The sequence below is a fragment of the Ranitomeya variabilis genome, chromosome 8, assembly GCF_051348905.1.
Source record: "Ranitomeya variabilis isolate aRanVar5 chromosome 8, aRanVar5.hap1, whole genome shotgun sequence".
Taxonomy (NCBI): domain Eukaryota; kingdom Metazoa; phylum Chordata; class Amphibia; order Anura; family Dendrobatidae; genus Ranitomeya; species Ranitomeya variabilis.
The window spans coordinates 73,878,363-73,950,451 of NC_135239.1; the positions used below are offsets into that span (position 1 = coordinate 73,878,363).

A 72,089-nucleotide genomic window follows, 5' to 3' on the forward strand; every position below is an offset into this window, starting at 1 on the left:
CACAACAGGTACCTCATACCTGCGCAACAACGACCGATGAAAAACGTTATGAATGGAAAAGGACGCAGGGAGGTCCAAACGGAAAGAAACAGGATTAAGAATCTCCAATATTCTATAAGGGCCGATGAACCGAGGTTTAAACTTAGGAGAAGAGACCCTCATAGGGACAAAACGAGAAGACAACCACACCAAATCTCCAACACAAAGCCGAGAACCAACACGACGATGACGGTTGGCAAAACGCTGAGTCTTCTCCTGGGACAACTTCAAATTGTCCATAACCTGCCCCCAGATGTGATGCAATCTCTCCACCACCGCATCCACTCCAGGACAATCCGAGGATTCCACCTGACCGGAGGAAAATCGAGGGTGAAACCCCGAATTACAGAAAAACGGGGACACCAAGGTGGAAGAGCTGGCCCGATTATTGAGGGCGAACTCTGCCAATGGCAAAAAAGCAAGCCCAAGGCCAGAAAAAACGCATCCACATCGCACAACGCAGGATCCCCTGCTGGCAATGAGAAGGCCCAATCTTGAGGGTCACCCCTGAGCAAGGAAATCACAATCCTAACCTGCTGAGCAGGGTCTCCAGCTGAACGAGACCTCAGGGACAAATAAAGCTTACAATTATTTCGGAAATTCTGGAAGCTAGCTCTATTCCCTGTGAAAAACTCCGGCAAAGAAATTCTCGGCTCAGATACCGGAGCATGTACCACAAAATCTTGTAAATTTTGTACTTTCGTGATGAGATTATTCAAACCCGCAGTTACACTCTGAAGATCCATTATTGTCAGGTGCACACAGAGCAATACAGAGATTAGGAGGAGAGAGAGAAAAAAGACTGCAGCAAGGCAGACTGGAGGAAAAAAAAAAAAAAAAAAAAAAAATTCCAGCAGACTTCTTATAACTCTCCTTTCTCAACCTGGGTCTTTAACACTTTATTGGCCGGTCAAACTGTCATGATCTCTGCAGGCAGAGATCATAGCAAGCCTATAGAGGGACAAGCTCTCGGAAGATGGAACTATACTGACCATGAACTAAGCCTGCCGCGCAACTAGAAATAGCCAGGTAGCATTTCCTATTTATCGCTAGATGCCCAGCTCTGGCCTAAGACCTAAATAGCTAGCAGAGGGAAATATAAGACCTGGCTCACCTCTAGAGAAATATTCCAAAGAAGACAGTAGCCCCCCACATATAATGACTGTGAGTTCAGATGAAACAACAAACGCAGCAGGAAAATAGTCTTAGCAAATTTGAGGTCCGCTTACTAGATAGCAGAAGACAGATAGTATACTTTCATGGCCAGCAGAAAAACACTAACAAAACACCATCCAGAGATTACCTTAAACTCTGGCATTAACTCATAACGCCAGAGTAGCAATCCCTGATCAACGAGAGCTTTCCAGACACAGTAACAAAACTTCAGCTGTGAACTGGAACAAATAGGCAAAACAAAACATGGACAAAAGTCCAACTTATCTAGTAGTTGTCTAGAAGCAGGAACAAACACTGAGAGGCATCAGATAACATTGTTGACCGGCAAGAAACCACCAGAGAAATGAGCTTAAATAGCAACACCCACTACTGATGGAACCAGGTGAAACAGGAAAGAGGATGACAAGTCCAATTCCACAAGCGGCCACCGGGGGAGCCCAGAATCCAAATTCACAACAGTCATGTGTGCCTAGAGACTGTGATTTGTTGTGCTTGGACTGTACTTTATTACAAAGACTGTGCTGCACCAGTTGCCGCCAAAATCCGCCGCCATTGCAGCGCTGAGGAGAGCGCAGGAAGAGAAGAGGGGCGTGGAGTGGGCGTAGACGAGCTGGAGAGCGCGAAGAATAATGGCCGCCCAGTCTAAATATTTCTGTGCAGTGAGGACGTGTCCGTCAGCAGCAGAGATCCGCCTCCTAATCCTTAATGGGGGGCGGAGGCAGAGAAAACGAAACTGTTCACGCAGGAGAGAGCGGGAAAAAGACCAGGAAGCGACCCACGTGGAGGACGCTATGGCCAGCAGCTCCGAACCCGACAGCGGGGTTGAAGTGGAAGTCTCCCCTGACTACCCGGGTGAGCCCAGCAGCCTGTCCTCCGTGGATAACACCAAATTCCTGAGAGCCGAGATGGAGGATTTATATAACCAGCTCCTCCAACTGCATGTAAGAGTCCAGGCCCCGCATCAGGTGGGACCGGCAGTGGATTCCCGGACATCGGAAGAACCAGCGGGACCTGTTGCGGAAAGTGGAATCGTACCAGTGGGTGAGTCCGCCGATCCTGCCTCACCAGCAGAGGGTGTGTTAGTGGGTCCCGTAGCAGCACCACCTCTCCCGGGGACCCATAGACTTCAGCGCCTGTTACCATGGGAGGAAGCCACGGGCATGGAGCACCGTATGCGAGCCCCAATCACCCCTACTCCCTTGCCGTGTGAGGTCAGCGCGGAGCGCACGGTGTGCCGCTGGGTGAACCCTGGATCCAATCTCATGGGGTTCCCCGGGGTGGAGACCCGGAAGGGAGAAATGGTACAGGCCCTAAGCTGGGGAGAATACCAGATCCAGCTAGAACAGCGGTGGCGAGAGGAAGAGGAAACACATCAGGCTAAACGGGAGGCCTACCATCTAAAAGATTTGGCGGTCAAGGACCGGGCCCATAAGGACCCCACCACTCACCAGGCCCCGCGCAGGCAGGGCATCATCACCGTCTTTAAACTCCAAGGAGGCTGGGGCTTTATTAAAGAACCGGGGCTATACGCGGAGGTCTTTGTTAACCGACGGGATGTCGAGTCACACCTTAGAGAGGGTCACCCCGATCGAGACCTCTATCCGGGAGACAGTGTTACCTACACCCGGCATCTTGGGGAAAAGGGGTGGTTCGCTCTGAACGTCTACAAGAAAGAGAAACCAGCCCCTGTGGCCAAAGTGCCGCCGTGTGACCGATCTGTAACCACCCTGGTCGGCCCCACCTGCCTGACCACAGAACTTGCGATCTGCCACCCGATCGCCGCCACCACCGTCGTGCCTAAGGAGGTGCCCCTTCGAGTGACCGATGTTTCGGATGTACCAGCACAGAGAGAAGTGGGGACACAGACCTTGATCGCCGCGCACGACCTGGTCGTGCAACAGACCCGAACCCATGGGGTGTATCTGGCAGCGGGAGTGGACCTGAAACCTGAATTGCAGGGGTCCGCCCGCCAGGTGGCGCCTCATGGAAACTTCTGAAAGAAGAGTAAGATTTCGCTTTGTGAAGATGTAAATAGTTTTCCTTTAACTGTTCCTGTTTGTTGTTAAAACCCGTCCAGGGTTAATGGATCCCTTTGTTGACCCGGGATCCCTGTGTTTGTTCTGAGTTTTCCTAAAATTTTGCACAAGTTTAAAGAACTGCAGAAATCATGGACTGTGCATGATTCGAACTTTCTTTGTAAATAGTTTGCACCTTCTTAAAGGTGCTTCCTACTGGTTTTAGCCAAAGACACTTTGCGAAGATATTTGCCCTATTGGTTTGAGCCAGAGACACTTTGTGAAGATACCTTTTCTACCGGTTCTAGTTAAAGACACTTTGCGAAGATACCATACTGGAACCTTTGCGTGGGCTGGTAGGCTGAGAGAACGAGCTACCTCAGAGAGACTTGGTCCCCTCTTAAAGGGGATGTGAAGAATTGAACTTGAGAGAGATACTGTTGCAGAACAGTAAAGCTATAATGATGCTAGAAAAGAATGTAACTGTTTTCCATGAAAAGTTAAATGTGTTCAATTTGTTTGAAATGTGAAACCTGAATAATGTTTTGAAAGGTGCAGAGAGCCCGTAGGGGTAGAAGTAGAGATCTGCATAGCTGAAAGTAAAGAAGTAATGATGAAGGTGAGGATAGAAGGTAAACCCTGCGTCCCCATAGAAAGTTACTTTGTTACTAAGGACAGAAAGTGAACCCGTAGGGGTTAGAGAGTGAGTCCTTAAAGGAGCCGAGAAGAGCGGGCTCAGAGTTCTTTAAATGAAAGGAATGTTATGTCTATACTATGTATAGTAGCGAAAGGCAGTAGGCCCTGGCTGAACGGGGCAGTCCTGTAAAAGAAAGGAGAGGCAGTAGGTCTGGTGCCATAGGGACAGGCGGTCCTGCAGGTTCAAAGTAGGAGAATGTGAAGTTACCTTACCCTGTAATGTGATTATAGGAAGGCCTTTGGTAAACTAAGAGTGTATGTTTCTTAAAGGCAATGTTAATTTATTGTTCCAGAATTTGCACTAAGTAGAATACCCGGTTGGGTAACAGGAGTTATGTATAGCCTGTAATTTATAAAATTGATTATGTTTGTAACGTTAAAAGTGTCCTCACCTCCCATAAAGGGAAGCCTGTTCAAGTATACTTATCGTTTTGCACTCAACAAAATTGTATGTCTTTTTGCTAATCTGTATTGTTGTTTTTCTTCCCAGTCCCGGAGTACTGTGTTTAACCAGGGGGGAGTGCAGCGCCCCAGAGTCCTGGTCGTTGCAGTGCTGTGGCTTCGCCGCTAAGGGGAGCCATGGTACGTTCGATGGCACCGAAGGAGTTCCTCCAATCAGGTATCACAGACACCAATATGTTTCACAGCTGGGCCTCCGGGGGGAGCTAAGGGTGCTATTCATTAGGCCACTCCCCACCATAGTGGGTAAACTGGGGGTCAGGCAAAAAGTTAGAGAGAACGCTGACGGGATTGAACGGAGCAACACCCTGTGGCAGGGGGTGTTGTGAAGGGAGAGACTGTAGGGTCTCTGCCAGGGGTGGGATCCTGGCAGAGGCTTGGCATTGAAAGAACGTAACGGGTCCGCGCAGGCTCCTGGAAGCGGCGGGACTCAGGAAAGGACTAGAAGCGAGATAGATTGTGCTGAGTGAGAAACGAGATCAAGCAGAAGGAGAATACCAGCAGGGGTTTTGTTGAAAGAGGCAGCACCCTGCTGAGGCGCAATACCGGTGGCCGGAACGCCGAGGGAGTGGATTAGAATACAGCTTCAAGCCATACTCCAAACAGCGGCAGGACAGTCGGTCTCAGGCGGGCTGTCTACCACATATCACCTATGAAGTCTTGGGGGGCAATTGCGGGAGAGGGGCGACTCTAGGGTCCCGGAAGAACTCCAGGCCTACCTGACAAACGGGTGCCATTCCAACCTGAATACAGGGAAGGGGTGGATTACAGAGGAACATCAAATCGAGTTGTGAGGGAACTTAAGAAACAGACACAACCGTTGTGGGGTTACTTTCCGTAAGCACAGCAGGGAAGGACTACAACACATAGCGCTAGAAGGAAGGCACAGATTTCCACCTGAGAGGAGAACTCTGGAGGTGCCATTGGACCGGCCGGACTTGCGTAGCCTGGTGAACCGTGTTCTGGACTGAGGACTCAGAGATCTCCAGTAAAGAGGTAAAGAGACTGCAACCTGGTGTCCTCGTTATTTACCGCGACTTACACCCCACAACCGCACCGCTACATTGCTACCATTACTACTACCTATTTCACCGGACGTCCCCCACTGACGGACAGGGCCACGGACCGGGTCTAGCCACCGTGACAACCCCGAGACTGAGAACTAGAGGCCCGGCTCCGGGTACCCCTCGGCCCTGCGGCGGTGTGGGGGCGCTCCAGATCTTTATAGCTCAGTTGTGTAGCCAAGCTCTGATTCATGTTGCCCTTGGTTCCGGCAGCAAGAATCAGGTGATAGGTTCCCTTTAAGAAATATTCCTTCACCATATAGGAATGCTGCAATTTCTCACCAACAGTGATATATGGCATTGACTATAAAGCTCCTTCTTAAAGAGTTTATAGCCCCTATTTATAAGGGATGATTTCCTGATTGCTGGGGGTCCAACTGCTGGGACTACTTGGATATCTTCAGTAGTCCCATAGATAATTAATTGAGTGGAGGTGCAAAGTTTTGACCTAAATTCCCTTCATGGTGGAGCTCTACAGAGTCATGAATGTAGTACCATGATCTTATGCTTGCACTCAGACTGTTTAGCGCAAGCGTGGATTGTGGTCCCACTGTGCTGTAGACTGAGGAAAGCCTGGAGAGCTGTGACCGTGCCTCCCCAATACTGACCCGGATGCACGGCTACAGATGGTGCTGCGATCTGAGGAGAGCCTGGGGCATGACCAAGTGGTACACCAGGACTGACCTCGGTCACATAGCAGCTGGCCCTCAACGGGATGTGATGGTGCTGGTGGATACAACTGCTATACAGACAGGCAGGTAGAGGACCTTGTTCAGACTGGACAGGCATGAAAAGCTTCAGGAAGAACCGGGTCATTGGCAGGTACGAATGGAATGGGTAGGACCCAGTTCAGGCAGCACAGACAGGAATATCTTCAGGAAGAACTGGGTCTCTGGCAGGGGGATACTGGATTGCTGGTGCGGACAGATAGGGAACTGCAGATGTGGATAGACAGGGAACCGCAGATGCAGGTTCACATAGAACAGACTGGGTCAGGTAATGACAAGTACACACAGGACAGACAGGACCAAGTTCACACAAGACCAATACAACGACATATACACAATGGACAGCCAGAGCCAAACTCACCCAAGGTTCTTACAATAAAGTAGCAAGAGTACACGCAAAGCACTAATGTTGCACAGAGGCAACAGACTAGAGATTGGTGCTGGTTCAGACACAACAGGCATTAGAGACAAGATAAGACACTGCAGGTTTCAGAGACAGATACAGGTTTAGATACTGCAAGTTTTAGAGACAGGTACAGATTCAGACACTGCAGATTTTAGAGATAGGAACTAGTTCAGAAACAGGAGGTTTAGGGAGAAATCCATACTTGGATACAAACTACAAACAGGTTCAGGGATTGGTCCTAATTCAGACAAAGACAGACACAAATACAGATTCACGGTTCAGGCATGAGTATTCATCCCCCATGGTAGCCGAAACAGGAAAGGTCAGATACAGATACAGATTAAGGGTACAGGCCTGGGCATACAGACCCAGGGAAACAAATTCAGGCAAGATCAGAAACAGGACAGGACCTGGCAACTCAGTAGTTGCACACACTGAAAGAGAATTTCATTCAGGCACCTCCCAAGAGGTGGAATTGCCTTAAGTGCCAAGTGACTCTCATCAATAGGGTTGGGACACATTATGAATACACACGTACTGACTGTCTCTTTAAGAATCAGGAAGTTCCTGTGCGTGTGCACTAAGCATGCAGCCAGGAAAACATGCACAGCAGAGTACTTGGATCTCACTGCAGACAGCAAGCAGAGAACAAAGAGCTCACTGCACAGCCTGGAGTGGTGAGGACTTTGGTGTCCCTGCATGGTGGGGAATGGGAAGCTATGCAGAGAAGCAGGTGGCTACAGGAAGGTGTTACACAGGGTAATCCTGAAGTCTTTTAACAGGTATGGGATCTAGCTTTCCAGACCAGATGTCCTCAGCCCCATTCGCAGCCCCCTCGTATCATTCTTCACTCTTCACTTGCTGCAGATAACCTAATGGCAAAGTGCCTGAGTGTCAACTCTGCTCCACACCCATGCTATTTTCTCAGAGGAAGGAAAAGCAAACCCTTTCAAAAGGTCCATCACTGGTTAACTTCGGTAGTGCAGTCATCCTTCATTTGACTCGAGATCAATCTGTTATGCAATCAATAGTGAATAACTTCCAAATTTGGTGTGCAGCTAAAACAACATTATTTTTTTACTGTGTAGATAGATTACAAATCTTTATATACTGTATTTATAAGCACTGCTGGATTATGAAAAATAAATCAATAACTAGATGGAAGATATGCTATTGTAAATAAGTGTTGAAACACGCTGTATTACTTATAGGAACTGCCTATAGTTGTCAGCTAACTTTTATTGGATCCCATAAAAATAAGTTGATCACAAGATCTTGCTCATACACCAAAACATCAGTTGTGATGTAATCTGGGTAAACTTGTCAGGAAATATTTAATTCCCGTTTAGCGCCAGTAGTGGAGAAAGAAAGAATTTAATGGGTATCATGCCCGTTAAACATAAATCACTGACAAGTTAGGTCCTTCAGAGAAAGAGAAGTTCTTTGTATCCATGTTCCACTCCAGCTAATTAATGAAGATCTTGAAAAAAGGTTCCCCAATTAACTTAAGTTTAATTATGGGGTACTTGAAAATGATGTTTCCAAACAACACAATCCCTATAAAAATACACATTAAACATGAAGTTAGGTTTCTGTCTGTTGATCTGTCCATCAGTTTGTCGATTGGTCTGTCTAGCTATCTAAACACAAACAAGACTACAATATTTAACTCTATAAGATCTGTAAATTTCTTCATCCTCCATGTACAGGATAATATAATATAAAACTCAATATGAGAGTTCGTGTTTAGATGCCTCCATGCAATAATGTGCGTTAATCAGTATAGGTTTAAACAATGTGCGACCCTCTAGCCCCAGCACAAATTCCCACAGCAGATCTTTTCTAAAGCAATTTTTCCATATCTCATTTTTTTAATTCACAAGGAGGTTCTGCTGAGTTTAAGAATCTGCAATATCCAATTTCCAGCCTCGTTTCCTGCAAAATCTAATATTGCCAATCGCTAAACTGCTTCAGCATCTTCCTGCCTGCTCCCTCTACCTACCCACAGACTGGATTCATTAAATTAATTGAGATGATGAATGATTGTACAGTGCCCTGACTGTTCTTAGCTTTGTGTCTTGGAAAACAAAAGCATATGCAATGCTACTTGCAAAATACAACTACAACAAAAATGCATCCAAATATTTCCCGAACCATGTAGAAGAATATATCACTATATATTCTTGGAACATCTTAAAATCATTATTGCTTAGCATTTGTTCAAAAGTGCTGTTTTACAAACATTAAATTCCATTTAATGTTATCTAATGTCATCTAATCTAGTAGCTTTTTGGTAAATCCTATTAAAAGTCACATAACAAGATATTAGCTTCAGTTGTGCCAAATGGCTAGCTCAGTTTTATTAACATCTGTAGCTTTTCTACAAAAAGTCTGCAAGGAGCTATGACCTGATATTGCCTTTTATATCCTATGGCTGACCATACACAGAGACTTGAGCCCCTTTATTGACTTCCTCATGCAAAGAAAAGTTCCTGTGTTCTCTATGAGAGATCCAAAGGCAGTATCATCTGGCAGCGGTTTAAAGAACAAAAGGATCAGGTAATTGAATTCTAATCGCTCGTTCCTTGTGGCCCACAATATAATCTGTTGAGGGATAGATGATAGAACCCCAATGCACAATAGATGATTGTATGATCCCACCAAAATCGGCAAGTTCAGAAGACTTTCTTCTAATGAAAGTGGGAGCCTTAAGTCTTGCTTTTTACTTAGTCAATGTCCTTTTACTATTAGATTGTTAGTACTAGAGATGAGCAAGTACAATCGAGTGGAATTTAATTCTTTTAGATTGTTGCAAAAATCAACATTTGCCAAACTGCAATTTTTGTATAATTCGCTTCCAGGTGAATTCATCAGATCCAAGATCTAATGGTTGCTATATTGCTGAACCCTGAATGGCCATCAAAATGTTAATAAATAAAAAAAAATACTCATACTCACTTTCAGTCACCTCTCTGGCCCCTCCACTCCTCACTGTGATTAGTCTCATTTTCGTTGCATCTTCCTTTCAAATTCCTGGGCTTTTCCAGCCTGGACTAGGACTTCCGGCTCTTATGAAGTTTGGGACGTTTATGCACATGGTCTTGTAAGGTCACTGTGCATGGCCTAACATCATGACTGCATGACTTTACACACATTTGCTTAGAGCTGCCCTAGGCCTCATCACAGTTGGAAGGCCTGGCCCAGCATGAAGAGACCTGGGATTTCATCGCAAATGGCCATAATAAGAACGTAAATGGCCGTAATAGGAACTACGGAGCCTGAGCGGTGAGCGGTGTGATGAGTACAAGTATTTATACCCAAGAGCATAATAAAGGACATTTAATTAACAGAAAATAACCTGTCTGTGAATTGAATTAACTAGGAAAATCTGCACGAATAGAATTCAAAATTTTGTTTGATCTGCTCATTTCTAGTTAGCACTTAACAAAATGCCATCAATGTCTTTACATTTTCTAAATTACATTTATTTGATTAACAAGCTCCATTCCCCAGGTGCTGGAGGTATAGTGATCCCAACAGTCAGATTGCAGAGTATTTCTCTCTGATGGTTTTTCCTTCTTGCCTCCTGACTTGGTCAGAACATCACAGAGACGTCAACTGACGAAGCTATCTCAATGGGCATGCGTGTATTATTTCAGAGAACTATTGATATAAAGTAATGGCCAATGATAAAAAGTAGTTGACAACCTCTTTAGGGTTTTAACATAAACATGAAGTTAAATATATAGCGCTCATATTTTCTGTTATACTTTAAGACTATACATAGATTAAAATTAGAGCCACATCTACCAAACTTCTATCCTATACTTGCTAAAGTGAGAGCATGATAATGACATTGCCCTTAACCCCTTCACCCCCGGAGCTTTTTCCGTTTTTTCGTTTTCGTTTTTCGCTCCCCTCATTCCCAGAGCCATAACTTTTTTATTTTTCCGTCAATTTGGCCATGTGAGGGCTTATTTTTTGCGGGACGAGTTGTTCTTTTGAAAGACATCATTGGTTTTACCATGTCGTGTATTAGAAAACGGGAAAAAAATTCCAAGTGCGGTGAAATTGCAAAAAAACTGCAATCCCACACTTGTTTTTTGCTTGGCTCTTTTGCTAGGTTCACCAAATGCTAAAACTGACCTGCCATTATGATTCTCCAGGTCATTACGAGTTCATAGACACCTAACATGACTAGGTTATTTTTTACCTAAGTGGTGAAAAAAACTTCCAAACTTTGCTAAAAAAACCAAAAAAAACAAATTGCGCCATTTTCCGATACTCGTAGCGTCTCCAATTTTCATGATCTGGGGTCGGTTGAGGGCTTATTTTTAGCATGCCAAGCCGCCGTTTTTAATGATAGCATTTTGGTGCAGATACGTTCTTTTGATCGCCCGTTATTGCATTTTAATGCAATGTCGTGGCGACCAAAATAACGTAATTCTGGCGTTTCGATTTTTTTATCATTACGCCATTTAGCGATCAGGTTAATGCTTTTTTTTATTGATAGATCGGGCGATTCTGAACGCGGCGATACCAAATATGTGTAGATTTGATTTTTTTTTATTGATTTATTTTGATTGGGGCGAAAGGGGGGTGATTTAAACTTTTATGTTTTTTTTATTTTTTTCACATTTTTTAAAACTTTTTTTTTTACTTTTGCCATGCTTCAATAGCCTCCATGGGAGGCTAGAAGCAAGCACAGCGCGATCGGCTCTGCTATGTAGCAGCGATCATCAGATCGCTGCTACACAGCAGAATTGCAGGTGTGCTGTGAGCGCCGACCACAGGGTGGCGCTCACAGCTACCGAGGATCAGTAACCATAGAGGTCTCAAGGACCTCTATGGTTACCTTCCTGATGCATCGCCGACCCCCGATCATGTGACGGGGGTCGGCGATGACGTCATTTCCGGCCGCCCGGCCGGATGCAGTAGTTAAATGCCGCTGTCTGCGTTTGACAGCGGCATTTGACTAGTTAATAGCGGCGGGTGAATCGCGATTTCAACCGCCGCTATTGCGGGCACATGTCAGCTGTTCAAAACAGCTGACATGTCCCGGCTTTGATGCGGGCTCACCGCGGAGCCCTGCATCAAAGCAGGGGAGCCGACATCGGACGGTATAGCACGTCCGATGTCGGTAAGGGGTTAAATATATTGTAATAACCTAATTCACCCAATATCTTGAATTGCTTCTGTTGGTTGGCGGAATTAGATATCTTAAAAAAGACGTCATCAGGTGGAATGTGGCAAGTTTTAGCTCCAATTTTAATTTCGTTGCTTCCGTGAGAATTTTGATTTTTTTTTTGTAAATCTGACTTACAGTTCTAGAGATAAAGACTCTTTATGCTCTTCACCAAGGGAACGTGGCTCACAGAGCAGCCTAAAGACATGCCCCAAGAGAATCCAGTGAGCCACACCCTCTTGAAAAAGACCATGAAAACAAGCACATAACAAAAAAGCCCATATGTCTGGAACAGTATGGCAGATTTTTAATAAATAAAAACAAAAACACTCAAGGAAGAAGCGGGAATAAGATAAAATCAAAACTAGTCACATTTGACCTGGTGGCCGGTCCTCTTTAATAAATGACAATAAAATAACAGTGGAGAAAGTTTTTATATATACTTCTATAATATTCTTTGCATCTTACCTCCAGGCTGCATGTACTTTTGCATGACAGTATGCTGGTAATACAATTTCAAGACCTTCAAGCTGTAGGTACCCTCCCTATGTGTGCTACTAATACAATTTCATTCACCACTGATTAGCAAAATTGGATAAAACCAGTCTGTTACCGATATCATTGAGTTAGGCTGCTAAGCCGAAACCAACTGTGCCTGCTATGAGTCTGATAGATTCTAGTAAGCATTTCAGTGGCTTCACTTGACATATACATGGAAACAATTTGTAAAAAAAAAATTGCATGATCGAGTCTGATCTATTATCATCTAACAGTGGTCTAGCCATCATTACTTGAAGCCATATTGAATTTGCAATGCCACTGGTCAAATATATTGATTGGTCCAGTAGCTCTATTTATTTCATACAGGGCAAGACTATGTGAGGAGGCCCTGGGGGGACATAACAATTTTTGTAAGTTTTAATTTATTTAAGATTTATTCCAGTATTTCTTTACTTCTGTGCACTTGTGAATGGGAAATGTCAAATAATTTATTGTTGAAGCTCGAGTTGTTTTTTTTTGTTAACAGTAATCTTTATTTTTCTAGTGATGATCAAGAATGCACACTTCAAGATTATTCTTTTCAAGGAAGACGGGATTCTGGGTAAATAATTCCTTTTAATTAAAGGAAATGTTTGCTTATTCTGCATTGAGAAAATCCGTTGAGTTTGTTTGCCATCCCTTCGTTACTCTGTGTTGCTCCTGTTAATTAAACAAACGAGGCTCATCATTATTCTTTGGAGATGCTGTTAATCTGTGAGGATAACACAAGCTGTCTTTATGCCAATGTTGAATTTATTGCTTTGGGAAACCTGGAAGCAGAGCTGTACTTGGACATTAAGATTTGAGGATACTATGTCTATTATGATGAGAAGCATACAGAGATCACAATGTTTGTATTGCAGTTGGAATGGAATAACATGGCTTTCTGGGAGCTAAAGAAATATGTACTTAACTTTGATATCAGTTGGAAGGGTTTTGAAACCTGAGTATATTGTATTTGTTTAGCAACACACATAAATTATATATTATGTATGATTTATTAAAACCAGTTAACTGGAAGAAGACTTATAGTAAGGTATGTGGTGTAATCATTCAAGAGATGGAAAGCAGAAACAGACTACTGGTCACAGAGAGATATGAATAAACAAAGTCTAGAATGATCTAGCTATAATGGATGGAACAACAACTGGTTTAGAAGCATTATGTACAGTCATATCCAACAAACAAAGTAATTCTCTACATATCCAACAAAGCAGATCCACATGTCAGTTCCAGTAAACTCTGCTGATCTGCTGATGTTCTATTCTGATATGTTTTTGTGGATTAGAATCATCCAATCAATGTGAGGCTACCCTAGCTTTCTAGCTGTAAAATGCCCAAGCGAGGTGGTCGTGGGCGAGCTTCTGTCCCCACTCTTTGGCATCCTACAGACAATTGTGGGTCCTGGCTGGGTTTTAGTGTTGTGAGGGCCTTGTGTCTGTGCAGGTCACTGGTAGAAGATGGTATTGGCTGGCCAGGGCCACAAATTCCACAGATTAGCAAAGGTGACTTCTGTTCAAACATGGGAACTTTACTGAACTTGATGAGGGTTATATACAGGGGATACTGAGTACACAGTCTTAAGCACATTTCATCCACAGCAAGAAACCTTTTCACTAACATCATCCTTCATCTTTAATTTGCTCCAGGGCCGGTACAGCACACGACTTTGCCCTACTTCGTCATAGCCTAGCTTATTGCCACAGTACAGTTCAGCGAGTTTCTCTACACCCACTCAGGGCTCCATGTCCTATCGCTATGGATGCCCTGGACCCACTGCTTGGGACTCTCACTAGTCCCACAGTCTCAGTCCAGGGCAGTGGCAGTAGGCAGTGGGCACCATGGTCACTGCTCAGTTGTCTCCTGGAAAGTCTCCATCTTCTTCCAGACTCTTCTCTGTGAAAACCAAACCACCAAGGATATGAAATCACCAGAAAATAAATGAACTTGGGAATAAGTTAGAAAATATGCCTTTATTTATAAGATTGGCAACAATTACATAAAAAAATTCATATATTGTATATTAAAATAAAAATTAAAAGCACATATAACTTTTATTCACACGGTCCAGGAAATATATCCTTAATTGCACACCCCCAGTGTATTAACTCCTTTTTAGGCCATGCATATCATAAAGTATAAAAGGATAAAAAATAGTGTTGACCCCCCAAAAATATGAAAATAATATGCAAAATACAATCAAAGTTTATAACACTGTGCAAAAATTACAAAAGAAGTGCTTTAAAATATTGTGCAAATAGTGCAAAAAAAGTGCAAATTAGCAAGGGATTAAAGCAGCCCAAGAGTATAACCTACACACATGTGTGCCTGTCTGTGATCAGACCAAACGATATATAGCGATTTGCAAATAGTAGATAGCACGGCAGTATATGGAAAAAATAGATTTATATATACCTGGGGGTAAGAGAGACCTGGACCTGCGTGCGCCCGACGCGCGTTTCGGATTTATGTCCTTCGTCAGGACGAAGGACATAAATCCGAAACGCGCGTCGGGCGCACGCAGGTCCAGGTCTCTCTTACCCCCAGGTATATATAAATCTATTTTTTCCATATACTGCCGTGCTATCTACTATTTGCAAATCGCTATATATCGTTTGGTCTGATCACAGACAGGCACACATGTGTGTAGGTTATACTCTTGGGCTGCTTTAATCCCTTGCTAATTTGCACTTTTTTTGCACTATTTGCACAATATTTTAAAGCACTTCTTTTGTAATTTTTGCACAGTGTTATAAACTTTGATTGTATTTTGCATATTATTTTCATATTTTTGGGGGGTCAACACTATTTTTTATCCTTTTATACTTTATGATATGCATGGCCTAAAAAGGAGTTAATACACTGGGGGTGTGCAATTAAGGATATATTTCCTGGACCGTGTGAATAAAAGTTATATGTGCTTTTAATTTTTATTTTAATATACAATATATGAATTTTTTTATGTAATTGTTGCCAATCTTATAAATAAAGGCATATTTTCTAACTTATTCCCAAGTTCATTTATTTTCTGGTGATTTCATATCCTTGGTGGTTTGGTTTTCACACTTTTATTACAGTGGTTTCCACTGGTAATATTTCACAGCACACCCTGACCACGGGCATATTTGTATTGAGAATATTCTCTAGATTTATTTAATTCTGTGGATCACTTTGGGCAGTCTGTGTTTAATAATCAGACTCTTCTCTGGCAGAACCAAGCCACTTCCAGATGAAGTCATCACTGGAGCTACCTGCACATCTGCATCAGGCTCCCAGAGCAAAGTACAGGCCCATAGTCCTTCCTGGAGCTCCTCTACCATCTTCCTCCCCTCAGCATACCAATGCTCAACGCTTCTGAGGAATTCACCGCAGATTCTTTGGGTTGACAACTGAGCTCAATGCAATAGCTCCTGGCCTGCATCCGGCGTTACTGAATGGGATGGAGCTGAGGCTTGTATACCTTCTGCAGGTAGCTCCACCTCTTCATGGTACTCTGGAGTGGGCATGAACTCTCCTGTTCCCTGAGCGGTGTACACTGCATGTCTCCCTTCAGGCTGAACCACAATAACTGGGGATGGTAGTATCTCTGGAACTACTTGATCACGATAATCAGGTCCCCAGGGAAGACAAAAGACTCCAAATCTCTGCCAGTACTCATCCACTGCATACAAGTCCCCATTGTGTCTCTCATCGCTCATGTATTCCATCTCCTCATCACCGCCAATGCACATTCGCCATGCAGGCTGTGCCATTTCGATGGGGAGCCTCCTGCTATCCATCTCACCTCTCGCTCATTGCAGGGAAAATGGCGCCAAATGCCTTCTGATGGTGTGCTTCCTGCGAGCCTGGCTCTGTCTCTTCCTGGGCCAAATTCCTGATGCGACTGCCTGGTCACACTTCACTCTCCATCGCTCTGCCTTCAGCCATGCCTCCTTCCAGTGCATTTTTCCACACATCAGGCCACGCCTCTTAATGCACCATGCCTCTCTCCAGAATATACCTCCTATTCTGGGCAGGCCTCTCTTTACTAGGCCCATCCCTCTTTGGGCAGTCACTCGTGGGGGCTGAACATCTTTTTGTGCTCTCGGGCATCATCCATGCCCATGATGGGGGGTGTTTGTCCTTCTTTTCACTGCCGCCGTCACCATCTTGAAATCCATGCATCAGACCACCATCTTGCGCCGCATATATTTTGGCACTATTCCATCTGCGCCATGTGCCATATCTTCACCAATTTCTTTGTGAGAGGTAGTCGCATCCTGCCAACTACGTCAAATGTAAGATGCAAAAGGTTTGAATCCTGCAGACTATGCCAAGTAATTCAGGAGAAGGCAGAACAGGCCAGAGCCAGGACGAGCATCTGAGAGGCTAGAGGAGCCAGCATTGAGAGGGAAAGCTCGGGCTGAAAACATGAACGTGTGCTGTACTGAAGCTGCCATGTATTGTTTGGTATCAAGTAAAGTTACTGTTAGGGCTGGCGGAAAGCACCAAGTATATTTAGATATTATAATTGGTGCGTTCGCAGCCAGGGGTCCACCGTGCAGGAGACCAACCTGCTGCTAGCAAATGGTGGCACGATATGGCGGTAGAAGCAAACTTTGTTACTTCACACAGTTGCACAGAAGGGAAAACGCTGTGCCCTGTTAGCATCACTGGGGAATACAGCTGCCTAACAGAGCAAAAGCAATCAGTGGTCAGGGAGTAGCAAGCACACAAACACCTCCTCTCCGGTGGAGCCGGAATTCTAATGGCTTTACGCCAGCCCTGAATTCACCATACAAACTCCTCACCAGAGGTGCTGCTATTCTAGTGGCTTATTTCAGACGGACCCTGACCACAAGCAGACAAGACCACTGAGTAGCTAAAGCTCATAACATAAGCTGATACTAGTGCATGGCTGTGCGGCTATGGGAACCTTTTATAGCTGCAGCAACTTCAGGACCTTCCTAGAGGACCAATGGGAGCTGCTACAGCACCTGAGCAACTTCAGGACCTTCCTAGAGGACCAATGGGAGCTGCCACAGTACCTGAGCTTGTGACCCCCAACCTCCAATGAGAGGTTTTACCCCGGGCATGCTCAGAAGGGGAAAAGCAGGACTTAGTCCCAGAGACGTCTGCTCGCTGCTGACCAGTACTGGCTACAATGGCTGAGCCTGAAAAGGCAGCAGTAACCATCCACACAGTATCAGGCTGAGCCAGACGCTGGGACCGACGTCTCCACTGAATATGATCCACTGCGGCTGGAGAAGAATGAGAAACTGCAGCGAGATGGTTCGAGATTCCCCCTGTGTAGAGGCAGGAACTTGACCCCTAACAGTTACACTGTTAAAACAGAATACAGTGTCTGTTCCTGAGTGTGTGATATTGTCTGAAGATGGGACTGTTCGATCGACAGGATCTGCAAATGCAAACGTTAGATTTTGCAGTACTCCCACACCACACATCAGACTGGACATTATGTTTATTTTGCGTAGTGCCAGGATGTGGGAACACAACAGCCCCTCACCATGACTACTGCCCTGGCCACCTCACATAGCTATCCTTGGAAAGTACTTAAAATTGTTTTCAAGATTAATATTATTCAATATAAAACTTTAACCTCTGATGATACTTCATCAAATCTTATATGCACCTTGAAGGGTTCCACAATATGTAATGAAATCTTCTCCAATGGAGACACAACTTATCATGGCTGGATTGCTTTTACTCTTCTTGATCAAAAAATATTAACTAAAGACCTCACATTTTTTATGTGCGTTGTAGAGATGAGCGTATCAGGAAAGATACAAATTTAGCAATTAGCGCTGATTTTTCCTAGAAATTCGACTTGCAGCAAAATTTTTCTCCTGGAACTTACTGCTCTTTACTATGCTATAGATGTTACAACATATAAAAAAACCTTATAAAATCATTTGGTCCTCACTAAATCCTCTGATCACCGCCATTTGTGCTGAAATCCTCAATCCTCTCATATTAGATGAGACCCAGGACGGTTCTCTGCTAGCGCGTGAAAGGTTACAATTTCATGATGTTACAATGTGCACCATGACGAAAAGGATGACGAAAAGAAGAGGAAAGGCTGTAGGGGTGAGCGTGAAGGTGAGTATAAACTTTTTATGTTTTTTTATTATATAACCTTTTGATGGATCTTTATTAGTGATGAGCGAGTGTATTCGTTGCTCGGGTTTTTCCGAGCACGCTCTGGTGACCACAAAGTATTTATGACTGCTCGGAGATTTAGTTTTCATCTCGGCACATGCTTCATTACATGTGGGGATTCCCTAGCAACCAGGCAACCCCCACATGTACTCAGCCTGACTAGTAGCTGTAAATCATTCAGCTGCCGTCATAAATACTCGGAGGTCCCCCGAGCATGCTCGGGAAAACCCGAGCAACGAGTACACTCGCTCATCACTAATCTTTATTGTTCTGAAAAATGGTGGCCATTTTGCTGAATTTGGCCGGGAATAAGTTAAAAAACATCAGAATTTTGACAAATGTAGATATTTGTAAAATCTGGGTATATTTAAAATCAGTACAATATATTTGCTCATCTCTAGTGTGTAGAAATAGTAATATTCATTTATTCATTAATCGCAGTGTGTTAACAATAGGGAATGTACACGCACAGCCAAATAGAGTAAAAAGCTAAGGGGTCACCACTACAGAGAAGCAATTATAACCAAAATAAAAAAGCAAGACAGAAAAGGTGCACACCTATGAGTGCAAAATTAATTTACTTTTTATTAAACACAAAATAAGGCTGGTTTCACACTTGCGTTTTGATCTGCAGCGTTTTTAAAAAAAACGCATGTGGTGAAAAAACGCATGTAAACGCGGCAAAACGCTGCGTTTTTTAGACGCATGCGTTTTTGCATGCAGAAAAAAAATGCGGCGTTTTGCCGCGTTTACATGCGTTTTTTCATGCGTTTGCGTTTTTTAAACGCATGCTGAGAAGTGTGAGACAGCTGCCAATCATCAAAATCAACTAGAAAACCCACTATAAATAGAAATAGCTAGGGTTAGGGTTAGGGTTATGGATAGGGTTAGGGTTAGGATCCCTAGGGTTAGGGTTAGGGGTAGCTTTTTATTAGAATGTCCTGGTCAGCTGGTCACTGATAAGCCACCCCCCACCATCAAGGTGATAAAGGGATCCAAACCCTAACCCTAACCCTAACCCTGACAAGCCACCCCCCACCATCAAGGTGATAAAGGGATCCAAACCCTAACCCTAACCCTAACCATACCCCTAACCCTACCCCTAACCCTAACCCTAACCCTGACAAGCCACCCCCCACCATCCAGGTGATAAAGGGATCCAAACCCTAACCCTAACCCTGACAAGCCACCCCCCACCATCAAGGTGATAAAGGGATCCAAACCCAAACTCTAACCCTAACCCTATCCCTAACCCTGACAAGCCACCCCCCACCATCAAGGTGATAAAGGGATCCTAACCCTAACCCTAACCCTAACCCTGACAAGCCACCCTGTTGTGAATTCCGTTCTGGAGCTCCCTCCTGTGGTTGCTAATGGTATTTTTGGGAGTTCTGCCCTTGGGCTCCCTCTGGTGGTTTCGAGTGGAACTGCTGCTCCTTTAGGTAGCTGTAGCAGCTGCCATCACTGATCGCCTTGCCTGGGTTTGTTATTTAAACCTGCTCTGGGCTTTAGTTCATGCCAGCTGTCAATGTCTTAGGTTGGATTTTGTTCTCTCCTTGGATTTCTCATATGGCCTGTCCTTGTCAGCAAAAGATACGTTTCTGCTAGTTCTTGTTTGTCCATTTGCTTTGGACTTATTGTTTTTGCAAATATGTCTCTTTTTGTCCAGCTTGTCACTATGTCATATTCAGGCTAGCTGGAAGCTCTGGGAAGCAGATTTGCCCCTCCACACTGTGAGTCGGTGTGGAGTTCATTTTTGTAAACTCTGCGTGGATTTTTGTAGTTTTTAATACTGACCGCACAGTATCCTTTTCTCTCTGTCTATCAAGTTTAGTATTGGCCTCCTTTGCTGAAAACTGATTTCATTTCTGTGTATATCATTTCCCTCTTCACTCACAGTCAATATTTGTGGGGGGCTATCTTTCCTTTGGGGGTTTTCTCTGAGGCAAGATAGCTTTCTATTTCCTTCTTTAGGGGTAGTTAATTCTTAGGCTGTGAAGAGGTGTCTAGGGAGAGTCAGGAACATCCCACGGCTATTACTAGTGTTGTTGTTAGGATTAGGGATTGCGGTCAGTAGAGATACCACCTCCTCAGAGCTCGTCCCATGTTGCTCTTTAGCCACCAGGTCATATCAGTGTGGCCTTTTAACCACCAGGTCATAACAGTACAGCTGGCCCACAATGTGTTAAATGCATCTCAAAAGAGGGAAAAGAAAGTTCTGAGTCATTTTTTTTTCCTTTGTAGCTTGTTTTGTCTTTTTTTTCCCCTTAATCTCTGGGTGGTTCAGGATTTTGGTGCTGATATGGAGGTTCAGGGTCTGTCCTTGCGCGTGGATCAACTCGCTGCAAGGGTACAGAGTATCCAAGATTATGTTGTCCAGACTCCGGTATTAGAGCCTAGAATTCCTATTCCTGATTTATTTTCTGGGGATAGATCTAAATTCTTGAACTTTAAAAATAATTGCAGATTGTTTTTTGCTCTGAGACCCCGTTCCTCTGGTGACCCCATTCAGCAGGTGAAGATTGTTATTTCTTTGCTGCGTGGCGACCCGCAGGACTGGGCATTCTCCCTTGAGCCATGAAATCCTGCATTGCTCAATATTGACGCATTTTTTCAAGCGCTCGGATTGCTGTATGGCGAGCCTAATTCTGTGGATCAGGCAGAAAAAACTTTGCTGGCTCTGTGTCAGGGTCAGGAAGCAGCAGAAGTATACTGCCAGAAATTTAGAAAGTGGTCTGTGCTCACAAAATGGAATGAGTATGCCCTGGCAGCGATTTTCAGAAAGGGTCTTTCTGAAGCCCTTAAAGATGTTATGGTGGGGTTTCCCACGCCTGCTGGTCTGAATGAGTCAATGTCTTTGGCCATTCAGATTGATCAGCGCCTGCGCGAGCGCAAGGTTGTGCACCATATGGCAGTGCCCTCTGAGCAGAGTCCTGAGCCTATGCAATGTGATAGGATTTTGACTAGAGCAGAAAGGCAGAAATTCAGACATCAGAATGGCCTGTGTTTTTACTGTCGTGATTCTGCTCATGCTATTTCTGATTGCCCTAAGCGTACTAAGAGGGTCCCTAGGTCTGTTACCATTAGTACTGTACAGCCTAAATTTCTTTTGTCTGTTACCCTGATTTGCTCATTGTCGTCCTTTTCTGTTATGGCATTTGTGGATTCTGGTGCTGCCCTGAACTTAATGGACTTAGAATTTGCCAAGCGCTGTGGTTTTTCCTTGGAGCCTTTGTGGAGTCCTATTCCCTTAAGGGGGATTGATGCTACGCCATTGGCCAAGAATAAACCCCAGTACTGGACACAGTTGACCATGCACATGGCTCCAGCACATCAGGAAAATATTTGCTTTTTGGTGTTGCATAATTTGCATGATGTTGTTGTGCTGGGTTTTCCATGGTTACAGGTACATAATCCAGTGCTAGATTGGAGATCTATGTCTGTAACTGGTTGGGGTTGTCAGGGGATACATAGTGATATTCCTTTGATGTCCATTTCCTCGTCCCCTTCTTCTGATGTTCCTGAGTTTTTGTCGGATTTCCAGGATATATTTGATGAGCCCAAGTCCAGTTCCCTGCCTCCTCATAGGGACTGCGATTGTGCCATTAATTTGATTCCTGGCTGTAAGTTCCCTAAGGGCCGACTTTTCAATCTGTCCGTGCCAGAGCATGCCGCTATGCGGAGTTATGTAAAGGAGTCCTTGGAGAAAGGGCATATTCGCCCGTCTTCGTCACCGTTGGGAGCGGGATTTTTTTTTGGGATGGTTCCTTGAGACCCTGTATAGATTATCGCCTTCTCAATAAGATCACGGTCAAATTCCAGTACCCTTTACCTTTGCTTTCTGATTTTTTTGCTCGGATTAAGGGTGCCAGTTGGTTTACTAAAATCGACCTTCGAGGGGCGTATAATCTCGTGCGTATTAAACAAGGTGATGAATGGAAAACAGCATTTAATACGCCCGAAGGCCATTTTGAATATCTTGTGATGCCATTCGGGCTCTCTAATGCTCCATCGGTATTTCAGTCCTTTATGCATGATATCTTCCGGAATTATCTGGATAAATTCATGATTGTGTATTTGGGTGATATTTTGTTTTTTTCCGATGACTGGGAGTCTCATGTGAAGCAGGTTAGGATGGTATTTCAGGTTCTTCGTGCTAATGCATTGTTTGTGAAAGGGTCTAAGTGCCTCTTTGGAGTTCAGAAAGTTTCTTTTTTGGGTTTCATTTTTTCTCCCTCGGCTATTGAAATGGACCCTGTTAAAGTCCAGGCCATTCATGATTGGACTCAACCCACATCTGTAAAGAGCCTTCAAAAATTTTTGGGCTTTGCTAATTTTTATCGCCGCTTTATTGCTAATTTTTCTAGTGTGGTAAAGCCTCTGACCGATTTGACGAAGAAAGGTGCTGATGTGATGAATTGGTCCTCTGCGGCTGTTGAAGCCTTTCAGGAGCTTAAACGTCGTTTTACTTCTGCCCCTGTGTTGCGTCAGCCAGATGTTTCTCTCCCTTTTCAGGTTGAGGTTGATGCTTCTGAGATTGGGGCAGGGGCCGTTTTGTCTCAGAGAAATTCTGATGGCTCTTTGATGAAACCATGTGCTTTCTTCTCCAGAAAGTTTTCGCCTGCTGAGCGTAATTATGATGTCGGCAATCGGGAGTTGTTGGCTATGAAGTGGGCATTTGAGGAGTGGCGACATTGGCTTGAGGGAGCCAAGCATCGCGTGGTGGTCTTGACTGATCATAAAAATTTGATTTACCTCGAGTCTGCTAAGCGGTTGAATCCTAGACAAACTCGGTGGTCTCTGTTTTTCTCCCGTTTTGATTTTGTGGTCTCGTATATTCCGGGATCTAAGAATGTGAAGGCTGATGCCCTTTCCAGGAGTTTTTTGCCTGATTCTCCGGGAGTTCTTGAGCCGGCTGGGATTCTCAAGGAGGGGGTGATTCTTTCTGCCATCTCCCCTGATTTGCGGCGGGTACTTCAGGAGTTTCAGGCTGATAAACCTGACCGCTGTCCAGTGGGGAAACTGTTTGTTCCTGATAGATGGACTAGTAGGGTAATTTCTGAGGTTCATTGTTCGGTGTTGGCTGGTCACCCTGGGATTTTCGGTACCAGAGATTTGGTGGCTAGGTCCTTTTGGTGGCCTTCCTTGTCGCGGGATGTGTGTTCGTTTGTGCAGTCCTGTGGGACCTTTGCTCGGGCTAAGCCTTGCTGTTCCCGTGCCAGTGGGTTGCTTTTGCCTTTGCCTATTCCTGAGAGGCCCTGGATGCATATTTCCATGGATTTTATTTCTGATCTTCCTGTTTCTCTGAAAATGTCTGTCATCTGGGTGGTTTGTGACCGGTTTTCTAAGATGGTCCATTTGGTACCGTTGCCTAAGTTGCCTTCCTCCTCTGATTTGGTTCCATTGTTTTTTCAGCATGTGGTTCGTTTGCATGGTATTCCGGAGAATATTGTGTCTGACAGAGGTTCCCAGTTTGTTTCTAGGTTTTGGCGGTCCTTTTGTGCTAGAATGGGCATTGATTTGTCTTTTTCTTCAGCATTCCATCCTCAGACAAATGGCCAAAATGAGCGAACCAATCAGACCTTGGAAACCTATTTGAGATGCTTCGTGTCTGCTGATCAGGATGATTGGGTGACCTTTTTGCCGTTGTCCGAGTTTGCCCTTAATAATCGGGCTAGTTCTGCTACCTTGGTTTCGCCTTTCTTTTGTAACTTTGGTTTTCATCCTCGTTTTTCTTCAGGGCAGCTTGAGCCTTCTGACTGTCCTGGTGTGGATTCTGTGGTGGACAGGTTGCAGCAAATTTGGACTCATGTGGTGGACAATTTGACGTTGTCTCAGGAAAAGGCTCAACGTTTTGCTAACCGTTGTCGGTGTGTTGGTCCCCGGCTTCGTGTGGGGGATTTGGTCTGGTTGTCTTCTCGTCATGTTCCTATGAAGGTTTCTTCCCCTAAGTTCAAGCCTCGCTTTATTGGGCCTTATAAGATTTCTGAAATTATCAATCCGGTGTCCTTTCGTTTGGCCCTTCCAGCTTCTTTTTCCATTCATAATGTGTTCCATAGATCCTTGTTGCGGAGATATGTGGTACCTATGGTTCCCTTCGTTGATCCTCTTGCTCCGGTGTTGGTTGAGGGGGAATTGGAATATTTGGTGGAGAAGATTTTGGATTCTCGTTTTTCAAGAAGGAAGCTTCAGTATCTGGTCAAGTGGAAGGGTTATGGACAGGAGGATAATTCTTGGGTTGTTGCCTCCGATGTTCATGCTGCCGATTTGGTTCGTGCTTTCCATTTGGCTCATCCTGATCAGCCTGGGAGCTCTGGTGAGGGTTCGGTGACCCCTCCTCAAGGGGGGGTACTGTTGTGAATTCCGTTCTGGAGCTCCCTCCTGTGGTTGCTAATGGTATTTTTGGGAGTTCTGCCCTTGGGCTCCCTCTGGTGGTTTCGAGTGGAACTGCTGCTCCTTTAGGTAGCTGTAGCAGCTGCCATCACTGATCGCCTTGCTTGGGTTTGTTATTTAAACCTGCTCTGGGCTTTAGTTCATGCCAGCTGTCAATGTCTTAGGTTGGATTTTGTTCTCTCCTTGGATTTCTCATATGGCCTGTCCTTGTCAGCAAAAGATAAGTTTCTGCTAGTTCTTGTTTGTCCATTTGCTTTGGACTTATTGTTTTTGCAAATATGTCTCTTTTTGTCCAGCTTGTCACTATGTCATATTCAGGCTAGTTGGAAGCTCTGGGAAGCAGATTTGCCCCTCCACACCGTGAGTCGGTGTGGAGTTCATTTTTGTAAACTCTGCGTGGATTTTTGTAGTTTTTAATACTGACCGCACAGTATCCTTTTTTCTCTGTCTATCAAGTTTAGTATTGGCCTCCTTTGCTGAAAACTGATTTCATTTCTGTGTATTTCATTTCCCTCTTCACTCACAGTCAATATTTGTGGGGGGCTATCTTTCCTTTGGGGGTCTTCTCTGAGGCAAGGTAGCTTTCTATTTCCTTCTTTAGGGGTAGTTAATTCTTAGGCTGTGAAGAGGTGTCTAGGGAGAGTCAGGAACATCCCACGGCTATTACTAGTGTTGTTGTAAGGATTAGGGATTGCGGTCAGTAGAGATACCACCTCCTCAGAGCTCGACCCATGTTGCGTTTTAGCCATCAGGTCATATCAGTGTGGCCTTTAAACCACCAGGTCATAACACCACCCCCTACCATCAAGGTGATAATGGGATCCAAACCCTAACCCTACCCCTAACCCTAGCCCTAGGGATCCTAGGGATCCATAGGAATTGGCTATTATGTTGACCTGGTGACCAGGACATTCTTCTAATAAAAAGCTTTGTTCAATGTGGACACCCCAAGATATACGGTATTGCTATAGAGTACTAAAAATATAAACTCGTAGAGTATTGACTGTCATATAGGGTTAGGGGTAGGGTTAGGGTTAGGGTTTGTATCCCTTTATCACCTTGATGGTGGGGGGTGGCTTGTCAGGGTTAGGGTTAGGGGTAGGGTTAGGGTTAGGGGTAGGGTTAGGGTTTTCTTGTTTTTTCTTGTGTTTAGGGTTAGGGTTAGGGTTTTCTTGTTTTTTCTTGTGTTCTCTTGTGTTTTTCTATAAAAACGCATGTGTTTTTAGCGCACGCAAACGCATGTGCTTAAAAACGCATGCGTTTACATAGACAGCAATGCATTTTTTTGCGACGAATAAACGCATGCGTTTTTTTGCGGCAAAAAAACGCCGCTAGAAATTACTACAGGTTGCATTTCTGCAAATGAATGCACGCGTCAAAAACCGCATGCGTTGCCGAAAACGCGTCAAAACGCATGCTAAAAAAACGCATGCGTTTTTAATGTTAAGTATAGAAAAAAAACGCATGCGTTTTTTAGCGCTAAAACGCTGCGGATCAAAACGCAAGTGTGAAACCAGCCTTATTCCAAGATTAAACAAATAAAACCAAAGTCTCTCCATTAGTATTTATAAACCAATACACATATATACAAAATATGACAAATATGCATATATAGAATCGGGCTTCAACAGAAGACTCTTCCAGTATACAAGAGGCCACCACCCTCTTATATGAGCAGTACTTGGCACAATATACAGTATTTGAATTACTATTTACAGACAAAAGACAGCATCTTATTCATTTAGCAATCTACCCAGTTCAGTGTTACAGTGGCTTGCAAAAGTATTCCCCCTCATGCCAATGCTTGTGTTTTGTTGCCTCACAACCTGGAATTTCAATGCTTTTTTGAGGGTTTGCATCAGTTCATGTTAAAAACTAGTGTTGAGCGATACCGTCCGATACTTGAAAGTATCGGTATCGGAAAGTATCGGCCGATACCGGCAAAGTATCGGATCCAATCCGATACCGATACCCGATACCAATACAAGTCAATGGGACTCAAGTATCGGACGGTATTCCTGATGGTTCTCAGGGTCTGAAGGAGAGGAAACTCTCCTTCAGGCCCTGGGATCCATATTAATGTGTAAAAGAAAGAATAAGAATTAAAATAAAAAATATTGCTATACTCACCTCTCCGACGCAGCCTGCACCTTACCGAGGGAAGCGGCAGCGTTCTTTGTTTAAAATTCGCGCTTTTCTTTCCTTACGTGAAGTCCCGGCTTGTGATTGGTCGCATGCCGCCCATGTGGCGGCGACGCAACCAATCACAGCAAGCCGTGACGTAATTTCAGGTCATTCAGTATTTTAAAATTACGCTCCGGCTTTGTGATTGGTTGCGTCGCAGTCACATGGGCGACGCAACCAATCACAGCAAGCCGTGACGTAATTTCAGGTCCTTAAGGATTTTAAAATTACGTCCCGGCTTTGTGATTGGTTGCGTCGCAGTCACATGGGCGATGCAACCAATCACAAGCCGTGACGTCACGGGAGGCTGGACACGCGCGCATTTTAAAATGGGCGCGTGTCCAGCCTCCCGTGACGTCCCGGCTTGTGATTGGTTGCGGCGCGGTCAACCAATCACAAGCCGGGAGGCTGGACACGCGCGCATTTTAAAATGGGCGCGTGTCAAGCCTCCCGTGACGTCCCGGCTTGTGATTGGTTGCGGCGCGGTCAAACAATCACAAGCCGGGAAGCCATTTTAAAATGCGCGCGTGTCCAGCCTCCCGGCTTGTGATTGGTTGACCGCGCCGCAACCAATCACAAGCCGGGACGTCACGGGAGGCTGGACACGCGCCCATTTTAAAATGCGCGCGTGTCCAGCCTCCCGGCTTGTGATTGGTTGACCGCGCCGCAACCAATCACAAGCCGGGACGTCACGGGAGGCTGGACACGCGCCCATTTTAAAATGCGCGCGTGTCCAGCCTCCCGTGACGTCACGGCTTGTGATTGGTTGCGTCGCCCATGTGACTGCGACGCAACCAATCACAAAGCCGGGACGTAATTTTAAAATCCTTAAGGACCTGAAATTACGTCACGGCTTGCTGTGATTGGTTGCGTCGCCCATGTGACTGCGATGCAACCAATCACAAAGCCGGAGCGTAATTTTAAAATACTGAATGACCTGAAATTACGTCACGGCTTGCTGTGATTGGTTGCGTCGCCGCCACATGGGCGGCATGCGACCAATCACAAGCCGGGACTTCACGTAAGGAAAGAAAAGCGCGAATTTTAAACAAAGAACGCTGCCGCTTCCCTCGGTAAGGTGCAGGCTGCGTCGGAGAGGTGAGTATAGCAATATTTTTTATTTTAATTCTCTCTTTTACACATTTTTACATTAATGTTGTTTCGATACCGATACCCGATACCACAAAAGTATCGGATCTCGGTATCGGAATTCCGATACCCGCAAGTATCGGCCGATACCCGATACTTGCGGTATCGGAATACTCAACACTATTAAAAACATAACTACAACTGTGAACATTTGGTTTTCTTTGTTTGTGAAGCAAAGAGCAAATAGGACAAAATTACCATAAACTTCAGTTTGCATAACTATTTATCCACCTGAAGAAAGTACTTTGTAGAGCCGTCTTTTGCAGAAATTACCACTGCAAATCAGTTTGGGTAAATCACTATGATATTCCCACATCTTGCCACAAGAATTTTTGCTCATTTCTCAAGGCAAAACTGCTCCAACTCCTTCTAGTTAGATGGTTTCCTCTGGTGAACAGCAATCTTCAAGTCTGACCACAGATTCTCATTTGGATTAATGTCTGGGCTTTGACTAGACCACTCCAAAACATTTACACGCTTACCCTTAAGCTACTAAGGTGTTGCTTTAGCAGTATATTTTGGGCTATTGTCTTATTGGAAGGTGAGCCTTCATCCCAATCTCAAATCAATGACAGACGGAAACAGGTTTTGCTCAAAAATATCCCTGTATTTTGAATCATCCATCTTCCCCTCATCTCAGATGATTTTCCCTGTCTCTGCTACTGAAAAACATCCTCACAGCAAGATGCTGCCACCACTATGTTTCACTGTGGGGATGGTGCTCTTGGGGTGTTGAGCTGTGTTGGTTTGATGCCACTCATAGTGTTTACCTTTGTGGCCAAAGAGATACATTTTGGTCTCTTCTGACCGCAGCACCTTACTCCATACATTTGGCGAGTCTCCCACATGTCTTTTGGCAAACTCAAATGAGCCTTACAATTTTTGTGTGCAAGTAAAGGCTTTTTTTCTGGCCACTCTTCCAAAAAGGACACATTTATGGAGTGTACGACTTATTGTGGTCATATGGACAGATATTCCTGTCTCTGTTAGGGAACTCTCAGCCCCTTCATAGTTACATTTGGTGCATCTCTGATTAATGTCCTACTTTCCGGGGATGAGAGTTTTGGTGGGTGGCCTTCTGTTGGCAGATTTGTTGTGGTACCATGTTCTTTCCATTTCATGATAATGGATTTGTGGTGTTCCAGGGATCATCAGAGATTGGGATTTATTACCCAACTCTGACTTTTCTTCTCAACAACTTTGTCCCTGACTTGTTTGTAGATGTCATTGATCTTCATGATGTTGTTTTGGCTAGTGGTGCCTCTTGCTTAACGGTGTTGCAGCCTCTGTGGCTTTCAGAAAACGTGTATTTACTGACAGACTATGTGACACTTATATTGCACACAGGGGGACTTCCTGTCATTAAGCATGTGACAAATGAAGGTAATTGCTTGCACCAGAGATTTTTAGGGGTTTCATAGCAAAAGGGTTGAATACATACATGCCTATGTATTTTTATTTATTTGATTCCATAAATTTAATTTTTGCCTATATTTTTCTTACTTCATTTCATCAACTTAGACTACTTAGTGCTGATGCATCACACACAAATCGGATTACAAGAGTATTTAAACACAGGTTGTAATTTATAAAAACAGATAAAAAGCCAAGGGGGGTGTGTGAATACTTTCGCAAGCCACTGCATATAAAATTGTGATTGAGGATAATGTCACCTTTGCATGTAGATGAAAAGTGGGCCCCTAGTGTTTATTACTGGTGGGTCCTTGGCTCCTCAGTCCGACACTGCATAAATACTGCTAGATCCCTCAAAATTGAAGAAATAGAACCAAAAGTGAACCCATATAGCAGTATAGACACTAGTGGATCCCCAGACAATACTTGTATCAATAGATATAGTCAAATATAAATCCGTGTAAAAGCAACCTCTCAGTATATTATATCAAAGTCAATGAAGTGTATAAACATGGGCCATATATCTAGGCAAAGATCCAACAGATTTGGACACACCTCGAATGTATAATTAAAAAAACATAAATTGAAAAAAGGATGCAATGTAGCAATTAATTAAAGGGGAAAAATAAGGAGTACAAGAAGGTTCTAATAGCGATGTATGTCTAAAAACCCAAATAAAACAATAAATGTATGACTGTTAGATAGCGTTGAGCATTCCGATACTGCAAATATCGGGTATCGGCCGATATTTGCTGTATCGGAATTACGATACCAAGTTCCGATATTTTTGCGATATCGGAATCGGAAGTGTGCGGTGCGTATGGTTCCCAGGGTCTGGAGGAGAGGAGACTCTCCTTCAGGCCCTGGGATCCATATTCATGTAAAAAATAAATAATAAAAATAAAAAATATTGATATACTCACCCCTCCGGCAGACCCTGGTGCTTAGCGGTGCCTCCATTCCTAAGAATGCAGGGAGTGAATGACCTTCGATGACGTTGCGGCTTGTGATTGGTCGTGTGAGCGGTCACATGAGCGGTCACGCGACCAATCACAAGCCGCGACGTCATCGAAGGTCCTTCACTCTGCATTCTTAGGAACGGAGGCAGACGCTTGGACCAGTGAGAGCCGGGGCCGTCAGAGGGGTGAGTATATCAATATTTTTTATTTTTATTCTTTATTTTATACATAAATATGGATCCCAGGGCCTGAAGGAGAGTTTCCTCTCCTTCAGACCCTGGGAACCATTCCGATATTTTGTGTCCCATTGATATGCATTGGTATCGGGTATCGGTATCGGCAATATCCGATATTTTTTGGATATCGGCCGATCCAATCCGATACCGATACCTTTGCATATCGGAAGGTATCGCTCAACACTACTGTTAGAGCATGTAATGGAGCTTAGGGTATTTAGGGATCTAACAGTATTTATCATAGTGGAAGTGGAGTTCTGTGCCCATTAGTGATCCAACCATGGGCCCATCCATCTGGTCCATCAAAAGTCCCTTTTATCTTATCAGTCTATAAAACCTTTGAAAAATCTGTCTTCAGATATTTATTGGTCCAGTCTTGATGTTTACGCTTCGGTGTCTTTTTCAGTGGTGGTTGGGTTTCAGTCTCTCTACCTCAGCCATGTTTTGAGCACTGAGCACCTTGTACTGTTGGGCTCCAGGGTTGTTGGAGTTCTAGAATATGACAGTACTGGTAGATAATGGCTTAATGGTTGTTAGGGCTAGCGGAATGCACCAAATAATTAGAAAGATAGAGTAAGGTGCGTTCGCAGCCCGGCGTTTTGGGCTCCAGGGATGTTGGAGTTCTAGAATATGACAGTACTGGTAGATAAAGGCTTAATGGTTGTTAGGGCTAGCGGAATGCACAAAATAATTAGAAAGATAGAGTAAGGTGAGTTCGCAGCCCGGGGTCTACCGTGCAGAGATGGAACCTGCTGCTAAGTAATGACGGACTATATGGCGGTACAATATGGATTCACACACGGGTTAACTTCACCCAGCATGAAGAAAGCAAACCCTGTTGCGTCACAGGGCCACGGTACCGCACAAAGAACGCAAGCAAGGAGTCACAGAACTCTACCCCTAGACTCGGGATTAGAGTACAACTAGACCTCCTGCACTCGACACCGCAACTGGAGTGTCAGCGCAACCAAAATAATAATTTAGATGCACAGGAGTGCATGCGGTGCCACTCTGGTGGATGCCACTAACCACCTAGGCTTGGGTAAGGAAAGCGCTGTGAAAGCGCAAGGCACCGCACTGGCGGTCACAGCAATCTGACGCTGTATTGTATGTCACGTGCTGATGACTAAGTCAGGCGCTAGATAGCAATCATCCACCTTACGCAAGCAGTCATACACAAGGGAGGGGGTAATTAATGAACGACTTCCACACATCAACACACACATGTTTACAAGTGTACACTAGCGCACGGCCGTGCGGCCATGCAAACCTTTTATAGCTGCACCAAGTACAAGACCTTCCCAGAAGGACCAATAGGAGGCTGCCACAGAAGTTGAGCACCTTCAGGACCTTCCTAGAGGACCAATGGGATTTGCTGCAGTATCTAAGCATGTGACCCTTGATCTCCAACGAGAGATCTTGCCCTGGGCATGCTCAGAAGGGGAAAAGCAGGACTTAGTCCCAAAAATGTCTGCTCGCCGCTGCCCAGTACTGGCTACAATGGCAGAAGCTGGAAAAGCAGCAGTAATCCTTTGCACAGAGTCAGACTGAGCAAGACATAGGGACCAACATCTCCACCGAGCAGGCTCCACCGTGGCAGGAGAAGAATGGGAGACCACAGCAGAGATTGTTTGAGATTCCCCCTGTGCAGAGGTGGGAACTCAACACCCAACACTGGTCGCTTCACATTTAATTATTCTCCCATATTTAGCAGTTCATGTGTGACTTTTTCCTCAGCATGTTATTGCAACTTGGTTAACTATTTGCAGCACAACATTAGATGCTCGTGTGATCCCTCCCCATTATTGTTGAAATTTGAAGAGTGCTGCATCCATCCAAAAGACTTTTAACAATTTTTGACTTGTAAGTTAAAGCGAACCAGTCACCAGTTTTTTAATATCCCAACAAAGGCCACCACCTTTTTTTGCATTTCACAAATGATTACATTGCCTCCTGACTTCCACTGTACACCCTAAAAATAACATTTGATTTGGTCCCGCTCTGTATTTAACCCCTTACTGACGTCGGACGGGATAGTACGTCGGATGTCAGCTCCCCTGCTTTGATGCAGGGCTCCGCGGTGAGCCCGTATCAAAGCCGGGACATGTCAGCTGTTTTGAACAGCTGACATGTGCCCACAATAGCGGCGGGTGAAATCGCGATTCACCTGCCGCTATTAACTAGTTAAATGCCGCTGTCAAACGCAGACAGCGGCATTTAACTACCGCATCCGGCCTGGCGGCTGGAAATGACGGCATCGCCGACCCCGTCACATGATCGGAGGTCGGCGATGCTTCTCCATTGTAACCATAGAGGTCCTTGAGACCTCTATGGTTACTGATTGCCGGTAGCTGTGAGCGCCACCCTGTGGTCGGCGCTCACAGCACACCTGATTTTCTACTACATAGCAGCGAACAGCAGATCGCTGCTATGTAGCAGAGGCGATCGTGCTGTGCCTGCTTCTAGCCTCCCATGGAGGCTATTGAAGCATGGCAAAAATAAAAAAAAAAAGTTAAAAAAAATGTGAAAAAAAAAAACAAAACATAAAAGTTTCAATCACCCCCCTTTCGCCCCAATCAAAATAAATCAATTAAAAAAAATCAAATCTACACATATTTGGTATCGCCACGTTCAGAATCGCCTGATCTATCAATAAAAAAAAGCATTAACCTGATCGCTAAACGGCGTAACGAGAAAAAAAATTGAAAAGCCAGAATTACGTTTTTTTGGTCGCCGCGACATTGCATTAAAATGCAATAACGGGCGATCAAAAGAACGTATCTGCACCGAATTGGAATCATTAAAAACGCCAGCTCGGCACGCAAAAAATAAGCCCTCAACCGACCCCAGATCATGAAAAATGGAGACGCTACGAGTATCGGAAAATGGCGCAATTTTTTTATTTATTTTTTTAGCAAAGTTTGGAATTTTTTTCACCACTTAGGTAAAAAATAACCTAGTCATGTTAGGTGTCTATGAACTCGTAATGACCTGGAGAATCATAATGGCAGATCAGTTTTAGCATTTAGTGAACCTAGCAAAAAAGCCAAGCAAAAAACAAGTGTGGGATTGCACTGTTTTTGCAATTTCACCGCACTTGGAATTTTTTTCCTGTTTTCTAGTACACGACATGGTAAAACCAATGATGTTGTTCAAAAGTACAACTCGTCCCGCAAAAAATAAGCCCTCACGGAAAAACGAAAAATCCCACGGTCATGAAGGAGTTAAATTAGACTGATTAGGTCCGATGAGTGTCCTCCTTGTGGCATCTGTTCCTCCTCTCTGCTAGCAAAAGTCGCCCTCCGGCCCTGATTGATGTAAATAACATATCCTGAGTCATCCACATAGCTGAATGAAGTCTCATGTCTGCACAGTAGTAAAACATTGGTGAAAGATTCCCTTTAAATCTCTTTTTTGGCCCATTTTGCCTAAGAAAAACAAGCTGCCTGAAAATTCTGCACACCTTGATAAAGGACATTGTATCCTTAGACCATACCCCCCTCATTACAGAAATACACATTACCTTTACTTCATACAATAAGCATTAAAATTTATAAAGCATGTAGTTGGAAAATCAGCATAAAATTAGGAAATGGGCAAAATACTCAATTGTACACATGGCTGTAAGAGGTAGATGTTGGCTGAATATCAAAGCCATCATCTGCCGGAAACTTGAGATGTCACTGAATTGCAGCTAGGGAGTAAATTTGTCTACTTGGTTGTGACTAGATATAAAATTTTACAGTTTCTTACTGTAATAATTTATAATTAAACTTCTCATCATTTTATATCTTACATTGTAAGTATATTCCTGGGCTAATGTTGAACTAGAACCACTTACCATTTTTTGTGTGTGGTGGAGTGAGACTTTGGTACTGATTCATCAACCCGTTTTTCCAGAAATTTGGTGTAAACCTGTTTAAAATGTTGCAACACTTTTTCAATTTTGTGGATCCTTCATCACTACTAGTGTTCAAAATTCCAGTCTTGATGAACTAAGTTAGGCACGGGAACTTCATCAGAACCCCATGATAAAAAAAGCTTAAAGAGATCTTAAATATTTAACTTAGTCTTAAAATAAAATTGTACAGTATCGTGCTTTGCACTATATTTCTTACAACAAACTGTCTTTTCTTTCATTTTCCAATTTGCTCTACCTTCATGCCTTTTATTACCCTTTCGTTTATCACTTATGTATTCTTCTTAATTTCTGACAAGACATACTTGTTCATCAAAATCACATCATATTTACTATATTAATGCAATTGGCAACTTAATGTTCCTGCTGACTCACGTTCTCAGAAAATCTGGCTTCACTTACAAATGAGAGACAAATACTTTTTAGACCTTATTGAAAATAAAGCCAATGAAATATTAACTACGTTTTAGTGCTGAGAATATTTTAACAATCTTTTAGTAATGTTGCTAATGGGAATGATAACTGTGCAAAAACTTGATGTATGCCAAGTAAATGCAAGGCATGAAGAACAGCAAGGAAATCTATAGATATTTGGGCACACAAACAATCGCAACAGTATACAGATATTACCCTGGTGTTAGGAGGTGAGTTCCCGCCACTGCACAGGGGGAATCTCAAGCCATGTCTGCTGTGGTCTCCCATTCTGCATCAGCCACAGTGGAGCCTGCTCAGCAGAGACGTCAGTCCCAGTGTCTCGCTCAGTCTGATATTGTACAAAGGGTTGCTGCTTTCTTTCCAGGCTCTGCTATTGTACCCTTTACTGGTTTGTGGCAAGCAGGCTTTTCTGGAACTAAGTCCTGCTTTGCACACACTGAGCATGCCCATCTCCTCTCATTGGAGGTCGGGGTCACACACTCAGGCCCTGTAGCAGCTCCCATTGGTCCTCCAGGAAGGTCCTGTAGAGCTGCAACTATAAAACATCCGCAGGTCCGCACGGCCATGCGCTAGTGTCAATTTATGTATGAGCTCAGCGCCAGTGTGGTCGTGTTTGTATGCAGTCAGGGACCTGGCTGAAATAAGCCCCTAGAATGCTGGCACCTCCATTGAGGAGTTTCGTGTGTGTGTATTCAGGGACCCGGCTGAAATAAGCTCCTAGAATGCTGGCACCTCTGGTGAGGAGTTTCATGTGAGTGGATACAGGGCTGGCGTATAGCCATTAGAATTCCGGCTCCACCGGAGAGGAGCTGCGTGTTTGCATTTGACTGCATGACCACTATCTGCTCTACTAAGTAGCTGTGTTCCTCTGTGAGCTAAACAGGGCACACCGTTCTCTTTGCTAACAGACTCTGTGAACTAACAGAGTTTGTTTATACTACTATATTGTACCACCATATCTATTAGCAGGTTCTTTCCTGCACGGTGGATCCCGGGTTGCGAACGCACCTACTACTTCTAATAAATATATATTTGGTGCGTTCCGCCAACCCTAACACCTGGTTACGTAGAAATTGAGGATCTCGCTGTGGCAAGAAAAGTGTTTTTATAAGTAGGCAATGTAATAAGACATAAATTTAGTAATTTTAACAATTAAATAAGTTTACCCCAGTAAAGATAATGGGGCTTTATTACTGTGCTACATGTCAAAAATCTGGCTTAATTTGTTCTGAAACATCTATTTTTTTATGCCTTACACAGTATTTATTATGTATTTTAGACATAATATTGGACAAGGACATGCAGCTTGTTAAAAAGAATATGGTGATAGAGCTACCCTAATTCATGATTGATTTGCTCGCAATGTCTTTACTGAGACAACTCTTTTACAATTGATTTAGTAGGAGAACAGTCATAAAGGAAAATGCACAGACAGGTATAAAAAAGTCTATCTATGTCAATGTCTTTACTGAGACAACTCTTTTACAATGGATCTAGAACAGTCATGAAGCAAAACGCATAAAAAAGTATATACAGACACCCCTAAGACACCAAAAGACACATTCTAAGCCTAGCATTCATGCAACTGTTGCTACTCCAGATAAAAGTTCAGTATTGTCTGGTGAGCAAGCACAAATGGTTACACCAGAACGACCCCTAAAAGGTTTTCTATTATTACTCTAAAAGACAGAAAAAAGAAGAGCGGCACTCCCATAGAGTAGTGTATTTGTCAAGTGAAAAAAGTCATTCCACCCAGAGTAAGTGTTCTTCCAAGCTCAGACCCTCCTGGGAGCTGATGAATTCCTAGGTGGGCCCCTTATCATGACTGTGCCCCTTCCTTCACATTTGGCACATGATAGGTAGTTACAATAGCTTACGTTACCCCATCCACAGGCACAGGAAGACTTGGGTTCCCAGGATGCAAGGGGTCCTAGTAATGTCCAGTGAATGCTTCTCCATCCCCTGCTGCGTAGAACAGAAGACCCCAGACAAAGTTCCCCAGATTTGCTAGAAATAACAATTTTAAGCTGCATTTACACGACTTTGTGACCCACCAAACCGATGTCTGATTTTATTATTGGACAGCACTCAGACTCATAGAGTAGAATGAATGTAATGAATGCACATCCATAAAAATCACAGATCCAAGAGTGAGATCCGTGTGACTCAGAGCATGTTCTTTTCTGATTAAATTCTGCAACTCCTCCCAGCAATTTATAAAGCAGGAGACTGGGATGCAGAGCACAATATTCAATATACAATAATATCACAGTTGTTATCAACGCACTATAACTCTTGCAGAGGGATGTCACTACTTTACATATATTTATATGTATATTTTGAAAGCAATGTCTACGGTCTTAAGGGTACCACTACAATGATCCCCTTTATTTAGTTGGCCCTACCGGTGGTTTCTGGTTCTTCACGCTAGGACGCAAGTCATTTTGGATGCAAGTCAATGCTCTCTGTGCCTCTCGCACTCTGGACTGACCCCTCCCTGTACCGTACATCAGTAATGGAAGTAACGGCCTGGCACATTGCGCCTCTCATTGAGCTAAGTTTCTTTATGAATCTTTGGTGCTTGACTGACGATGGCTGTCTCCCGGATCTGGAGAGAAGAGGGCTAAGCACTGGATCTTCACTAGTATCATCAGGGTTCAGTATCTTGACAGGCATAGTCTGGACTCCGAGTCTTGCTCAGCGTAGATCCGGTCTTTGGGTCTTGACCAGCATAGTCATAGTCATACCTGCAAGCAGAACAAATTCGGAAGAAAAAAGACTAGACCAATGATGGTATGCACACCCATGAATCGTACAAAAAATCAACCAATTTTATTAACACCTCAAAAAAGACACACATAGAATAAAACCACTTAAAAATGCCTGAATACAGGACCAATAGCCCTCACCCCTAGGTACAAAATACATAATACAGCATAACCATAATATGAATTAGTATTGCCAATCCAAATGAAATAATATACCTGGTTATATGTATACAGAAATATATATATATAGTCTCATGTTCCCGGGTATGATGTCTCAAACGGCGTAAAGATATGCCAACATATTGTATAATACATGCAAGGCAAAAAGAATTAAATGGGAACATACAATTCACTAAAGTCACACATGGATATAATAATAATCCCATATATTGAACATACCAAAATTGGTTGATTTTTTGTACGATTCATGGGTGTGCATACCATCATTGGTCTAGTCTTTTCTTCCTAATTTGTTTAGTTTCTTACAGACCAGGTTTTGCACCCTGCTTCAGCATTTATACAGGGGTGCACCCCTTATACCTATATTCTCAGAACCTGCAAGCAGAAAGCACTCTGCTGGCACACTTTTCCTGCTGCGGCCGGTCACTCTGGCCGCAGCGTCTTCTCCTGTACACGTCTGCACTTCTCTCTATCCTGGCCCCAAACCTGCTTCAGTTTTGGTGCAAAGGACTTTTATATCTAAGAATTCTGCCATGCAAGGGACTGAAATTCATACCTATCATTTCAAATCACACAGGCCCATGCTGTCCTCGCCCCCAAGCACCAGATGGGTATATATTACTAATATTACCTTGCCTGGAGGAAATCAACATTTTCTGTAAGACCAATATTTTTAATAATATCAATAATATTGCTATATAAGATTAAATAATTATAATATCAAATTAATAATATTGCAGTATTACAGACAAATACCAACAAACCATAACCAAATATTACCACATATACAGAATTGATACCACCATACTGATCATTAAAGTATACAATACATCAAAAAAGCAAAGAAATGCTGCCTAGGCTAATGGCAAAGCTTCAAAACAATAAATATATCAAAAAGAGAACATGGAAGCAGATGGCCATAAAATTACAAAATTTTATTAGAACATTTAAAAAGACAGTAAATACAGTAGGAGATGTAAAAAAGTGGGGATAGGATTAAGCAAAAAAAGCAAACCACCAGAAAGGTAATAAATTGCAATGTTGTTAAATATGCAAAAAAATTAAACAGTAGATATCTATAGTAAGTATATGTCATGCGCTAAAAATTTTTTATTGTAGAAGAAATGTGATTTGAAGAACCCCCCAAAAAGGGGAGCTTCTTACTATGTGATCAGTGCCGTAAAACGACATAACGTATAAATAACAAAAAGGTGATGTACGCATGAAAAATATTCCAGATGTTAACCAGACAATGCATATGCCCTTGAATAAATAGTATCCCTAAGGTGTGGAAAAATACCCAGTGAGAAGGCCATTTAAATAAATAAACAGGGATGGAAGAGAGTACCTCTTTGTATTAAATAAACAAGACCCAGTGGTTCAAATGAATATATAATTCCCTGAATAGTTGACAGCCTAAGTATGGGATAGTGCACATATGAAAGTTGTTTTGGACGGCATCAGAAGGAAAACATACTGTGTTATTATCTGCGGGTGGTAGCTTCAACCCGACGCGCGTTTCGCGTGTAGCTTCGTCTGCGGGGAAGACGAAGCTACACGCGAAACGCGCGAAAAGTGTCAGTAACCTCAATACCACAAATATGTGGAAACATGTGCGACCAAGCACGCGGTGTAGTTACAAAAACACACTGAAGACCTAGGCCAACCTACAGTGGCATCTACCACCTCTTCAGCTCGTGTTGTTGCCTCTTCCTCCAGCTCACACACAGCTGGTTCGGCTTCCTCACAGGATCGCCATGGAAGAACCTCTGGCACTGTTGTCCACAGACCCAGTGTAATTCCACCCACAGCACCACGTTCCCAGTCATCCTCACACTCCCAGCCCAGTCTACAGCCATCGGTAGCACAGGCATGGGAGAAAAGGCGGCCATTCTCAGCAAACCACCCCGAGCACAGGCTCTGAATGCTGGCATTGCAAAACTACTGTCCCTTAAAATGCTGTCATTCAGGCTGGTGGAGACTGACACCTTCCGTAACTTGATGGCATTGGCAGTCCCACAATACAATGTGCCCAGCCAGGCAAGTCGTCCCTGCCCTGCAAAAGCATGTGGAGGGAAACATTAAACATGCGCTACTGAACGCCGTCAGTAGCAAGGTCCACATCACCACCGATGCGTGGACCAGTCACCATGGACAGGGGCAATACCTTTCCCTCACTGCTTATTGGGTAAATGTTGTGGAGCCGGGTACAGATTGTGCGAGTGGCGCAGGACGTGTTCTGCCAACTCCAAGGATTGCAGGAATCCAGTCTGTACACATTGACTCCTCCTCATAATCAAGTTCCTCTGAATCATCGCTGCAGGAGCCGTCACAGTCCACCTCCACATGGACCCATGAACGTTTACCTGTTACGACCGATATGAACACAGCCATGGCCAAACGTCAACAGACTGTATTGAAATTAATTTCTTTGGGGAATTGAAGCCACACAGCGCAGGAGCTCTGGAATGCCATCAAGCAGGAGAGTGACGTGTGGTTTGTGCCAGCGAATCTCCAGCCAGGCATGGTAGTGTGTGACAATGGCCAAAATCTGGTGGCAGCTCTGGCCCTAGACAAACTCACTCACATCCCATGTCTGGCACATGTACTCAACTTGGTCATTCAGAGTTTTTTGAGGGACTATCCGGATCTTGATGCACTGCTGCACAAGGTCCGCCTAGAGTGTGCTCACTTGCGTCGTTCCAGCATGGCAAGATTGCGCATTGCAGCTCTCCAGCGCCGATTCCGCCTTCCGGAACATCGCATCATATGTGACCTACCCACCAGGTGGAATTCCACGTTACATATGTTGGAGCGGTTGTGTGAGCAGCAGCCAGCAGTAATGGAGTACCAGCTGCATCAGGCGCAAAGAAGTCACACTCCACACTGTTCAGACTTCACAACCACTGAGTGGGCCACTATGAAGGATGTCTGCCAGGTTTTGCGTGCCTTCGATGATTCCACGTGGATGGCGAGTGCAAATGATGCACTAATCAGCATGATTGTCCCCCTTATCTGCCTGCTTGAAAGAACAATGCAAGCGCTAAAGGATGATGTTGTGGAAGAGGTGGAGGATGAGGAGTCACCAATTACATCTGCTTCTGGACAGTCAGCGCAACGTGATTCCTCACAAAGGCCTAGGCAGGGGACACTTTGTGAGAAGGATGAGGAGGAGTCAATGGAGGAGGAAGGCATCTGTCCAGAGGAGGGAGTTACACAATTCTCCAGTAGTCAGTGTGTAGAGTGAGGGTGAGGTGATGCAGAGCAGGCAGAGATCACGTCTCAAGCAGGGGACAGCGTTTCTTGGCCAGTTGGCAGTCTGCAGCACATGGTTGATTTCATGCTGCAGTGCCTGAGAAACGACCGCCGCATTGCCCACATTCTCAACATGGCTGATTATTGGGTGTACACCCTCCTAGATCCTCACTTCCAGGACAACTTACAAAGCCTCATAACGCCGTTGAACCGGGAGCGTAAAATGTGGGAGTACGAAGACACACTGGTGAATTCCATCATCTTCTCCAGTCCAACTGAGAGCAGTGCTGCTAGTGCTTTACAAAGCAGCTCAGTGCGTCGAAGCAGTGGAGGAAGCTCTGCACAAAGAGGGAGCAGAAGCAGTGCCTCAGTGCAAGGCAAGACCAGTATGGCCCAACTGTGGCACAGTTTTGTGTGCCCGCCACAAATGTCTACACCATCACAGACGGCTCCAGTCAGCAGGAGGCAACGGTTCCGTAAGATGGTTCCGTAAGATGGTGACAGACTACATGTCTTGCCCTCTCAGTGTACTCCCAGACGGCTTTTTCCCCTTCAAGTTTTGGGTCTCTAAGCTGGATACATGGCCAGAGCTTAGCCAGTATGCATTGGAGGTGCTGGCTTGCCCTGCTGCTAGTGCATTATCGGAACGCATCTTTAGTGCCGCAGATGGTGTACTAATAGACCGTCGCATGCGACTATCCTCTGATAACGTTGACCAGCTTACTTTTCTGAAAATGAACAAGGCCTGGATCTTGCAGGAATTTGCCACTTCTCTTCCAGATTAAATAATTGGTTGGCTACAGTATCCAGGTCTCCTGTTGTGTTCATGTTTCTACCACCTGAACTGTAATCCCTGGGCTCCAACACCACCAGTTGTGCCATCTGCACAGTCAACACATGACCCAGTGTTATTGGGTTTCAGTAACGTCAGCTGATCCCCAGCTGTGGATCCGGCAATGTGTCCTGCTACCTCCACGCTGACAAATACAACAGAAATTAAAGGGAACCTGACCCCCCAGGCACTTATTACTGAAAGAGTCACCTTGTGCAGCAGTAATGCTGCACAAGGAAAAGATGGCTCTTTTAGTTATGCTCCTTGTACTCGCTGAACTTAACACTTCTAAAACGTGTCCCCTCATACCGTTAAACCGTCCCGGAGGTGGGACTTTCCTTCATAATGAGACGCAACACAGCCGTCATTCCTTCCCCCTTGGCGGCGTGAGCCGCCTCCTCAGCGTTGTTTTAATCTGTCCTGAAGCCTGCGCTGTTATGTTAAACCTTGGTCATGCGCAGTTAGTGCTGCCAGTCTTCTGACATCATTTGGTGTCAGGCTGGCTGCGCCTGTGCGGCTGAGCTTACCGAGATCCCGCCTCGCACTGTCTTCTGATTTATTCACACTGCGGGGCTGGGATTCATGGGCATGCACAGTGCATATCTTCACCTCAGGCTCTCACTCATCTCCCTCCGACTTCTTCAAACTGTGTGCCGTCAGCTGATCCCTATTCGAATGCCACTGCCATGATGACGCACAGTCTGAAGAAGCCGGAAGGAGATGAGTTAGAGAGGCGAAGATATGCTCTGCGCAAGGCCATGAATCCCAGCCCCGCAGTGTAAATAAAACGGAAGACACTGCGGGGTCTGATCTCAAATGAAGTCAGAAGATGGGCAGCGCTAACTGCGCAAGGCCAAGGGATAACATAACAGCGCAGACTCCGGTACACAAACAAACAATGCCCAGGAGGGTGCACGCGGCGCCAAGGGGGTATGAATGACAGCTGTGCTGCGTCTCATTAAGAAGGAAAGTACCTCCTCTGGGACGATTTCCCGGTATGAGGGGCCCAATTTTATAAGTGTTTCGTTCAGCGTGTGCAAGGAGCATAATTAAAGAGCCACCTTCTCCTTGTGCAGCATTACTGCTGCACAAGATGGCTCTTCTAGTTGCTAATGCCTGGGGGGGTTAAATGTTCCCTTTCAACTTGCTCCAATTAGGCCTCAGCCTACACTCTGCTTCTCCTTTATTCCCTGGGCTCCAACACTGCCAGTTGCTGCTCAGAAGAGTCTTTGGCACGGGTACTCCCTCCTGCCCAGCCCGGTTCCAGCACGCCAGCTGTTTCCGGGTAGTGTCAAGGTCACTTTGCCTCCAATACATTGTCCTGTCGTGTTGCGGTCGGGTTAGCCGACTCTATGGTGGCTGCAGTTTAGGTGCTTCCTATGTGGGCAGTGGAAACTGGCAATCAAGGCTGGTTCCGTAGTGCCAATAAGACAAGCTTCCCCTGTAGGACTGTGGATTTTCGGCAACTACAGCCGGCTCGCGGCCTAGCAACTTTTGTTTTTACTGTGGACCGTCTGCTGCCTATCTGAGTTCCAGCATCATTAGCTGGTTCTGAGGAAGACAATCTTGAATAGGTCCCCCTGGTTCCAGTACCGTCAGCTGGTTCCAGGCAGAGCCTTTGGATTAGGTGCCTCCTTCTGGGTATCCGAGTTCCACCAACGTCAGGTGGTCCTTGGTAGTGCTTTCTGGCATGAGTACCTCCTGCTTAGTAACCGGGTTCCAGTAACGTCAGCTGGTCCTTGGTAGTTCCATTGGCTCTTGTACCTTCGGCTACTCATCCGGGTTCCAGTACCGTCTGCTGGTTCTCGGCAGTGTCTTTGGCTCTTGTACCTTCTGCTCCCCATCCTGGTTCCAGTACCATCAGCTGGTTCCGGGAAGAGCCTTTGGCTTAGGTGCCTCCTACTAGGTATCCGAGTTCCACCAACGTCAGGTGGTCCTTGGTAGTGCTTTCTGGCACGGGTACCACCTGCTTAGTAACCAAGTTCCAGTACCGTCAGCTGGTCCTCGGTAGTTCTATTGGCTCTTTGACCTTCGGGTAGCCATCCGGGTTCCAGTACCATCAGCTGGTTCTCGGCATTTCCTCAGCCTTCTTGTACCTTCTGCTACATTTCCAAGTTCAAGACCCTAAAGACGACGACCCTGAAGACCACCCCTAAGATGACGACCCCAGAGACAACGACCCCTGAGATGACAACCCTGGAGACGACGACCCTGAAGACCACCCCAGAGACGACGACCCTGGAGACGACGACCCTGGAGACGATGACCCTGAAGACCGAGAAGCAGAAGAACAAGAAGCTGCAGAACAAAGAGCAGAAGAACATTAAGCATAAGACTAAAAATCAGAGCAAAAGATATTATCTAAATTATAAGCAGAAGAAGACTAAGCAGTGAATGGGGGTGAGTCCGTTCCTCCTTGTGGTGCCCCTGGAAAAAACCTGCTGCTGCAGGCCAAACTGAACGCGGACAAATCCTGTTGTAACTCTTTTGTGACAGGAAGAACGGAAGGTGTAATCTTCAAACTTTAATAGATAACAACTACAGGAATGCCTGTCACAAATAAGAATATGATGAAGAAGTAGAATATGAAGAAGAATAATAGTTTAATAAAAAGAATATGAAGAATGTAACAAAAAAGAATAATAGGAAGAAGGTGAAGAAGAAGATGAATAAGGTAAAGAAGTTGATGTAAAAGATGCTGCTGCTGAGGATGATGAAGAAGAAAGTGTCGGAGAATTAAAAAAGAAGGTGAAGAGCATGGAATTAGTGAAACATCAATATCTGACAAAATATAAAAAATCTTAACATAGTCAATATCTTTGTAACTCCGAACGCCTTAATTTTTTTTTTAATTCCTGCTATTCCATTTCATTGGGCTAAACCTCTATGACTTTAATGTCTCCTCCACGTCCCCCAATACATCCTACATTATTCTTAGTTGTTTTCCTTCATGTAGAATGAACCTACAAAGAAAGAAATGGTTTATTTTAATTCCGATATTTTGGTCCCATTGACTTGCATTGGTATCGGGTATCGGTATCGGCGATATCCGTTATTTTTTGAATATCGGCCGATCCAATCCGATACCGATACTTTTCAATATCAGAAGGTATCGCTCAACACTACGCATGACATATACTTACTATAGATATCTACTGTTTAATTTTTTTGCATATTTAACAACATTGCAATTTATTATCTTTGTGGTGGTTTGCTTTTTTTGCATAATCCTACCCCCAATTTTTTACATCTCCTACTGTATTTACTGTCTTTTTAAATGTTCTAATAAAATTTTGTAATTTTATGGCCATCTGCTTCCATGTTCTCTTTTTGATATATTGATCATTAAAGGAGCTGAAGTTAAAGTATATGTAACTTCAGACTTCTGAATCCTCATAGCGCACACTGTGAGGATTGTCCACCGCCAGCATTGGGAGCGTCCATCATGTGACTGCAAGTATGCCATTTTCACACCTCCAGCCATATTCCGACTAATGCTAATTTCACTTGTATTGAGCGAGGCTGTGCACATCTAGTTAGCACGTGACAAAACTTTGACTAGGCCACTACAAAGTCTTGATTTTGTTTTTATTAAGTCATTCAGAGGTAGACTTTCTGGTGTGTTTTGGATCATTATCCTGCTGCATAACTCAAGCGTGCTTCAGCTTGATGTCAAAAACAGATGGAAAAGACATTTTCTTTCAGGATTTTTTGATAGACAACAGAATTCATGGTTTCAGTTACCACAACAAGTCTTCCAGGTCCTGAAGCAGCAAAACAGCCCCAAACTATAACACTACCGCCACCATATTTTACTGTTGGTATGATGTTCATTTTCTGAAATGCTTTTACTTTTATGCCAGATTTCATTTCAAATTTTGTCTCGTCAGTCCAGAGTATTCTCCCAGTCTTGGAGATAATCAAGATGTTTTATGGCAAAACTGAGACAAGATGCTGTTATTGCTCAGCAGTGGTTTTCATCTTGGAATTCTGCCATGCAGGCCATTGTTGCCCAGTCTCTTTCTTATGGTGGAGTCATCAACACTGACCTTAACTAAGGCAAGTGAGGCCTCCAGTTTTATGGATCTTGTTGTGGGGTTTTCTGTGACCTCTTGGATGAGTCGTCGCTGCACTCGTCTGGTAATTTTGGCTATGCGGTCACTCCTAAGAAGGTTCACTATTGTTCCATGTTTTTGCTATTTGTAAATAAAAGCTCTCACTGTGATTTTGTGGAATCCCAGAGCTTCAGAAATGGCCTTATGTACTTTTCCAGACTGATAGATCTCATTTACTTTGTTTTTCATTTGTTCTATAATTTCTTTGGATCGTGACATAATGTTTACCTTTTGAAGATCTTTTGGTCTACTTATCTTTGTCAGGCAGGTCCTGTTTAAGTGATTTCTTGATTGAGAAGAGATGTAGTGTGAGGGGCGGAGCCAGGACCGTAGTCATGGCCGAGAGCATATGCGTAGTTGTACCCTGGTCTCCTATCACATGAATACAGTTCTCATTACTCAGCATACCTGTGTCTTCTCTCACTGTACCATCAGGGTCTTCTCTGCATTGCTGGAAACTTTCTGTAATCGGTTTCGCATGAATTGAGACACAGTCCATTGCAACTTTTAGCTGAACAACTTTACAGACTTCAGGAAACAGTACATCCATTTCCGTTACAATATTAATACTATGTGTCAAGCAGTACATGTCTTCCACTTTTCCTTCACTCTTGTAACTGTCACACAGCATGTACCCAGGATGGACCATATCTTCCCTGTCCAGACTAACTTTGCTTGGTAGTTCCCTCAGCTGTTTTGCATCATCGGATCTGAGGGCATCTGCCTGTGCTATAAGCTGCCACATGGCGAGCGACCTGCCCATCTGTACTGCTGTCACTTCTGTTGTCTATGCTGCTTACTAAAGATCCTGGATGGCTGGGCTATCTTCCTTGAACATTACGGGGTCCACTGTTTTGTCTTGGGCATTAAGCCCATCTGGACTGTCAGGGCACTCAGGTTTCCTGAGCTTTTCAGCTCCCAGGCTACACTGAACTCAAAAACAGATAGCTTTCTGACTCACAGTGGCCTCTTCTACATTAACTAGGACGAACACTGCTGGAAAAAGCCAAAGACTGTGGAGTTCAGTGAATCCCGCCGGAAGTTAATGGGCGGCCCCAGAAGCAGATTCTCCTGGGAGACAGCGGGACGGGAGGATGCGTCGCAGGACAGGTAAGTATAATTATAATGTTATTATTGTATATAATTATAATGTTAATAATGTTTATTATTCATTTTATGCTTTGTTTTACAGGCCCTGGACCTGAACTGGACCCAAACTGTAACATGGAATACCGTGTGCAGGACCTTGTGACCGGTACAGGTCCAGAACTTTACAGTTCGGGTTTGCCCATCCCTAAAAACCACCATTTGAATAACGCAACAAAAATAAGCCCTTTGAATATAGCAGTGTCATATAAACCAGAGCCTAGAGTGTCCAAAAAAATCAGAAAATCAAATATCATACCCAAGAAAAAAATGCTGCACAGATGTCCCCAGAAATGTTGGTGCCACTACAAAATTCACTGAAAGCAGTGCCATAATAATATTAGAAACACATAAGAACCTCCAAAAAATAGCCACTTAAAAGTGATGCTAGTGCCATACAATGTCATAGTGCCACACAGAGCCCCACAAAAAATGGTAATGTCACACACGAGCTCCCCCATATTTCACTGACACACAGATGCCCTTTAAAAAGCAATAGTGCTGCACAGTTAAAGCCATCCTAAGTGAAAAATCAGAAAACATACTCATGCATGTCAGCTCTATCTTCTTTTGGCTCTTATAGAATGATGTCATCCTTGTGCCACCTGCATCTTGGGAGAAGGCACTCTATAACAGGGTAGGGATTCAATAGGTCCCATCAGCACCTATGGTTGAATATGGAACAACATTCCACTACCCTCAAATTCTCTTCACTAGCTGGTTATTATTTTAACAACTGGTTGAGCACATCTAGCCAGATCCCATCTCTGCCTTCATGTGAGAAAATGAAAACATGCTATCATTGGTCATGCAAGATTAAAAAAATCAACAGCTAATTCTGGCCATGTTATGGATTTTATAATTCTGAGCTTATCATATATTGGCTGTGGACTTTTGTATTATCTGTTATCCTCCCATTCACTTACATTGTACCATACTTGGCTGCTGAATTTTGCTGTGGATTTTGCATTCAGCTTTCCACAAACAATAAGAAACGTGTAAACCTATGCCACCAGAGAGGAAACAATCTCCTTTACAATACAAAATGTTTTGCTTTTAAGTTATTTTGTTTATGAAAACTTTTTTTTATTTTATTGGTAAACAATACTTGAGGACATTAACATACGTCATCATTTACACTGTCCTTAGCATTACATTTATTTACAACACCTAAGTGTAATAAGAAGACTTAGTTTAAATATTTACCAATATGTCTTTCTTCATTACATTCACATTATATAATACTCTCTGTAGAGTCTCTGAGGGAAGAAGGAGTTTACTTTCCTGACAAACCATCAGCATGTTTTGGGAAGATGTAATGTTATAGCTTAAGATAAACATAATTTATTCATCTGTTCAATATATATGTCAGTGTTTTGTCATACCTTTTTTTAGGATGCATTTCACTCAATTGTTTGCATAGTGTTTCCATGTCACTTCAAGGTGAGTATAGCTGTAGTAAAGAATCCAATATTGTGACAAACAAGTAATGTATGATAGCAAGACTAAAAGAATTCATGCATCTAATCAATCATCCATTTGCATGGATACAGTCTCATATTTGCTGTGAAAGTGTTAAATCACAAGGTCAATTCAATGACCTTGAAAGTTAAGAGGAAAAGAAACCCCTAATATCTCCTTGAAATGTTCTCCCAATCACTTTTTGTAAAAGGAATTAAATTTTCATGAGATTTCGAGTACCCAACGAACTTCTCAAGTAAAGTACAAACTGCATCTGACGTTGCTCCGCTGCGCTGAGTGACACATCCGTTTGGAAAGCTGCTTTTTTTCTTTTTCTTCAAGGTGATTGATGTAATTTTCTATTAGACTGACCTTTGCTGGAAATGTTTTGACTGTAATGATTTCCTGTCCACTTTACTCAGCAGTCAGAGACCTGCTCCAGCTAACAGATGTTACATTGCCCAGGAGAAGTGGGCTGTGAAGGAGAGAGAAGGGACACGTGGGTTATTGTGGCAAAGACTATTCCGGAGATCCCATCTATAAAATATAGTACTGTAGTTTATTTATAAATAAGAATGGTGTCTTCCTTTCACAAAATAAAATGTTATTGTGAATCAGTTTGCTTAAAGAAGGGTTAATGCGGAAAGGAGCCTGTCTTTTTGAATGTGGATTGCTGGGCATTATTTTGGTGTTCAAGAAGGAATATTTGTGTGTATTCAGTGTGTAAGTTTCTAATTATACATTTCAGCAATATCTAATAATACCCATAAAAATGTATCTGATAATTAATGTCAAAAATATCTATTAATAAGCAAAGAAAATTGATAAACATAAAGGATATGTCATAAGAAATGTAAGCTCCAATCTTAGAAGACAAGTCTTATTTCTAAACAGGTGCAAAATATATTCCTTGTGTGCAAAGCAATGTCTTCATTGTGTTAAACACATCTTCTATTAACAAATGTACATGATGCAGAATAGATAGCTGAGCCCTCTCCTTCTTAATAAATAATAATAATAATCTTTATTTATATAGCGCCAACATATTCCGCAGCTCTTTACATCTTTACAGTTTAAAGGGAACCTACCACCCCGTTTTTTAAAAATTAGATAAAAATAGTGTGAAATAGGGGCAGAGCTGGGCTTTACATTAGGGCCTTTTCGGTGCCTTTACACCCCCGTTAGGCTGCCCAAATACCTTTGTGAAGTGGCCGTTTTCTGCTGTCACTCAAGTGGGTCAGGTCGGATGGGCGTGGTCACAGCGCTGTTTGTCCCCCAGGATCCTGCTCATCATTACGTTGGTGGCGTAGTGGTGTGCGCATGTCCAGCAGGCGAATCCACTGCCCAGGAGATGAATAACGGCGCGGTCTTCGCTACTCAGCCGTTTACCGGTGGGCACGGCCATCTTTCCTGTGGCCGCGCCTGCGCAGATGGAGCGCTCTGCTGCCCGGGGCTTCAGGAAAATGGCCGCCGCAATCTCCATCTGCGCACGCGCGGAATCCCGCGGCCATTTTCCTGAAGTCCCGGGCAGCAGAGCGCTCCATCTGCGCAGGCGCGGCCACAGGAAAGATGGCCGCGCCCACTGGTAAACGGCTGAATAGCGAAAACCGCACCGTTATTCATCTCCTGGGCAGTGGATTCGCCTGCTGGACATGCGCACACCGCTACGCCACCAACGTAATGATGAGCAGGATCCTGGGGGACAAACAGCGCTGTGACCACGACCATCCGACCTGACCCACTTGAGTGACAGCAGAAAACGGCCACTTCACAAAGGTATTTGGGCAGCCTAACGGGGGTGTAAAGGCACCGAAAAGGCCCTAATGTAAAGCCCAGCTCTGCCCCTATTTCACACTATTTTTATCTAATTTTTAAAAAACGGGGTGGTAGGTTCCCTTTAACAGTTTCAAACCAAGTCATAAGTAACAACGTTAACAATACAATAATTAAAGCAAAATAAGACGACCCTGCTCGTGAGAGCTTACAATCTACAATGAGGTGGGGAGATTCTAAGTACAGGAGCTTATTTACAATGACGTATGTACAATGATGGTCCAGCCATCTTCAGGGAGAGGGTGATAGATGGAATTAGTGAATGGGCTGCACACACGCACACAAACTTAAAATGACTTTTATTAGGGAACGTGATAGGCCGCTCTGAACAAATACGTTTTGAGAGCGCACCTAAAACTATGCAAATTGTGAATGGTCCTAATTTCTTGAGGTAGAGCATGCCAGAGAATTTGTGCAGCACGGGAGAAGTCTTGGAGACGGGAGTGGGAGGTATGGATTAGTGCAGAGGTTAGGCAAAAGTCATTTAAAGAGCACCTCGGTCGGCTAGGCCGATAGACAGAAATAAGGGAGGAGATGTAAGGGGGTGCTGCACTGTGAAGAGCTTTGTGCGTGAGAGCAGGTACTTTGAATTGGATCCTACAATGAGTGGGCAGCCAGTGTAACGACTGGCGAAGAGCGGCTGCATCTGAATACTGATTAGCCAGGTAGATGACCCTGGCTACTGCATTGAGGATAGACTGAAGAGGGGAAAGTCGAGTAACAGGGAGGCCAATTAATAGAGACTTACAGTAGTCAAGGCGGGAATGGATCAGGGCGACAGTGAGGGTTTTTCTTATTTTCATGGTGAGAAAAGGGTGGATTCTAGAGATGTTCTTTAGGTGTAAGCAGCACGAGCGGGCAAGAGATTGTATATGGGAAGTGAAGGAGAGATTGGTGTCAAGCGTAACACCCAGACAGCGGGCCTGCTACCTGGGTGTTATTGTGGTGCCACCCATGGAGAGGAAAATGTCAGGTTTAGGGAGGTTAGTAGACGGTGGGAGCAGAAGAAGTTCAGTTTTGGAGAGGTTGAGATTTAGATAGAGGGCGGACATGATGTCGGAGACGGCGGACAGACAGTCACTGGCGTTCTGTAGTACAGCGGGAGTAAGGTCAGGGGATGACGTGTATAGTTGAGTGTCATCAGCATAAAGATTATACTGAAAGCTAAATGTTTTGATGGTCTATCCAATTGGGGCATTGTAGAGGGAGAAGAGAAGGGGGCCAAGGACTGAGCCCTGAGGTACCCCAACAGTGAGAGGAAGAGGAGATGAAGTGGAGCCAGCGAGCACAACACTGAACGAGCGGTCAGAAAGATAGGAAGAGAACCAGGAGAGAGCAGTGTCCTTAATGCCTTGTGACTGGAGCCTAGAGAGTAGGAGAGGGTGGTCAACAGTGTCAAAAGCTGCAGAGAGGTCAAGAATAATGAGCAGAGAATGGTCACCATTACACTTTGCTGTCAGAAGGTGATTGGTCACTTTGATGGGTGCAGTTTCTGTTGAGTGTAGGGGGCAGAAGCCGGACTGTGAAGGGTCTAGGAGGGAGTGGGTGGAAAGGTAACGGGTAAGGCGGGAGTAGACCAGGTGCTCCAAAAGTTTAGGGATGAAAGGGAGGTTGGAGACTGGTCTGTAGTTATTTGTGCAGGATGGATCGAGAGAGGGTTTTTTTTAATAATGGAGTAATGATAGACTGTTTGAAGGAGGATGGGAAAATGCCTGAGGAAAGGGAGAGATTAAAGATTGTAGTTAGATGAGTTTTGATGACTGGAGAGAGCGACTAGAGGGAGTGTGAGGGAACGGGGTCAGTAGTGCATGTAGTCTGACGAGAAGAAGAGAGGAGTCTGGAGACTTCTTCTGTGATGGGATCGAATGTGGAGAGTGAGCCAGGGGAAATGCAGGGAGGAATGGGAGTCACAGCACTTAATGGCTGGGAGCGGATTTCCTGACAGATATTATCTATTTTCTCTATAAAGTGGGAGGCCAGGTCATCAGCACAAATGTCTGTTTTAGGGGCTTGTGCTTTTGGCCTTACATTCTGGCCTTACATTTTTACATTGCAGTCCCTCGCCATTAGCTTACTATGTTAAAATATCCAGGATCATATTTTCTACTAAACTTTGAATGTCCTTTGCCTAAACGTAGCAGGTAAAAAAGTATGGTGCAAGTCGGTGTTAATGGTAATTAATACTTTTTTAACTTTCAATTTCCCTGCCTTAAACTGGGCTTCCTCTCTAGGGGTCGTTTTGATCTTTGGGATTGCTTGCCAGTACAAGCCAGCAGGTACAGTAGTCATCTGCAGAGAGAGAATGGGGACGAGAGGCAAGCCCACCGCTGATTAATAGATTGTGCACAACATTGACTGATAGAGCAGAAGAAAACAGGGGCTGATGAAACTGGATGCACACTAATACAACACCAGAACCACCTAAGAATGAAAAAGCACCATTACTCCACACCCTAATCACTGTGGAGAAATGAGATGGAACTCACTGATTGTAGGTAAAATACTTACAGTACTGAGCATAAATGAGTACACCTCCTTTGAAAAGTAAGGATCAATATTTGAATGAACACAAGTACAATTTCCAAAATCTTGACAATACTGAGTTGAGTTTCATGGAACATTTTTCTAACCCGTTACATGAAAGTAAGGTTAATAATATAACTCTCATCACAAAATCTTCAGCTTTACTCAAATTCGTTGATATAAGAATGAATACACCTGTCACGACTCTGTTGTCATGGTTCCCGGGACAAGGGGTTCCTTCCCTGTCCCTAACGCTAGGGGAGCCGTAGCTCACCTTGTTCCCCAGATTACTTCTGATGGTGAATATGCTGGGGTCACGTACCTTGCCTTAGCTGCTGAATCCACCTTCAGTCTGTACCCTTCCCCAATCCAGGGAAGAGGGGAGTAGTAGTGTACCATAATACACCAACCAGACTTACAAGGTAATACAAACAGGGATAAAGGAAAATACCAATCATACAAATATACTCATAAACAGCAGAGGTAAAAACCGGAGAGTGGAGGATGGGGCTAAACCAAAGTAGGAGAAGAAAGGGAATTATCACACAGATAAATCCACCAAATGCCTTCTCCAACATCCACCAACAAACTCCAACCATGCAGCATAAGTTATCGCTCACAATGTGAGCTAGCCAGGACCCAGTACACATTGTAGATGGAGTGGATAAGAGTGCACAGCTGAGAGCTTTAACATAGGAAAGCTTCCAGGAGCTCTCAACTGAGCAAATTGAGCATGGCTATAAGAAATTGAAACCATTTAATATGAACGTGAAGGTCTTCTAATCAGTGTAGGAGTAGGAGAAATCAGTTTATGTGGTCTTCTGGCTCCTCTCTGTCGCGGTAAACCCATTACAGTACCCCCCTCTTACAAGGGACCTCCGGAACCTCAGAACCGGGTTTATCAGGATGTGCCAAGTGAAAAGATCGTATCAGCCTGGCCTCATGGACATCATATGTTGGTACCCTCATCCTCTCTTCATGACCGTATACCTTCCAGTGTACCAGATACTGAAGCGACCAATGAACTATGCAAGAATCAATGAGCTTGGCTATTTGAAATTCCAAATTTCAATCCACAATGATTGAAGATGACGTTAGCAGTGATGGTACAGAATACGCAACATATTTTTGAGTACAGATCGATGAAACATAATAGGAATCCTAAAAGTTTGCATCAAGGCGGAATACTACAGGATTGACGATGGTTACAATCTTATAAGGAGCGATGAACTTGTGACCTAGTTTCCAAGAGGGAACCACCCAGGGTAGAGGGGAGTAGTAGTGTACCATAATGCACTAACGAGACTAACAAGTTAATATGAACAAGCATAAAGGAAAATACCAATCACACAAATATACTCACACAAACAACAGAGGAATGCATCAGAGAGTGGAGGCTGGGGTAAAACTAAAATAGCAGAAGAAGGGGAAATTAATACACTCCCAAAATCCACCAAATGCCTTCTCAAATAACAAACAACAACCTCCCACCATGCAGCATGAGCTACTCTGGCAATGAGTGGTTGCCAAGGCCTAGATTATATAGGAGATGGGAGTGGTTAACAGTGAATGGATAAGAGCCTTAACTCAGGAAAGCTTCAGGTCTCCACTGAGCAGATTAACCCTTGCACTGCTTAAAGAAATCTGCACCATTTAATATGAAGGTGAAGTGCTTTTAATCAGTGCAGCAGTAGGAGAAATCAAACTATGCGGACTTCTGGCTCCTCTATGTTGCAGTAAACCTGTGACATAACAATCATCATCATGATCTATATCATCATATCTAATTCTGCTGACACATGCCTACATGTGTGAATAATCAATGATTCTTGCCCCCTGCCTGAGTGCCCTGGATCAGAGTGCTGCTACCACTGACTTTGTCCCTACTAGAGATAAGCGAATATAGCAATGATTCTGATTGCCAAATTTAACAAGATTTACTTGTCGAATAGTCGTCGAAAATAGCCAAACACCATTCAAGTCAATGGGAGGCAAAAACAAAAGCATACACAACACCTTCACATGGCCCCAAAAGCTACCAAAGCACATCAAATGAGGGACAGACACCAGGAAAGTGGCCTCAATTCACCCACAGTACAAATTGCAGCATGGCACGGCAGCAATCACCCATGTATGAGGTATCGGGTCTGGGCCAGCATTTACAACTTTGAGTTGAATGTTAAAGTAAGACGAGGTGGGTGAGGGATCTATGTAGGCCAGCTGGGCTGGGAGCCCTGATACCTCATGTAACAGCTCAACCTGCTTTTACGCTGAGCCACACTCAGGTGGCACAAATATCAGTTTCGTAGACTACTATTGTCAGAAAAATCTAAGGATAGTAACACGGGTAGGTGATTCAAATGGGGCGGAGGCCTGATGATCTCGGAGGACTACTGCTACAGGCAACACGCATGAAGGAGACCCAACCAGGAGTCTACACATTTACAAAAATTAGTGGCAGACACCAACAAAGTGGCATCAATTTCACTTCAGTAGAAATAGTATAGTAGGGACTGACACCTCTTCCAAGTCTGCAATGGCTAGAGATCATAAAGACTGTAATAAGAGGGGTCGGTCCACTGTGTCAAAGACAGATGCCTGGTCCAGGAGAAGAAGGACAAACTAGCATCGCTTTTATTTGGCGGTTAGTAGGTTATTGGTCACTTTAGGCATGGCAGTTTCAGTGGAATGGTGCTGTCTGAAGCCAGATTGTAAGTGGTCAAAGAGGGAGCAAGAGGAAAAGCGGGAGGACAGTTAAAAATGTATGTGTTGCTCCAGAAGTTTGAAGGCATAGGGGAGAAATAAGATGGGAATGAAAGCTAGACACAGAGGAAGGTTCAAGGGTGGGTCTTTTGAGGATGGGTGTGATCGAGGCATGTTTCAATAATGGGGGAAAACATCAGTTGTTAGTGACAGGATAAAGAGGTGGGTTAGGCTTGGGATGAAGACTGTGGTAACGTTTGGAATAAGGTGGGACGTTATTGGGTCAAGTTCACAGGTAGTGAGGCAAAGTCTTTAGCTGAGATGAGAGGAGAGGGAGCTCGTGGACAAAGGAGAGAATTGAACATACCGTATAGCTGTTTAGGGTTGTGAGACAGGTATGATATGGGGGATGAGAAGTAGGTTTATTTTGCTGCAGTGAGTAATTGGCCAGCATGTTTACAAATTCTGTAAGTGGACAGGACACTCCACTCCCTATGTTTGGCAGCTGCACAGCGGTACACTTAGTAGATGAGGGCCAGAAAAAAACATTTGCTCCAGTAGATGGCAAGAGCGGCATCAAGGGGCCTCTGCTCCTCTTCTTCCACCACCTTAACATCCCACACATACAGTTCTCAATGGTGGCATCCCAAATACCCTTGTTTTCCCCCATACCACAACTCTCCAACCACCTAACAGATGGCTGAGTCTGCACATCTTTTCACACATTCTGTGCTATGGGCATCGAAAGTGTACTTCAAAAATTCACAGAGCCAAGAGGAATAAATCATCTGCACGATGCCCACATTTTTTCACTTTGATCCAGGACTGGAAGAAGTTGGGTCCGAGCAGAATCCAAACCCTAGCCAACAGATGTTAACCCCGGTGTTTGGAGGTGATCCATTCATAACGTGACTCAGATACTTGAGGCACCCACAGACTGTACTGTGCTGTCAAGGCAGGAAGAGGAGGAGAGTGACTCACAGGGTGAGGAGTGGGAGAACAGAGAGGTTGACTATGAGGTAGTAGATCACACTTGGTGTAAACCCAGAGGCATGCATCTGAGTAGCTCAGCAGAGGAGGAGGAAGATGAGGAGGATAAGTTGCTGCTTCCTGCAGAAACAGAGTTATTCAACCATGAGAAGCAATGCATCCTGAGTAGTGTTGAGCATTCCGATACCGCAAGTATCGGGTATCGGCCGATACTTGCGGGTATCGGAATTCCGATACCGAGATCCGATACTTTTGTGGTATCGGGTATCGGTATCGAAACAACATTAATGTGTAAAATAAAGAATTAAAATAAAAAATATTGCTATACTCACCTCTCCGACGCAGCCTGGACCTCACCGAGGGAACCGGCAGCGTTCTTTGCTTAAAATGCGCGCGTTTACTTCCTTCCGTGACGTCACGGCTTCTGATTGGTCGCGTGCCGCCCATGTGGCCGCGACGCGACCAATCACAGCAAGCCTTGACGTAATTTTCAGGTCCTCAATGCCTAATTCTAGGCATTCAGGATTTTAAAATTACGTTCCGGGTTGTGATTGGTCGCGTCGTGGTCACATGGGCGACGCGACCAATCACAAGCCGTGACGTCACGGGAGGCAGGAAACGCGCGCATTTTAAAATTACGTCACGGCTTGTGATTGGTTGCGTGCCGCCCATGTGACCGCGACGCGACCAATCACAGCAAGCCGTGACGTAATTTCAGGTCCTGAATGGCTAATTCTGCATTCAGGACCTGAAATTACGTCACGGCTTGCTGTGATTGGTCGCGTCGCGGTCACATGGGCGGCACGCAACCAATCACAGGCCGTGACGTAATTTTAAAATGCGCGCGTTTCCTGCCTCCCGTGACGTCACGGCTTGTGATTGGTTGCGTCGCCCATGTGACCGCGACGCGACCAATCACAACCCGGAACGTCATTTTAAAATCCTGAATGCCTAGAATTAGGCATTGAGGACCTGAAAATTACGTCACGGCTTGCTGTGATTGGTCGCGTCGCGGCCACATGGGCGGCACGCGACCAATCAGAAGCCGTGACGTCACGGAAGGAAGTAAACGCGCGCATTTTAAGCAAAGAACGCTGCCGGTTCCCTCGGTGAGGTCCAGGCTGCGTCGGAGAGGTGAGTATAGCAATATTTTTTATTTTAATTCTTTATTTTACACATTGATATGGATCCCAGGGCCTGAAGGAGAGTTTCCTCTCCTTCAGACCCTGGGAACCATCAGGGATACCGTCCAATACTTGAGTCCCATTGACTTGTATTGGTATCAGGTATCGGTATCGGATTAGATCCGATACTTTGCCGGTATCGGCCGATACTTTCCGATACCGATACTTTCAAGTATCGGACGGTATCGCTCAACACTAATCCTGAGCCCCAACTCTGGCAGTGATCAGCAGCAATCGCAGGTCTGCAGTTGCCTAGCTTGGGTCTTTTTCTCAGACCTGCAAAAATGTAAAAAATCACATTTTCTTCCCACTTTTTGAAAAACGACAGAGTAGAGTTAAGAAAAAGTGCAATAATTTGACTACTACATGCATGAACTGGCACATGCACAATCAACATGTATTTGCAGCGCCCCAGAACTCTGGTCGTTGCAGTAATGTCGTTCTTCCACTAGGGGGAGTGATGTTATGTCTGAAGGCAATAAAGGAGATCTCCTCACCAGGTAAACACAATGCATGCAACATGTTCACACTCCAGACCAGAAGGGGGAGCTCTGAGCCTGTTTAAGGTGAACTCCCCTATATAACATCCTGATCTGGAGGGAAAAGGGGTTCAGAGTGCAGTTCCTGTCAGGAAGACAGAGGAAGAGGAGCTCTGTGGCAAGAAGTGCTACAGCTCCTGGGAAGAGAATATATTGCAGGGAGTGTGCAGGGAAGCAGAGCACAGGAGAGGAACATCAGAGGGAGATCAGCCAGGAACAAGCTGCTCCTTTCTGAGGCGCAGAAGCCGGTAGCCAGCATACCGAGGGAGTAAGGATCTCTACGCTTTACTTCAGAGACTGGCAGGACAGATAATTCCACGTTACCTATCCGTACCTATACCCAGGAGGCACGGTGGCAGCTTGTGGGGGCTGGGGCGTGCTAGAGTCCCTGTAAAAAGCCTCAGGCCATCAGTCATACGGGTTTGTCCTATCCTTACCATCAGGGGGACAGAGAGAAAGAGACATTATATCTACAATAGTTGTGAGGACCTTACTGAGCAGCTCAGCAGGGAGGTACTACAACACACAGGCGCTAGAGGAAGGCTACTGATTTCCACCTGGGTAAGGGGACTCTGGATTTGCCTTCAGACCGGCCGGACTCTGCCTGCCCTGTGGTCCGTACCCTGGACTGTGGATGCTGAAGCCTTCAGTAAAGGTAAAGAGACTGCAAACTTGTGTCCTCATTATTCACTGCGCCTCACATCATCCACCATCTTCACTCTGGGAAGCCCTGGGGATTCACTTCACCTGTGGGAAGGTATACAATCTAGCTGCCATCACATCACCCCAGCGGACCCCTAAGCAGCATCGGTCACCCTGACTGAATACCAAAGGTGGCGTCATGAACATTATCCCTTTAAAGACCTTTCCCTTTTAATACAGACATCCCTAGGGTCACGGACCGGGTCAGCCACCGTGACATCCCCCTTGAGAACTGAAGGGCCCGGCTCCGAGTACCCCACTGCTCTACTGGGGGCGCTCCACATTCATTTTGGAATCTCACTGTACTGAAATGCAGACTAGTGGGCCTCGCCAACCACCATCCACCCCATCAACTACAACTTCTGATTCTTCCTCCTCCCTCATCGTAGCAAGTGTTGTGACACAGGTCTCTGGCCGCAGAACCTCCACTTGTTTACCCCCTACAGTTGGGGTGACAGAGAGCCTGTCAGCTGATACGGAAGTGGACATACTTGCTGTTTTGATTGATTTAACATACCAAGCACACCCCATCTTTTTCAACTCACCATAACATCTATGCCTGCACAGTCCAGCAGCTTGCTGTATTCACCCTACTCCACCCTGTGTCAATACAGCAGCAAACCCTCGTTTGTGCAGTAGTGCTCATGTAAAAGATTGTTTCCTCCTATTCATGGCAAAGCTAAGAGCTTGTGCAGCGCCCCAGAGTCCTGGTCATTGCAGTACTGATGCTCCGCCGCTAAAGGGGGCTATGGTACGTCTGATGGCACTGAAGGAGTTCACCTGACCAGGTATCACAGACACCAATACACTTCACAGTCTGGCCTCCAGGGGGAGCTAAGGGTGCTATGTATTAGGCCACTCCTCACAATCTGGTAAAACTGGGGGTTAGACAGGAAGTTAGTCAGAAGCTGACGGGGTTGGAACCAGGCAACATCCTGTGGCAGAGGGTGTTGACGGGGAAGATTCAGGGGGGTCCCTCTCAGGGGTGGGATCCTGACAGAGGCCTAGCGAACAGGAAAGAACGTTATGGGACCGCGCCTGCACTTCATCGCGGCGGTACCCCAAGAAAGGACAATTAGCGAGGTTTATTGTGCTGAGTGAGAAACGAGATCAACGCAACAAGGAGAAACACCAGTAGGAGTCGTGCTGTAAGACGAGGCAACATCCTACTGAGGCGCGTAGCCGGTGGCCGGAAACGCCGAGGAAGTATTGAGCTCCAGGCCTTACTTCAAACCTATGGCAGGACAGTCAGTTATAGGTGGGCTGTCTCACTCAAATCACCTAAGAAGACATAGGGGGCAACAGTTGGAGAGGGGCGACACAAGGGTCCCGGAAGAGCTCCGAGCCTACCCGTCATACAGGTGCGTCCTAGCCATATCATCTGGGGGACGAAGCAGAACATCATAATCGAGTTGTGAGGGAACTTCAGAAACAGACACAACAGTTGTGGGGACTATCCCATAAGCACAGCAGGGGAGGACCACAACACACAAGCGCTAGAAGGTAGGCACAGATTTCCACCTGCAAAGGGAACTCTGGAGGTGCCATCGGACCGGCCGGACTCACGCAGCCCGGTTAACTGTATTCCGGACCGAGGATCCTGAAGCCTTCAGTAAAGAGGTAAAGAGACTGCAACCTGGTGTCCTCGTTATTTACTGCGACCTTCACCGCACCACAACCTCATCACATTCTCAACTTTCACTGGACGCCCCTCAGCAGGGTCACGGACCCAGCCACCGTGACAACCCCAGAACCGAGACACAGAGGCCCGGTACCGGGTGCCCCTCGGCCCTGCGGCAGTGGGGGCGCTCCAACTTGGCGTCACGAACAGGATTTACTTAAGCCTGAAGAATCAGGTCATGTGTGCCTTGGAATTGTGATTTATTGTGTTTGGACTGTGACTTATTGCAAAGACTGTGCATTGCCACTTGCCGCCAAAAACCGCCACCATTACAGCGCTGAGGAGAGCGCAGGAGGAGAAGATGGACGTGGAGTAGGCGTGGACCAGCTGAAGAGCGCGAAAGACAATGGCCGCCCAATCTAAATATTTCTGTACCTTGAGGACGTGTCCGTCAGCAGCCGAGATCCGCCTCCTGATTCTCAATGGTGGGCGGAGACAGAGAAAACGAAACCGCCCACGAAGGAGAGAGCGGGAAAACGACCAGGAAGCGGCCCACGTGGAGGATGAGATGGCTGACCGCTCGGGCTCAGAATGTGGGGTTGAAGAGGAGAACTCCTCCAACTACCCGGAGGAGCGTAGTGGCCCCATCTCCACAGCCGATGCGGACCTCCTGCAACTTGAGATGGAGGACTTAATGGACCGGCTTCTCCGGCTGCGGATGGGAGCCAAGGCCGCACCCCTGGAGGTGCCGGCAGAAGGATCCCCGACCTCGGTTCCCGCACCGCTGATCGACTTGCTGCCGACGTCTCCACCGATGGCACCGCCAGTGGGATCCGCCGCGAGGGAGGACGCTGCACCGGCCGGTAAGCCCGGCGACCCTGCCCCGTTAGCAGCGGACCTGCTGATAGGCTCCGTCGCAGCGCCACCTCCCCCTGGGACCTATTGGCTCCAGTGCCTCCTTCCCTGGGACCAGGCCACAGGCATGGAGCACCTCCTGAAGCCCCCGATCTCACCAGTCACCCTGCCGGGCACGGTCTATGCGGAGCGCACAGTATGTGGCTGGGTGAACCCCGGGGCCAACTTTATGGGGTTCCCCGGGGTGGCGACCCAGGAGGGTGAAATGGTACAGGCCCTTTGCTGGGAGGAATACCATGCCCAGCTAGAACAGTAGTGGGAAAAGAAGGAGGAGGCGTACCGGGCCAGGATGGAGGCCTACCATCAAAAAGACTTGGCGGTCAAGGACCGGGCCCGCAAGGACCCCACCGCTCACCAGGCCCCACGCAGGCAGGGCACCGTCATCGCCTTCAAGCTCCACGGAGGCTAGGGCTTCATTAAAGAGCCGGGCCTGTACGCGGAAGTGTTTGTCAACCGGAGGGATGTCGAGTCTCACCTGAGGGAGGGTCATCCGGACCGAGACCTCTACCCGGGGGACGAAGTCACCTACACCCGGCACTTTGGGGAAAAGGGGTGGTTCGCTTTGAACGTCCATAAGAAAAAGCCCACGACACCCCCAACCAAGGTGCCCGCAGAACAGCCCCCGGTGGTGAGGACACCCTCCTGTGATCGCTCCACCGTCACCACAAAGACCACGGTGGTTACTCCAACTTGCACCGTCGTAAAGACTACAACCTGCACTGTTACCACCACCGCCGCTGTAGTGGCCGGGAGCTTGGCCGCAGTGGTAACTGGTGCCCCAGCTGGCGTTGAAACCAAAACGGTGGCCACCCAGACCCCTGTCTGGGAGAAGGAGGCCGCCTCCTGCTCAGCCAGAAACTGAGTAATCAAGAATGCTTCATCATTTGTATATAGTTAACTGTCTGTCTTTCTATGTGTTTTCTTGCTGCTACAACCCGTACAGGGTTAGTTGGTGAGTCCTCCTAGGAGCCATACAGAGATGGCTCAGTGATCTGGAACTGAGAGAAGGTTGATAAGTTCTATACTGTGTATAGTAGCAGAAAGGCAGTAGGCCCGGGTGGAAAGGGGCGGTCCTGCAACAGAACGAGAGGCAGTAGGCCTGGGGCAGATAGACAGGCAGTCCTGCAGATGTAAAGGTGGAAAATGAAGAAAAGTTGATTAGCCTTATAGTGTTTTATAAGAAGGTCTTTAGTGGATTCAGTGTGTACGTCCTTAAAGGCAACATTAAATTATTGTACAAAAATTTGCACTTAGTAGAATACCCGGTTGGGTAAGAAAAGTTATCTATAGTATGTTATTTAAAGTATTTAACCATGTTTGTAACGTTCAAGTGTCCTCACCTCCCATAAAGGGAAGCTCTGTTCAAGTTTACTTGTTATTGAATTTCAAAATTGTATGTCTTTTTGCTGACATGTATTGTTGTTTTCTTCCCAGTCCAGGAGTACTGGGTTTAACCGGGGGGGAGTGCAGCGCCCCAGAGTCCTGGTCATTGTAGTACTGATGCTCCGCCGCTAAGGGGGGCTATGGTACGTCTGATGGCACTGAGGGAGTTCACCTGACCAGGTATCACAGACACCAATACACTTCACAGTCTGGCCTCCAGGGGGAGATAAGGGTGTTATGTATTAGGCCACTCCTCACAATCTGGTAAAACTGGGGGTTAGACAGGAAGTTGACTGGGTTGGAACCAGGCAACATCCTGTGGCAGAGGGTGTTGCAGGGGAAGATTCAGGGGGGTCCCTCTCAGGGGTGGGATCCTGACAGAGGCCTAGCGAACAGGAAAGAACATTACGGGACCGCGCTTGCACTTCATCGCGGCGGTACTCCAAGAAAGGACAAGAAGCGAGGTTTATTGTGCTGAGTGAGAAACGAGATCAACGCAACAAGGAGAAACACCAGTAGGAGTCGTGCTGTAAGACGAGGCAACATCCTACTGAGGCGCGTAGCCGGTGGCTGGAAACGCCGAGGAAGTATTGAGCTCCAGGACTTACTTCAAACCTACGGCAGGACAGTCAGTTATAGGTGGGCTGTCTCACTCAAATCACCTAAGAAGACATAGGGGGCAACAGTTGGAGAGGGGGGACACTAGGGTCCCGGAAGAGCTCCGAGCCTACCCGTCATACGGGTGCGTCCTAGCCATATCATCTGGGGAGACGAAGAAGAACATCAAAATCGAGTTGTGAGGGATCTTCAGAAACAGACACAACAGTTGTGGGGACTATCCCGTAAGCACAGCAGGGGAGGACCACAACACACAAGCGCTAGAAGGTAGGCACAGATTTCCACCTGCAAAGGGAACTCTGGAGGTGCCATCGGACCGGCCAGACTCACGCAGCCTGGTTAATCGTATTCCAGACTGAGGATCCTGAAGCCTTCAGTAAAGAGGTAAAGAGACTGCAACCTGGTGTCCTCGTTATTTACTGCGACCTGCACCGCACCACAACCTCATCACATTCTCAACTTTCACTGGACGCCCCTCAGCAGGGTCACGGACCGGGCCCAGCCACCGTGACAACCCCAGAACCGAGACATAGAGGCCCGGTACCGGGTGCCCCTCAGCCCTGCGGCAGTGGGGGCGCTCCACTCGAACTTCACCATCTTCAATCTACAATTAATAACCATTATTTATATATCACAAACATATTCCGGAGAACTTTACAAGTTAGCAGCTCATATAAAATAGTGAAAAGCTACAAAGTTTACAGTAATCAAACAATTAAATCAAAAATAATGATGACCCTGCTCTTCAGAGCTTACAATCTACAATGAGGTGGGGGTAACACAAAGTGCAGGTGCTTATTTACAATGATGGTCCAACCATCTTGAGCAAATTGGGGGTAGATAAAGGCTGTATGAGGCTTTTGGGTACAGTTGAGTTTGTTGGTGAATTATGTTCAGAGAAATAGAGAATAGGCTATATATAAAAAGGACTTTGATTAGGGAACGTGATAGGCTGCCCTAAACAGATGTGTTTTTAGGGAGCGCCTAAAAATGTCTAAAGTGTGGTTATACTCCTAATTTCATGGTGAACAACGGGTAAGAGGTGAGTTATCTAGGTTCGAGATTGAACTGAGCCAGACAAAGACCAGATCTTTGTGTGTCTCAGAGGTTGAAAGTTGAGAGGCCACAAGAAGTGGATAGAGATAGAAGCTGGGATGCAGTTGGGGAGGTGGAGCTGTTGAAGTCTCCCAGAATAATGGTTGGCAATTTGAAGACATGAAGTGTGGCAGCAAAGCAGAAAAGTGGTCAAGAATGTGAGTGGGTGAGCCTGGAGGATGGTATATGACCACTACTTGAAGGGAGAGGGGATGGAATACCCGAATGGTGTGAACCTCCAAAGAAGAATGGCATCCAGTGGACCTATATTTATAACTTTTTTAGAAACAAGATTGTTGGTGGCAGCAAGGAGTGGTGTGTTTTTTTTGTTGAGTTAGCAATGATCATATGGTGTGATATACCAATATTCCATGCATTCTAATCCAGAGGTGGATAAACCATACACTCACTATTAGTTTTCCAAAAACTAATTATTGTGAGCAGCCTGCGGCCTCCTTGTATGATCGTTGACCAATCATGTCATTGTCTGGATGATAGGAGCCAGCTGAGAGCTCTTCAGTACAAAGATCACAGTGGCTGTTTCTGCGTGACTCATGGCCCATGATCTCTGTGATTATTGCATGGCTATTCCAATCTGTTGGCCACAGAAATGCAACCTTTCTGCCTTGTGGATGCAGATGGTTTCCAAAAGCTGATAACCATCACAGTCCCCCAGTACCAGATGCCCAGCCACCATTACTTCTCTAAGAAAGATGTGCCTGCGCTACAGCAACAAGTTGCAGACAGCATCACCTGTTTCCTGAAAATTTCTATGTCTACCATTGTGCATTTCAACACTGACACCTAGACGACGAGGCATGGACAGGGGCGTTTCATCTTATTGACTGGGCACTGGGTGATTCTGGTGGGTGTAGGGGTAGTTGGAGAAGGGGCTGCTCCACTAGTCTTACAATCCTCAATGCTTGCAGGGAGCTTGGGGATGGAGAACTAAAGCTCTACACACCATAAGATGGATAGCTAAACTACTAAACAATAGGGGTTGGAGAACGTAACTACTAAACAGCTAGACAAAAGACGGATAACTAAACTAATAGACAACAGGGGTCGGGGAGCTAAACTACTGAACAGCTATGATTGTAGAATGAAACAAATACAAACCAGAACATGGAAAACTAAACTAATAGACAATAGAGGTTGGAGAATTAAACTACTAAACAGCTTGGGTGTGCAGACAGCTTCATATCACCGCCACAAAGTTACAACGTGGGATATGGCGGGCTGTATCATGTTTTGCAACAGAAAAAAACTATTTTTTTTTCACTCTGCAGACAGGTTTATTTCACAGCCAAAACATTACAACATGGGATATGGCGGGCTGTATCATGTTTTTCAACGGGAAAACTTTTTTTTCTCAACTGCATGGGCCTTGCAGACAAGATTATTTCACCGGCACAAAATGACAGGTTGGGATACAACAGGCTGTATCACTTTTAGCAACAGAAAAAATTATAATTATTTATTTAATGCGCATAACAAGATTAGATATGGCATGGTGAATCATGGAAGCAACTGCTCCCCCAAATTATTTTCAATCACAACAGCTCAAATCACAGAACAATGTCACCACACCACTACATGACATGGTGGGATATGACATGCTGTTTCACATGTAGCAAGTGAAAAAATAAGATTTAGCATGGTCTAAACAACCGACTAGCTAACTAACTAAAAGCTAGTTGCTAACAGTGCCAGCGTCAGGAGCAGCCTCTCTGTGCTTTTACACTGTCAAAATGGCGCTAAAACAAGATGTCTACTCTTTATATGGAGAGGGACATGTGATTTCAGCAGCCAATGACACAAGTTGTTGTGTCAGGGCTAGGGTTGAGCGAAACGGATCGGACAAATTGAAAAATCGCCGACTTTCAGCAAAGTCGGGTTTCATGAAACCCAACCCGATCCCAGTGTGGGATCGGCCATGTTGTCGGCGATCTTCGCGCCAAAGTCGCGTTTCATATGATGCTTTCAGCGCCATTTCTCAGCCAATGAAGGAGGACGCAGAGTGTGGGCAGCGTGATGACATAGGTCTCGGTCCCAACCATCTTAGAGAAGGGCATGACACTGATTGGCTTGCTTTCTCCGGCGTCACAGGGGCTATAAACGGGCGTGCACGCCGACCGCCATCTTACTTCTGCCGATCTGAGCATAGGGAGAGGTTGCTGCAGCTTTGTCAGAAGCAGGGATATAGTTAGGGAGGGAAGATTAAACCCCCAAACTACTTGTGCTGTAGCGATTTCCACTGTCCAACACCACCTTTTCTTTGCAGGGACAGTGGAGGCTAGATTTTTGTGCATCAGCTCTGTAGCTTATTAGGCTGCCTTACAAGGCTCCCTGATAGCTGCATTGCTGTTTGTGCAAACCAACTGCTTTTTTAAAAGCAAAAATCCTGTTGCTCCTTTCTGCACAGTTCTATTGTTTATTTGTCCACACTTTTGTATGCAGCAGTCCTTTTTATTGCTGGCTGTCATACTTGTCCTGAGATCATTGTAGGGAGATTGTTATTGTAGTACGGTCCCTTTTTTTTATATATATCTTCCAGCCACGTTCTGCCGCTTACATTGTGTAGTGTAATACAGTGGGCCTGATTTTTGTAGCAGTCTCCCACACAAAAAAGGGAGATTTAAATTGCCACTAAGTGGATCTGCGTCAGTTCTGTTTGTCGTATATCTGCCAGCCACTTTCTGCCACTTACATTGTGCTTCCGATCTTTTATAATTTTATAAAACTTTGCTTGTGTTTCTGATCATGAATCTGAATGTGCCATATTCCTGCCGAATTTATGTTTGGGGATCGCTTTTCGAATAAATTTGCTCATCATTAGTTCCTACCAACATGTCTTGCAGAGCCTATAAAGCAGCTTGTTGTTAGAATGGTTGTCATCTTCTTTGGCATCTTTTCTTTTGAGAACAAAGGCTAACTGTTCATTTCTTCCATGAAATCAACTGGAAGAAGTTTGCATCTAGTGTAGTATGTTCATTAGTCCCTAGGGTGCTGTGGGTTTTGAGACTATGGGACAAAACAAAAAAAGTTGTCATTGTCCAATAGGAAATGCTGCAATCTACAACACTAATGTAATACCCCAGAGATGGGTATTACAATAACTCTGTGTGCTGTTATTTGTATTATTGAAGTTTTGTATGATTTGTAGGGATTTGTGTTATAGTCACTGTATGTCAGCACATATTGGAACAGCCCAGAACTTTGTTGATTATGACAACAGAAAAGAACTTTTCCAGTTCCACAAAGAAGTGTTAATGTGATGTATCATGAACCCCCACTCTCAAGAGAGTGTTTCAAATAATTGTACCCAGACAAGATGCCAGCCTCATGCTAGAGGCCTGTCATTCACAACCAATCAGGACACTTTGGCTGCCAAAAGACTGAGATGACCATTAGAGAACACTTCTAATGGATAAGAATGCTCCAAGACATTAAGAAATGGTGCCAAGAATATGTCTCATTTACTTTAAGTAGCTGGCAAGGTATGGGACAAAGAACTCTGCTGTATGCCAATGAAACTCACCATCCTCTGGAGCTTGTTGCTCTTGACCACGTGAAACTGCAGCCCAGTCATACTGGATACATCTGTGCTTTGACCATTATCAACCACTACACTAAATTTGCTGTGGCTGTGCCTGTTAGATATCAGACTGCCAGGACAACTGCCACAATATTTTGGAAATATTTTGTACCCTTGATTGATACCCTAAGTGGATCCTGACAGATCAATGTCCTGCATTTGAATCCTGGTTATTCCAAGAACTGTGTGCACTCTACGGCTGCAAGAAACTTAGCATAAGTGCATACCATCCCCAGTGCAATGATCTGTGTGAAAGGATGAATTAAACTTTATTTGAAATGTTAAAGAATGCTTCATCCCAAGAATAAGGATGTTTAAGGGCGCTCCCTTCAGAGGATCCTTAACCCAATTTAGAATAAGATAGTTATATAGCTAAAAAATCAAGTGTTTCTGCTGTTGAATCAGATGATATTTTATTGGCTGTGTACAGCAAAAACAAAACTTTATAAAAGACAATAAAAACTTATTAAAAAAAGCAACGCGTTTCGGCCATGTAGTCCTTCATCAGGTGTATAATAAAATGGTTTTGTTAGAAGCTATTTATACACCATTTTCATTATTAATGGGTGTGGTTGTATTGAGGAACCAATTGCTATCTATCTAACTGTTTAGCAGTTAAAATACAGCGTGAACCCGCAGCTGTGATCAGAGGTAAAAAATGTATTTCCGGCCACTGGTGCCAGCTGATGGGACTACTACTCCCATCAGCTGACACCTGCTGCCGCTAATAACAGTGAGAACAGGCGGCGGCTGATGGGATTATTCATCAGCCAGCTCCTGCACTCTAAATAAATAATTAAAAACAAAAAAATGCCATGGGGTCCCTTATAGTTTTGATAACCAGACAGCCAAAACTTACAGATGGGGCTGAAACCCTCAGCTGTCAGAATTAGCAATGCTGGTTGTTGTGAATTAGACTTTTTGGCTCCCTCTTGTGGTCACTAGTGATATGACACTTTGATTTTCCTTCCCTTGCTTGGTACCCACCTGGTCTCGTTAGTCCAGGGGTGTAGCTATTTGAACTTCCTGGATTTTCAGTCTGGTGCCTGGCATCGTTGTAATCAGATCCTTCTGTTTGCTCCTATCTGCTGGTCCTGGTTCTTTGCAAAATTAAGCTAAGTCTTGCTTTCTTGTTTTTGGTTATTTTCTGTGCTCTTATTTTTGTCCAGCTTGTACTAAATGTGATTCCTTATATTGCTGGAAGCTCTAGGGGGCGGATGTTCTCCCCCCGTGCCGTTAGACGGTTCGGGGGTTCTTGAATATTCCGCGTGGAGTTTTTGTGAGGGTTTTTGCTGACCATATAAGTCATCTTCCTATATTCTGCTATTAGTTAGCGGGCCTCTCTTTGCTAAAACCTAGTTCATTTCTTGCGTTTGTCTTTTCTTCTTACCTCACCGTTATTATTTGTTGGGGGCTTGTATCCAACTTTTTGGGGTATTTCCTCTGGAGGCAAGAAAGGTCTTTCTTTTCCCTGCTAGGGTTAGTTAGTTCTCCGGCTGGCGCGAGACGTCTAGAATCAACGTAGGTACGTTCCCCGGCTGCTGTTATTTGTGTGCTAGGTTCAGGTATATGGTCAGCCCAGTTACCACTGCCCTATGAGCTGGGTTTTATGTTTGCAGACTTCGCTATTGTCTCTGAGACCCCCTGCCATTGGGGTCATAACAGTACCCTGATAATCAGACAAATACTCAAAAAGTTGGATACAAGCCCCCAACAAATAATAACGGTGAGGTAAGAAGAAAAGACAAACGCAAGAAATGAACTAGGTTTTAGCAAAGAGAGGCCCGCTAACTAATAGCAGAATATAGGAAGATGACTTATATGGTCAGCAAAAACCCTCACAAAAACTCCACGCGGAATATTCAAGAACCCCCGAACCGTCTAACGGCACGGGGGGAGAACATCCGCCCCCTAGAGCTTCCAGCAATATAAGGAATCACATTTAGTACAAGCTGGACAAAAATAAGAGCACAGAAAATAACCAAAAACAAGAAAGCAAGACTTAGCTTAATTTTGCAAAGAACCAGGACCAGCAGATAGGAGCAAACAGAAGGATCTGATTACAACGATGCCAGGCACCAGACTGAAAATCCAGGAAGTTCAAATAGCTACACCCCTGGACTAACGAGGCCAGGTGGGTACCAAGCAAGGGAAGGAAAATCAAAGTGTCATATCACTAGTGACCACAAGAGGGAGCCAAAAAGTCTAATTCACAACAGTGGCCTGGCATACTGTTATGACCCCAATGGCAGGGGGTCTCAGAGACAATAGCGAAGTCTGCAAACATAAAACCCAGCTCATAGGGCAGTGGTAACTGGGCTGACCATATACCTGAACCTAGCACACAAATAACAGCAGCCGGGGAACGTACCTACGTTGATTCTAGACGTCTCGCGCCAGCTGGAGAACTAACTAACCCTAGCAGGGAAAAGAAAGACCTTTCTTGCCTCCAGAGGAAATACCCCAAAAAGTTGGATACAAGCCCCCAACAAATAATAACGGTGAGGTAAGAAGAAAAGACAAACGCAAGAAATGAACTAGGTTTTAGCAAAGAGAGGCCCGCTAACTAATAGCAGAATATAGGAAGATGACTTATATGGTCAGCAAAAACCCTCACAAAAACTCCACGTGGAATATTCAAGAACCCCCGAACCGTCTAACGGCACGGGGGGAGAACATCTGCCCCCTAGAGCTTCCAGCAATATAAGGAATCACATTTAGTACAAGCTGGACAAAAATAAGAGCACAGAAAATAACCAAAAACAAGAAAGCAAGACTTAGCTTAATTTTGCAAAGAACCAGGACCAGCAGATAGGAGCAAACAGAAGGATCTGATTACAACGATGCCAGGCACCAGACTGAAAATCCAGGAAGTTCAAATAGCTACACCCCTGGACTAACGAGGCCAGGTGGGTACCAAGCAAGGGAAGGAAAATCAAAGTGTCATATCACTAGTGACCACAAGAGGAAGCCAAAAAGTCTAATTCACAACAGCTGGTTATCAATAATAGAGGGGTCTCCAAGCGTTTTTTTTAAATTATTGAAATAGTTTTAAAAAAATGGCGTGGGATCCCCCCCATTTTTGACAACCAGCCTTGCTAAAGCAATCAACTGGGGGATGGTATTCTCAGGCTGGTAAAAGGTCATGGATATTGGCCCCCTCCCAGCCTAAAAATAGCAGCCAGCAGCATCCCAGAAAAGGCACATTTATTAGATGCGCCAATTCTGGCACCTTGCCCTGCTCTTCCCATTTGCCCTGTAGTGGTGGCAAGTGAGGTTCATATTTGTGGGGTTGATGTCACTTTTGTATTATCTGATGACATCAAGCCCACGGATTAATAATGGAGAGGCATATATAAAACAGCTATCCATTACTAATCCTATAGTTATATTGTAAATAAAAACACAGTCAGAATAAATTATTTTATTTGAAATAAAAACAAAACACAGTTTTCCTTTATTATTTAAAAATA

General features: G+C 44.9%; 1 long non-coding RNA gene across 1 annotated transcript; it reads left to right on the top strand.

Annotated features, from left to right (window-relative positions):
* Positions 1–7,190: 7,190 nt before the first annotated feature.
* On the top strand, positions 7,191–47,416 carry LOC143788915 (uncharacterized). The gene is made up of 3 exons (XR_013218749.1): positions 7,191–7,365; positions 12,814–12,870; positions 47,291–47,416. It is a non-coding gene; the product is annotated as an uncharacterized LOC143788915 (long non-coding RNA).
* The last annotated feature ends 24,673 nt before the right edge of the window (positions 47,417–72,089 follow it).